Genomic DNA, 60,948 nt, shown 5'->3' with positions numbered 1-60,948 from the left:
CTCTACCAACTCTTACTAATCGTTGCTTTCAAACGATCGTTAGTAGGCATTTGCCATAGAAGTTTCACCATCCAAGAATCATTCAAACCCGCTCAGAGTACAACAAAGTTGCCAGAGTAACAACAATGAGTAGACTGCGAAATATCCACCATCTTGTTTACTGAACAAACAAGTGCTGCAGCGAAGGCGATTGCCGAGCAAGCTCAAGCGGTTGCTCGTGGAGCAACCGGTTAGGTTTCCGTGGCGGCACCGTAGTTCTGCATCAGCTGATCATGGCATGAAATCAGAAAAATATCATAATTCAACTCTAAACACAGCAAGTGATGATGAGAACGCGATAATGATAGGAGTGATCGTTGAACATATTTCTTTCTCCGATCAAGGTCCCGTCGTGTATTTACAGCGGCATCAGCTGCTGCCGATTGTGATTCACCAGAAGATACACAGCCTTGTCACTCAAGGAAAAGGTTTCAATTATTAGGCGATTTTGTTCATGCGTCGAACTCTCGAATAGTGCATGCATTTTCAAATGCCGTGTGATCGAAGCTGTTTTGATGACCTTCTTAAAAATGTGCACATTAAATATCGATTCCTCTTCATAATTGCAGAGTAAAATCGCAGGCATCTAATTATTATGGCCTTATGGCCACGCATTATGACCCATGCTGACCTCGCCCAATGATTATGACACTGCCTTTCTATAAATAAAGCGTAACACTCTCTCGTAATCACCATATGACACGCTGACGTGCAAGCCTGGACGAAAAAGACCGCAAGTATACAAAAACCTGCGAACAGGTATTCTGAATCTCAACTTTTTACCATTCTTTTCTGATCTACCACTTTTTGGGGCTCATTTTAACGCTCTTGAAGTTGGAAAAAATTTTCAGTGTCTTAGTTTTTTGAAAGTTGAAAATTTTATTTTTGCCCATAGAGTTAACATAGGGATGCGGCCATTTTGGATTTAAAATATTGGTAAATGTAACTTATAGGTACTATGTTCCTGTAGTACCGAACTTAGCACGGTGATCTCTGATTTTTATTCTTGATTTGGTAAGAGTATGGTTAAAAGTCTCCGTTCTGGTAAGTTTGAACAAAAATTGAAAGTTCACTTTCGAGGCACGCATGGCTGCAAAACCTTTCATCACATCATGGCATCGTAAACGTATGAAGAAGAGGAAGGTCACCTTGGATGCATTGAACTTCAACGTGACCCCAAGATATTTATAACCATACGATGTAAAGATAAACGGACAGTCATCACGATTGTGATAGCTGTTGGAAAAGATGAATGATTTGGAAAATTCAGTGCAAAACATTGGAGTGAACAAATCAATTGTAATGTAAAGAGTAAACGCCAAAACTTGTAAATCGTAGCACGTGACGTATGATTAATGTGGATCGAAAGTACTAAAACTTAAGTTGCACATGTCGGGCGTGAAAAGCACTACGGGATTTTAAAAATGATAAACCCAAAACACAACACAATATTTGGTGCACCAATAAAGCATTTAGAGCTTTTTTCCGTGCAGACATCGGTAATTTTGTCGTGAAGGGTGGGAATAAAGTTTTACAGATTGAAATCTGACAGCACTTGCTGTTAAAAATTCTAACTCACTGTTTGAAAAGATTCGTGTGATATTAACCGATGAGACATGCTTAACATTCGTAAAGATTGCTGTACAAAGGTAATGAAGTAAACTTACACATCAACAACTGCAATGCAACCAATTTATATTTGTGATCTCGATGTTTTTGGAATTTCGTTGTAGGGCGTGTGCAGACACGGCACCGACCATCAATTGTCAATAAACATGTTCACCGTGTACTTGGTAAAGCCCCGCCCAGCAAATGAACTGTGTTTTCAAAAATGGGGAGATTTCACATTAGTCACCAAAGGCTTAGGTACAACCCTGCATGTCAATGAATCTGAGTAGCAGTGTATCGCAGTGGATCTTTAAAACCCTTATCCAGCCAAGTTCATATGTCACACTCAGGATAAATTGGTCAAAACTAGAGAAGCAGTGAAGCATAACATGTCCAATCCCACATGTTGCACTTGAACAAACTATTAAACCTTTGGAGGTCCCTGAAACATATATACAGTAACCATGATTGTTACCGACAAAAACTACAGTAACAGACCAAGCATAGTGGGTGAAAATAAGGAGGATTACAGCTCAATCTCAATACTGACTTGGCTGATAGGCAGTGATACTGTCTGACTTTAAAAGGGCAAAGCTCGTCCTACTTGTTATTATCACAAGATCCCTCGGAGTGGCACTGATAGTGAAGGCTGCTGGGATGATACCAGCATTAATCTACCATAAAGCTTACTGCATGAGTTTCGCAACAACATACACGAGTAATTTGCATCGCCACGGCATAAGTGAACCGCTGAACAACATATTGACCGTTCACGTTGTTAATAGCTGAATATTCATGAACATATCGCACTAATTTATTTCCATCGTGTGGTAAACGACTTAAACCTGCCCCGCTCAGTATCCACTGAAATAATCATCCATATTTTTATCGTTTAATATGCATTTTCAGAGTTGCTTTTGTCGCGATACCAGGAAAGTCTCCTCTGCTTGAGCTGTACTTATGCAACTGAAAGCAGTGAACTGACCATGCTCAAGAGAAAATGATAAATATGTAGCACCATATTATAATCACCAAAGTGTTCATGTGTTGGCAAAACTGAAGAAAAATGTGGCTTTATTTTATGCCTTATTACAAGCACACGTGTGGCCTAACGGGCATGTTTTAGTTTATGACCACGAATAAAAACACCTAACACCAGTAGATTACAGCGATAAAAAAACTGGGCTTCACATGCTGTAGGTGGGGCTATTCTTGCCATCACTGTCTTTCTCTAACCCTGTGTTGTCAACCGGCAAATGTCTACACGCATGCGTTAGAACAATGAAACATAGTAATGAAGCGGAGAAATCAACCAAACAATGGTTTTGAACTGTCGAGGTTAAACATTCCTTTGTTTTGTCTTTGCAGGAATTGTAAGATGTGGGCGGTATTCGTGGGTGCGATATCATTAATTCTGTTACGTGGTTCTGTGCATGCGCAGGTAGGTGTACGTTTTGCTGGCCACGTCCTCTTTACAGGCTGATTTCAGACTTTTCAGGCGATGCCATTGTTGTGTGACTCATCAATTTACATCGACCCTACCCAGTCAAACAACGAAGTTGATCTACCAGCATGAAACGGGGAAAAAAGTAAAAGAGGGCATTTGCACGATATTCTCGAGGTCTTATAAAGGTATAATGTGTCATTTTCGAGTGGAATTAATCTGAGAATTTGATTTGTGTCAATAGGTTTTGCAATCGAACCCCTCACAGGGGTTGTTATTTAAGCGCCAGGTATTGATCTGATCAATATGCGGATTTTATTTATAGTGTGAACTGTCATAACATGCTGGCTCAAATTATTCATTTTGAGAACTTACGCATGTTAAACAACGCACTTACCATTTCCGAATGTTGCTCTGCATGATGAGCGCAGTAATCATAAAAACGTATCATTATTGTGTGGATCTATTGGCCACAGGCCTTTATGTGCATAATAACAGTTTCAAAACCTTGACTAGGAGGCTGTAAATATGAATTGCCCTCGTGGCTGACATTTACTCTCGTTAACGTACACAAGTCTTCCCAACTTCCCAACCTAAAACAAAAGGAGCTGCGAAATTTACTAATGATTTATTTCCTAATATAGCTACTTGACAGCATATCACGTATAAACAAAAACAACAACAGCAACAGCAACAACTGAATACAAACAATTGGCAATGGTCCTTTATGAATTAAGAATGCAATTCATGTATTTTTAAAGTAATTTTATAGGGTCTATAGTAATGTTTCTCCAGCCCTCCCTCTTTGGTGCGAGCGACGACACAGCGCCCCCTAACGATGTCGTCCTATTAACAGCCAGATGGCATAACTACAGTCGCAGCCGTCAACAGATTTGATTATTTTTTCCTCAGCAAAAATTGGTCACGGCGACAGGATGCAGTTCAACCAAAGGTTGCTTCATGTCGCCAGCAGGCTGCACCGATGTAGAAGACTGTGACGTCATGGTGACGTGGGCACCCAAGGCTGGTTCAGACCTACTGATGACCATCGAAATACTGGGCAAACTACGACCTGGAGAGATGTACGTCGGCGTTGGATTCTCAAAAGATGAATACATGGTAGGTGAAGAATAAGTAAATAATATATTCGATATATATATATATATATATATATATATATATATATATATATATATATATATATATATATATATATATATACACAGTATAAACTAAATTGAAAAACACAACTACATCTGAGTGTCTCTGCACAGCAAATTTTTGGGGCTTTGGGGCATATATATATATATATATATATATATATATATATATATATATATATATATATATATATATATATATATATATACATATATAATATATATATATATATATCTCAGCAAAATTCGTGTGGCACAGAATGATAAAGTGTTACACCAACTGGCCAGTGCAAAAGGACGGTTTAATTAAATTTGCTTACACGCCTATGTGGTGTGTTGGATAACTAACATGCAAGCTTTATACTGATAGGCCTATTTTATGTATTTTATAATGATAAGCGGAGAAAATTGTTATTACACTTTACTCATGTGAAGTACTAGGATATCATTGATACCGCACAAATACAGATTTAATTCCTTTGAATACAAACTGGGGAGCCTCAAGCTGTTCAGGTACTGTATCGCTGAACGTAACAACTCCCCAGACTACTGGTGACAAATGCGAAACGCCGTTTGCGTCCAGTGACGTACATCCTCGTGGTTGGTTCTTAGTGCTGATAAATCCAAATGAAACGCTATGAAGGCGCCATCATTATTTACTTTTATCAAATTATTTCTGTCACGGGAGAGATACTTCACTCACTGATCTAATTTTTATCTTTCTGCAAACAGGGAAGCGACGATGTTTGGTCGTGTGTATCTTCAGGCGGTCAAGTCACTGTGGACCATTCGGTAAACCACGATAAACACAATGTTCCCCTGATGTTAGCAGACGTGAGTATATGGCTACTACATTGGAATAATTTTCAGAGCAAATGATGAACTTATACTTTGTATAGTATAAGTACGTATACACGCTTGCATTATACGGTGATAATTTTCACAGCAAATTTTGAATTTGGACTGGAAGAACAATATTCAAGGACTAGGTGGGGAGACTCTTCGAATTAAAACCCGCATACATGTTTTTCAATGTAAAATGTATACCGGTTTTCTATGAATTTCATATAAATTTTGACACCCATCCCACAATAGCTTTATATACAGAGATAGCGAAGTTTAGTTCACTCCTTCTGCACTCTACTTACCCTTCCAATACATGCGTGTACAGGGAACGGTGACCGATTTCACCGGTATCGTGGAGAATTCGGCCATCCAGTGCACCTTCACACGTCCCAAGGCTATCATTATCCAGACCGAGGGCCATGATCCAGAAAATTTCGACCTAGCCGAGGACTACCATCTCTTCATCGTCCGAGCTGGCGTCTGGAGCATGGGCGGTGAGTTGAAAACTTTGAAAACCGTCTCTTTGACATTTTGAAATCCACTTTGAAAAAAGTGATTGTATTGGGATATTATTCACTTAAGGTAGTGTACGCCTCGAAAGTGAAAGACTTTAACTTTTGCCCAAACTTTCTTCAGTGAAACTTTCAATCATGCTCTTGCCAAATCAACAATAAAAATCGGGGGTCACCGCGCAAAGTTCAGAATTAGAGAAACGAATTACCCAATATTTTGCTGTATTTGAAATTCAAAATGGCTGCCGTGCCTATGGGGAAAATTAAAGTTTGGAATTTCCAAAAACTAAGACGGTGAAAATTTTTCTTTCTCCAAGAGCTTTAAAATGAGCCCTCAAAAGTGGTAGATCAGAAAGAATTGTACAAACTTGAGAGTCCAAATATCTGTCCCCGCGGCGCGTTAGATTTCTGGGAAGTACAAGCCTATGTATATGACGGTAGAAAGTGAAGATGTGTACATCACATTTGATAAAATGTGACATTGGATGTGTAAGCACTCTCGCACCTGTTTTATCTTTCCAGGGCGGACACTCAAGGGCAAACACCGTGAAGTACCAATCATCACCAAGAACAGAATTGACTTCAGTGCCATGACTGTCGACTCGGGAATCGCGCAAAGACCCATTCTTCTCAAGTGCCACGGTAAGATTTCTTTCAACACGTAGACCAATCAGAGGCAGCCTCATTCCTAACGTCCGTTCCCCACGGCCTGGGTTGTCCCCTCTTGTTTTGAAGGGAGGACCCTGGTTGAATAAGTACCCATGGTTAGCGAATTTGTCTCATTCCTTGTACATGCTAGCATGTGCTGTCGCATATACTCATTCAACTATACACGCATTGGCTTGTATGATGCATTGCAGACAGCAATAAAGTCCAACGTATCACTTGAAAAAACAAATATGCTCCCCAGACTGAATTTCAGAGCGGATGATAGTCTTTAGTTAGAATTGCAAATATTAGTTTCGTGTAATTTTGTTGTCCATGTTACCCGAAGCAAATCGCTTTTCTCTCGCTCATTGGTTCATTACAAGTGTTCGGGTTCTCAATGCTGTCCAAAACCCAGACAAGATTGTCGTATAATGTAACTCTGGTTACCAGGCTTTCTTGCAATCTTCCTGTCGCACACTTTCACATAATGTTTCCATGTATTTTATTTCTTCTTTTTTTAGGAGCTCTTATGGTGTTCGGTTGGATTGGATGTGCGAGTATCGCAATCATGCTTGCCAAACACTTCAAAATCATTTGGCCCAACTCCTCCCTCTGTGGCGAGAAAGTCTGGTTTGGTGTAAGTGTCAATATTTCATGTGGTTTTTCATGTCAGGAGCACTAGAAGGGTGTGCCGTCGTGTTCAGAAAGAAAGGATAAAAGAAGAAAGACACGATTTTAGAAAGCCAAATTATTTTCATCCTACTCTGTGTATGTGTGTTATATCAGCGTGCCGATCATGCCAAAGCGTCGTTTCTTGTGTGGTGAAGGCATACACCGGCTGTGGTGACGTAGTACCAGTACTTCAACGCACCTCTCAACAAACATAGAAAGCTTGTTGAAATAGAATAATCAAATTACAGTGCTCGTTGCCTAAAGCAGAGCGTTATAAATAATAACACAAATAACTTCAAGTACAAAGTAATTATATCTGCTACTTAAGTTTCATGCATCCTGCAATCATCAGACAGAACTAAATTATCCTTAGATCTTCACTCTCATTTATATGGATATTGCGTGCCATTATACTGTGGTTTTCGGTGGTGTTGAAATTTGATATATAATTTTATTTTATTTGCGACCGACATTTTGAAATAATTCGGAGCGTTTATTTAACAGCGTAGGTTTATCAGCATTGATTGTGCGTAGCTTTTCTGATAGACAAAAGAATGCATAAAACTTAAGGAACTGATATTATTGAACAGACACTAAAGAAAGTTTCTGTCTTGCACTTTCAGTTGCATCGTTCACTCATGATGTTCAACTTCCTTTGTTTCGTCGTGGATTCGTTGTCATATTCGTCCACGTGAAAGGTTTGTCCCGTATCGGTACATGGACCAGGTAAAGTACTTCATTCAGTACTATCAATGTGTAAAGTTCGCCGCAAGATGGCGCTCGGTACATCGTGCAGTGGTACTGGTGTGGCGCCATTTCCGAGCAGGTGCACGAATTAATTGCTAGATTTGACGTCACAGCCACACATTATACAGTATAGAAAGAAATAAATGAATTATACCTTTCTTACGTCTTACTTTTGATAGTTTTGAACGACTTTACTAGGTGCACATAATCAACCGACGATTGCATTTAGTACTTTAGGCAAAGTTTTGGTTCAGGGCTGATCCTCTCCTGTTGCCTTCTTTCACCAAAATATTAAGCTAGAATGCCCCTCAGGGACAGATATTCGGACTTTCAAATTCTTACAATTCTTTTCTGATCTACCACTGGTGGGGTTCATTTTAAAGTTCCTGGAGTAAGAAAAATTTTCACAGTAAGTTTTTCTGTTAGGTAATTTTTTTCTGTTGTATCAAAGTTTGCATGGTGACCTCTGATTTCAGACTTGATAGGAGAGTGGTTGAAAGTTTCACATGAGAAAAGTTTGAGCAAAAATTGAAGTCTTTCATTGTCGAGGAGCACACTACCTTAAAATATTGGTAATAAAACCTCTTTCGTAATATCCATTACTTTCCTTTCCGTAACAGCCAATCTTTATACACGCTGCTTGCGGTATCTCGGCAACTGCACTCGGAGTAATAAACCCCTTCATGGCGCTTCTGAGACCACATCCGGGAACCAAAAGGTGAGAGTTTTAAAGGTCCCTCAAATTGCTTAGACCACAGCAGAATCACATCACAAATCGCAAAGGCTCCTGGACAGTTTTATTTTGGAATTTCTCTAAGGAATGAAACTACAGATTTCTCTCAAAACCTTACGCTGTTCCTGGCGTACAATGTTTGCTTTTGTCAAAACGTTTACCCATGCAGTTTATGTTTTTCTCGCTCACAGGCGTCCATATTTCAATTGGGCTCACTGGGGAGTTGGCACTTCAGCACACATATTGGCAAGTAAGTACTTATTTTTAAATATGTATCATGAATACCTACCAAGCTTTGGAAGAACTTGAAGCCAATAAATAACGTACAAATAGACTTGACACCGACCGACAAGTCAAGATTCCACACAAGTTTAGCCAAAATTTAATTTTAAATACAATACCTTGTGCGAGTCAGTCAAACTATCCATTGTATGGTCTACAAAACCTTACATCATTCTGAACCGATCTAGTGTAAGTCTTGTGTTTAAAGGACCATAGTTACATGTTATGTTCTGTGTGTGAACAGACATTCAATGTCAGACTCTCTGTCCTCGATTTTAAACTTTGTGATTGGAACTGGTCCCCCTGCAAAGGAAGTCCCGTTAGCCTGATCAGATATTCGAGGTAGTGCTCACATAGACTGAAAGATCCCTCGCTCGAGCGCGCTCTCTACGCTCCCCTCTTACATTCTCGAGCGACGGATCTTTCAGTATAGTGCTCACACTGCGCGCTTTGGTTTTTCTTCGTGTTTGACAATGTTGGCACACTTCATCTTTTTTTCCAGTTGCCTGGGTATTCATCGGAATCGACCTGGAGATGTTGGATCTTCCAGACTACGTATTCTGGGTCATGGTTGGATATGTCCTGTTTCACGTTGTCGTAGACATACTCTTGAAACTTGTCATAGGAATCGCCAAAAACGGAGGTGAGCGAGACAAAGAGGAGGGGTGCGGAGCAAGTACGGTATGGTTTGGAGACCAAGGTTAACGCAGGAAGGGACGGGACACGTTGATGAGAGAACGAGAGAGAGAGAGAGAGAGAGAGAGAGAGAGAGAGAGAGAGAGAGAGAGAGAGAGAGAGAGAGAGAGGAAGGGACGGGACACGTTGATGAGAGAGAGAGAGAGAGAGAGAGAGAGAGAGAGAGAGAGAGATTATTATAGCTCTTACAGTTTTTTGATAGTCAGCACAGTACTAGAATAAATCACGTCATCATTTAATACATATCCAATCTTTGACTCTATGTAACAAATAATTATAAGCATTTTGTTAAATGGAAGATTTTTTGGCGTTTCTTTCCAGTTGAACGTAGGAAGACGGAGCAGTACGAAATGGGAAAGAATGGCGATTTACGTATGTCATCGAGTGACGGAAAGACAACTCCTCCTGTAAGTACACCATGCTTCTTGAGAATGTCAATGAACTTGGGTGCATCGTATGACCTTGATGGAAACAGGTGATCAGTAGATCGAGTATGGCGGTGCAATAGCGAGCCAGGAATTTGCATGCAATGCACTTTGACTACTAAGTACCCCTTGTGCTGATATCACTTCTTTCGCTAACGCAGCACGTCTCCTTCCCTCTCTCACAAAATAGTCATTTGTTAAACATCTGAGTGTATGCTCCAATTCAAAGTAACTGTGTGAAGAACAGCCAGATATCTCCACTATGTGCACTAACAGTGAATGTAATTGACTTTGTAACTTCACCTATCAAGGATGCTTGATGTTCCTCCATAGAATTTGTTGACAAACCAAATAATGTGTAATTTAACGACGTACGTGCTCTACCGAGTATACGAAAAAATCTCATTGATACCTGCTTTGATCTTCCAATAAAGCCATAACATCAAACAGTGGTAGTTTGGATAGAAATCTTTTGTAATTCGCCAAGACAATTTTAAAAGGACATTTTAAAAATACAACAGTACGGGAAGGTTTGTGTGATCGCATGGTATATTGTCTAAGTTTGAAGTACAAAAATTACAGGAATGCAATGGCATGAGGACTAAACTATTATGTGATTTAACCCCAATCCTGCCAAAACAGTATCACTTTCCCATCTTCCAAGTCAGTTAAAAGCGGCAATGAGCCAAAATCTATCTGTATTTTTACAGGCTTGAAATGATTATATTATAGCAGGTATAAAAAACATGTTCAAAGTATACAGATATTCAGGGTCCTGCAAATATTCAAGTTTTTGTTAAAAATGCAACATATTGGACCTATATCCTACTTTAACCAACTTGACGTCATGGAATCACACGAACTTGGGAAGATCGAGGTTGGAAATATATGTCAAAGTCACTTTTCGAAACATGTGTATAATCTGTTTTTTTCTCGATTCTTCCGACAGGGATCGGCCGTCGCTACTGCAATAATTGCAATCCACACCATTGGTGTGCTCGGCGTCGTTGCAACAATCATCGTCAACATTGCTTTGTTGTAAAAGCGGTTTCCCTGTCGACCGACAGGAGGGCGCCATCACCTGGGATCCGCTGCCATGAATTAACACTATTGAACTGCAACAGGGACACTAATTGAAATGCGAGCAAATCAAAACCCAATGACCTCCGCGAAACTTTTGTTTTAACAAACCAAACAAAAGCTTGAGCCTTTTTTTACTTTTTTATGTCAAGAGCACTCAATTTTTTGATATTTGATTGGATGTCTGTAAAGAAGTCTTAGACTAAACTGTATTGCTGTCACTTATGTTGTGACATGATGATTCGATACCTTTACCAATGAGAAAAAAATGTGTTTACAATATTTGTTATCTCAGCACCATGGACACCAGTTACCAAGGAAACACCTTCAATAAATCGTCCAATCCCTTTCATTCTATGAAATGTAGATTGAATTTCTGACTGTTATAGCTTTCAAGGTGAAGGCGCGCCAGGGAAAACTGGCTAGTGTATATTTCATGTTACGAATATGTTATCCGTTGTCAAGGGTGTATGAATTAAAGGGAGGTGGTCATCGGAACCCTGATTAAAGGTTGCCAGGGACCCTACGACCGATGTAAATACTGTATCTAGGGTACGTTGGCGATTGATTAAAAGTTGAAACATGTTTGTTAACAATGAATGTTGTAAAATTTATATGTTGCAGCTATGTTGAAGTGATGCATCTAGATATCATGCATAAATACATTGTAATCAAGAAAGTCGCACACGCGCAGTTCCGACGACTGCCTTTCTTTAATGTGTTATTTTTCTTTGATTTCGTCGGACATTTTTTTCTAGTGAAACGCATTTTAGTTGTTATGTATATTTTGTACGGATACTAGTCATTACACAACGCAAAGCGGAAGAAATATATGTTAGGATTTCAGAAACTTGCTAAAAATGCAAGAGTTTCGCAATTTTTTATATTTCATTGATTCTTATTACAATGTAGTCTCGGTCACCAATTTTAGGAACTCCGATTTCTGTCACTCGTTCAGTTGGCAAAAATAATTCAGCTACCACTTATCCTCGTAGAACGAGACACAGTTACAACCATTTACAGTAATAGAGCGCGAAGCCACTGCAGCGAACTGCAATAAACTGCTTGTACTAATTAGTTTCAGCTGTAGCCGTGGCCACTTTGGTGTTGAACAAGGCTACTTGATAAAGACCAAAAAGTCTGCTTGTACAAAGGCAAAACTGGCTCTGTCTGAGGCTCGAGTTGTAAATGAGAGTTTACGATTGGCACCCTGTGTTCAAGATTAAGATACGGTGTCATAATACCATGCACTGGTCCATGTACAAATCTTTTTTTATTTCAACTTCCCCAGACAAACTGTCTGCATGGGACATACAATGTTGTCGACTTTGCTAGCTGGCTACAGCTGAAACTAATTAGTGTGAGCAGTTTTATTGCAGTTCACTGCAGTGGCTTCGCGCTCTATTACTGAAAAGGGTAGTATTTAGTTTGCCTGAAATGTTTTCGAAAAAAAATAAAAAAAAAACACAATACAGGGAAAGAAGGCTCAGATTGTCTGTTATTTGTGACTGTAAGTTGTAGCGTGACAACTGCAACACGGAGTGACTTCAATGTAGTCTGTGTAAGTCAGTCTACTAAGTGAAGGCAGATGGCGCTCTATTAGAGTTGTCATGATTTTCTGGAATTATGGACGAATGTGCTGTAGCCGAGACGCCGGCATTACTCACATGTAAATGGCAGTAGAATTTACTACCCGCTTGTTATAAGACGACACCGGGACGATAGTAGCTGTGTCCCCTTCATATACCATTTTATGAATACATGAACTGCTTCGTAACTGATACAAATGCATGCACAAAATTTCATGAGTTCCAGGCAGTGCGCGCCTCGAAATTGAAAGACTTGACTTTTGCTCAAACTTTCCGTAATTCGAAATCAAGAATAAATATTAGGGGTTATGGTGCAAAATTTGTTTCTGGAGAAACGAACTACTCACTTTCTGGTGACACTTGAAATTCAAAATGGCCGCCCTCCCTGTCTCATCTCTATTGGAAAAAATTAAATTTTCGATTTTAGAAAAATAAACTGGTGAAACCTGCATTTGCTTCGTAAGCTTAAAATTAGCCCCTATAAAGCTTAAGTAGTAGGTTTGAAGGGTAGCATAAAAATTGAGTCTCAATGTCTGTCCCCTAACACTTTATGTTTTGCGAGAGTCAGATGGTGGCCTCTATGATGATTCTTTGATGTTCACATCTGTACTTACAATCACCTTATTCTATTCAAGTACATTTATATCATTTGCCAAACATATATTAATATACAGATACAGCTAGCTTGTTATTGGAAAAAAAATCGTTCATTGTTTCCTCATAGGCTGCCATCTATAGTGAATCAACGTTTTCGGTAAAGTTCCTACAATTTTTTTGCACACATCAGTTACATCTATTTCTATTAAAGAATGTTCAGAATAGTTTTAGTACGCTCTGAAATGTATAGTGAATCAATATTTTCGGTGAGATGATAAATTAAAATTTCTTGGACACACACATACAAATTAACAGATATAGCTAGTTTTTGGAAATTGTAAATAGTTTGCCCAGTCGACTCCTAGAGATATTGTGACTTGATGTTTTAGGTGAAATTCTAAAATCACCTGAATACGTCATTTGGGCCATATCGGCCACAACTTGCGAAAATGCATGTGCAAAATTTCATGACCCTTCAAAAATCCTTGCTCGAAAAATGGCGCCCCCTAAAATCATCGGCCCTCCCCTGTAATGTCAATCCGGTCCCTAAACAGGATTTAAAGCGAGGCTTTCCGATTGAGATTGATTTTGTCATGTCATGTGAAGAAAAACATCTTAACAAAGAGAAGAGGGAATATTTATCTCTGTATTGACTTTCCAGCGAATGTACGAGTGCGAAAAAAGATTCCTCTGAAAGCGGGAGTGAATAAAGTCGCCAGAATTCGCACAGTTGAAAAAAATAATTTTGAGTGAAGTAGGGAGAAAAATATAATGCTCCCCAATCAATCTTCCAAGCCCCAGGATATCTAATGGTTCACCCTTAAGTTCGTAGAAGTCCGATCATAGTGGATGCTCCAGACCAACCTTCCACACATCAGGATTCATTAACTATTTTTTCAATCAAGTCGTGAAAAACAACCACCATGCATCAAAGATATCACAGACTTTATACGGAAAATTGAAACAGTCAAAGTTCTGACCAATGTGACATTGGTAACACCAGACGCAGTTTCAAGAAGACAATTGAATCAGTCGGCAGAGCATTGAATCAGCAAACATCATTAAACGATTACATGACAAAAAAACACAAAATAAACAAAAACACCAGCAAAATACATACTAGCCGTGTTAGAAGTAATCATCAAAAACTACACACCTGAATTTAAGAATTAATTTTACCGACAATATGTGCGTGAATTATTGGATCTCCAGCATAACCGGAAATAGGTTTCATTACATTTCACGGGACGGGAAGACAGAACAAATATTGCCCTGGCCGAGATTCAGAGACGAGTAGTTCTGCTTGATCATTGGAATGCAACACGAGCTCAATTAATTTACATCAAACATCAACAAAATGCATTCAACTTTGAAATTTTCGTTCGAAAGTTCTTCTTAAGAAATTACATATTTAGACCTAATTATCTATGCAGGTCATCGATGCAACAAAGAGAACACTCTCGACATCAGAACACACACAAGATGCATTTCAGTTCTTACTTGACAGCAAAGCAGCTTATTACCCAGCAAGATCACAGAACAGAAACAACATTATCTGTTGCTCCTTGAAATCCAAATTACATCGACTATTCAGCTCTTAGTTTATGCAAATACAAATACATGGTTTCTTATGATTTCTATATAATTAGCGTTTTTAGGGAGCCGTTATTATTTAGGTCGGGGGTCGGAGGACTTGCATCAGAAACTCTGAAATTTCGAGTAACCCCCTGCCAACCATGACGAATTTGAGTACCTCCTCTCTGACAAAGAAATTTTGACTCACCCCCCTCCACTTAGAAAAGTTAAATATCAATAAATGTATTTTTAGAATTTAAAAAAAAAATCCCCAGTATTAGTAAAGACCCTTGAAATCCTGCTGTACCCTGCTAGATTATCATCGGTTATCTTATGACGGTTGAAAAAGATTAAACCAACAAAATGAATACAAAGTCGCAACAAATTAATTTTGTAGATATAAATGCTCATGCTATAACCAGTAGCCAACCATATAGTATTGTTTACTTTGGATGAGTATCATGACAGGGTTTTCACTATGACATCCTAAAGGCAGAATTTGAAAGTATTGGGGGAAGAGAACGCGCGGGAGGCTGACGGGGAGGTGTCAGAGGGGGTTGGCCCCTCTCTTGCGTAAAATCTCGATAAATAGTGCAATGTTGCAGTTTGATGCAATCTGAGAGGTGTTTTTAATTTGCTGTTTTACTAAGTAAAACTGTTAGAACACCCGAAGGGGGAGAGCACGAGAGGGGGTGTCCCCCCTTTCGCATCGAAAATTTTGAGAAATTGATGTGACAATGGTGCAATCTGAGAGGTGTTTCAATTCATTTTACACCAAAAATTGAATAACCCCCTTTCTTTTTCTCCACATTTTGAGCAACCCTTCTGGTTTTCAATTTTTTGTGACCCCCCCTCACATTCCTCCGACCCCCAGGTCGTAAATAATGACGGCTCTCTTACATCCTCTTGCGTAGTGGCGATTTTTACACACTTTGGGCTTTCTTAACGCACGAGATATCAAGGCACAAACAAACATGACCACGGAACATGGAGCAGAAATTACAAGCACAACAGAAAAATGTGTCTTTTTGAGTTATTCTGATTACTTGCGTACCAATGTTACTATGCAAGAATGTACGTTATTTTTAAAAGTTTTAGGCGAATTTATTCCGCATCTCGAATAACACCGAAGCTGACGCTGAGTAGCGTCTGTTAAGACCTCAAAGTGGTCCCTGACCTCAAAGTGGTACCCATACTAAATGTCGGGTAAGATAGGGGGTTAAACTCAAGTCTGACAACACCTACCACATAATGGACGCTTTTGTAGCCACAGGGACAATTTTGATACAATATTAGCTGCTGTTTAATACGTAAATTTGGAAAAAGTCATACAAATCAGGGCTGAGCGTCATTATCAGAGTCAGAAGGTAGGTCAAATCTGAAGAAGGAAACTACGATCTGAAGATCGAGGGATATTGTCGTTTTTTGTCGATACATTGCATCGGTACCGATAGACTTTGACCCAACTTCAGCGAGCAATGCAAATAAATGCTCTTTTTTTGTTTACTTCCTCCATCGTAGACTTACCTGGTCTCTCTCGTCATTTGTTTTCTACAAAAATTATATGTACATGCATCAATAAACAACCCGGATGTAGAACCTTTTGCACTATACGACCTTTGCAGAGAGAATATCTAACTTAGATTTAAAGCGTGCAAGTGCCTCTTGTCGTTCAGTTCATTTATGAATACAACGTGTGGTCAGGTAAGTGCATTGAAAGAACTGCTTTGATTTCGAAGTTGATCTTTAGTCGCAGTACAGTGTGTAATATGATATCACTCTTTATACACGTTTTAAAGATTGAATTCCTTGAACCATTAGGACATCATGCACCGATGTTCAGAGTCAGGAATGCACGGCAAGGTAGCTCTTGTGACCGGGTCTAGCGACGAGAACGGAATCGGCATTGCCATAGCGACCAGTCTTGCCAGAAGAGGATGTTCCGTGGTACTGACGGGCAGTAGAAATCCGGAAAAGGCAGAGACGCTGAGATCTAAACTGGAGAGGTATAATGTGATATTGATTATACGGTTAGAGAGAGAGAGAGAGAGAGAGAGAGAGAGAGAGAGAGAGAGAGAGAGAGAGAGAGAGAGAGAGAGAGAGAGAGAGAGAGAGAGAGAGAAGAACATTGGTCCATTTTTATCATCTCAAAATGGAGACCCATGTCAATAATTTAGCCGATTGGAGTTCAAAGTTTATCGAGTAAACTTATGAACAACGTGATAGTGGAGATGTTGAAGGTCACAGCAAGCTTGGTGCGATCATATATTATAAACATGAGTCTGTGAACACTCTTTGCCTGTACTTATTCGGTCCGTAGTTTTTAATTTAGAAGGCCGTTATTCTCAAATTCTCTTCACTTCTCTTCCTTACTAGTAAAAATGTTCATGTTCATGATTTTATCGCAGACAGTTCAACGTACAAGTTCTCTACTTTGCTGCAAATTTTGAAAAGTTGGAAGAAATCGAGCGACTGTATGATGACGTCATCAAATGCCACCCGGAAGGTGTAGATATTCTGGTGAATAATGCAGGCATGTCCTTCATTTCATGCTATCCTTGTTTTGTATCAAAGGAGAATGGAAAACTAATGTCTGCCGAGAAGAAAATAGTGTATCTTTTTACAGAGCCTTCGTCGACTTCTGTCTCTGATCTCATGTTTTGTGTAATTTCTATCATGCAACAACTTAGAAACAAATGTGATTGTGATAGTACTTATACATACAGTTTTCATGAACGCGATAACATAATCATTTAGGATGATGTCATCATGGACATGGCAATTGTTATGGTGACACCACCACTTTAATCACCGTGCTCATCATCATCATCATCATCATCATCATCATCATCATCATCATCATCATCGTCGTCGTCGTCGTCATCACATTTTCATGTTCATCAACCTTATGATTTGATTCGAAAAACATCTCAGTTTTTTAAAGTTTAAGAGCCGTGCACGCACGTACAATTTTCCGTAAGGTGGCCGTAATAAAGCATATAGCCTAGGTGTTCACCAATGCTGCATTTAACAACCTTTTTACAACGGCCTTTTTACTGTGAATATCTTAACGTACTTATCATCTATTTTGCATTCACAAGTCAAGGCGAACACTATGAATTTTTCATTAGGTTACATGTATTGCAAGTCTGTCGAATCAATGGACATGGATCAATGGGAGAAGTCACTACGTATCAACGTGACCGCTCCGTGTAACCTTACAAAGCTGACCTTACCAAAGATGAGAAGCAAAGGTAAGAAAAATTTTGTTGTAAACCCCAGCGTTTTTCTTTATGGGAGTATCAAGTCTAAACCTGGGCATAAATTCAAGTGTCAACGTTAATAACGATGCATCTCGCAATGTTCAAACTGTGTTTGCAAGCATAACACTGAATGTTTCAACAAAATTTAGGTAGTACATCAAGAAAATAAATTTGAAGGAAGAAAAATGTAAATTTGAAAATAACGTACACTGGAAATAATAATTGACATACTCAGCTTGTCAGGGGACAACCCTTAGCTTGTAGTGACACTGCATTTAAAGATGCTTTTTATTCAGAGCTGTTGAAAACCTTGGTTCATGTGTGAGTCAAACCGAGACGGTACAGGTCACTGAATCTCGCGCTTCGTGAAACACGAGGATAGGAGACAAACATTTCTCGGCTGTCTAGACGCTTCTGAATCAGTTAATATCAAAGAGACTCGAATGATCAAACAGTAGGAGTATGACATGGTTTACTTTGGATCACGTCTCACTGTGTTGAATAAGTCATTTTCTCAGCTTGGATGAATTGACCAAATATATAGAAAGGTCCGAGGAAAAATATTTACCAAGATTAAAGATTAAGTCGGGCACGTTTGTGTGGATAGTATTCCGGGGGGCACTGCAATAGAAAGGTTATACACATATGTACCACTGTTTTAAAGCACCTTTTTACCTCATGTACAGTTTTGACCAAGAAATTGATATCGACTTCGCACTCTGACCTGTTTTTACGAAAAACCGTACAATTCGTGCTTGTGTGGTAGTTCCAGCTCAGGGTACATATCACTGGTACCAAATTGGGGAGGGGGTGTAGGGGATTACCCCTCAGCATTTCATTTCACTCTTTTGCCTATATGACTAAGCTTTATCAACACCTCTGTCTGTCTGTCTGTCTTACTGTCTGTCTGTCTGTCTGTCTGTCTGTCTTTCTCTCTCTCTAACTCTCTCTCTCTAAGTAAGTGAGTAATATCTCAAGTTTAAACGGTAATAGTTTCTATTAGTGGCATCCAACATCTGTTTTGTTTTTTTCCGATAAATCAATGAATAAGAACTTTTTTAATATGAAGGATGTTGTACTCTTAAAATCACATGGACAGTTTAAACGTTTTGCGTTGTTTGTGTTTATTTCAGATCATTGCTAATTTGTCGCTTCCTTTTCAGGTTGGGGGCGCATTATCAACATTAGTTCAATCTCGGGGCTCTCCGGGTTTGCAGACTTAGGCGCCTATGTCTCGTCTAAGCATGCTCTGTGTGGCCTGACAAAGGTAATAATATCATTCCAAATTTAGGTCTCCACAAGGAGGCTAGGTGATGTAAAGATTTTACCTGTCCTAATTACCTGTTTTTCCTTGCTTTTGACATTGGTGCAGCCCTCGGCGATTCCGTATCACATATTTATTGGTCACACAAGTCTCTTTCATGCTCAGTTATTTTTCAGTGCATAGAGTAACGCATGAACTTTTTTTAAAAATAATTTTGGAAAACTATATTAACATTGCATCAAGCAAAGACTACCAATGGATCAAGCACTGACGTCTAATGCTATTGATTTGCATAATGCAATAAATAATTTTGTTTTATTTGGATTTTATTGAAACTTTTAAACAAGTTGAAAAACAAACAAAAAAACACAATAGGAAATCCGAAAACATATTCAAAAATATGTTCAACGGTGTAAGATTTCAAGATAAATGGCAACTTATTCCTTAAAATTCTTCATAAAAAGCCTTCAGCAAAAAGTGCTGGCTTTGTAGTTTTCTTGATGGAAACAGTCCGTATTTGATCCTAAAATTTTAGACGGAGCCTTCGAAATTGACGACAGAAAAGGATGGTGTCCCATGACAGTTTCCGATAGTGAGCAGGTGCACTCTGGTGGCAGCTGGCCGTACTTATTGATACTATCCCAGACGTCACACAAGAGGCAAGACGCAAGCCGTTATAGATATGACCACGCTATTCGGTCACTGAGATTTAGAACTGAATCCGCACTCCCTAGCTCAGATTAAAAGAGTGTCAGAGACGAATGTTAGATCCCAGGAAATTAAACTCTGAGGGAGTAGAAATGTAAATATCTAACATATACTGATGAAGTGATGGGTCGATGCTTAGTATAGCAAAATTTTTCTATGACACTTGGATTTTTGCTTTACCTATTAAAATTTTGATTTTTAGAAATTTGAATAAAGGAACACCAAAGATGAATAAAATAATTATACTGTTTTATAATGCCTATCATTGTACTTAATTCAAACAATGCTAAATTCCTATTTTCGTAGACTGTTGCCATGGAAACAATTGGTACTGGAATCACCTGCAATGCTATATGCCCCGCTGAGGTTTTGACAGAATGTAAGTGAAACAAAATCCTGTTATACGTGCCTTGAATTTTCCATGACAACATCGTCACGCTCCACTTTAAGTGAAGTCTCATAGGAAAATTCTACCGCTGTATACACAAATCCAAGATTATCTTTTCAAACCTTTGGGATTTTCATGTACACTTTTCCCAGTGTAAGTCACCATCAGAAAGGAATATTTGATATCAATGTAAGAAGCTAATATGTGTGAAAATTAGCATCGCTTTTCTAAAACGACTTATTAAATTATTTGAAGATATTGGAACTTCACCAGATCTGTTCATGTTGGCTGTGCTTATCATCAAGAGTTAAGTGTACACCAAGGAAGAACCATAGGCAAGATTTTGACATTCAAGACCATCAATATGTGTCGAGGATCGGTTAATATTTGACCTTTGTCCCCCGATATTACATACCACCGAATCGTCAGAGTTTGTCGGTGTTGTCAAGTGCGTTGAGAGGACTCTTCGACAAGCATGATTTCTGTGGACTGTGTTGATCGTGTGAAAGGGAGATTTGCACTAGCGAGATGAAAAATCTGAAATTCGTCACGAGAGGTTGTGATCAGACAATAACGCCAGATATGAAAGAGTGTGAGCAAGCAGTGTAATAACGACAAGACTGCAATATATGGGTCCAGACGAACTTTTCTTACAATCCTAGATAACCATAGGGGCTCCTTTGATGTTTTATGTGGAAGTTCCATTATGTTGGTCCTGATTCTCCGTCAGTTCGAATTTAATAATTGTTCCAATCGAGATATCCGATGTTACAGTGTAACCAGACGAAATTTAGACAAAGAAAAAAAGCATGCCGAGCTTGAAAGAGTTCGCAATAGACAGAAAATTAATGTACAGAAATAATATATGATTTCATAATTTATATTTCTTTGTCAGTGAACATGAAATTGGCTCAAGGAACCTACGGAAAAGAGGGCATGACGCTAAACGAGTACAAGGTACGTTGTCGTAGAGGGCGACGTCATGACGTACATATGGGATGAAAAGCTTAATTCCATAACTTTCCCCACTCCCGAGAAACTTGTAATGGGAAAGGGCAAGCGGTGACTTTGCCAGTTTGGCTGTGTGCACCCTTTTTTCAAATCATAGTGGGGGCTCAGGTGCGAACAGTTTCTTTCTCTCCCTTCAAACTTTTACATTTTGAATTTGTTCAAAAGTTATTCTAGGATATCATTTTACGTGTAAGCAAGACTGGCCCCCTGTCACCTGGCTTTTCTTGGCAACTGAGTTACTAGCTGGCCAAGCATGTGGCCAAGGCGTTCATCCCGATCTATGCAACAGCCTACCATTAGCGTGTTGGTCTGCTGATGTTTAGAACTTCAATGTATTATATGTTTTGATACTTGCATGCCCACAGACTTGGAGCAAGTCTACGTCTAAGCATCATATTGATTAAATTGCTTAAAGTCATCAAGTTTCCCTTCACACACACGTGCCGACCTCATCAAACTGCCTGGGACATCAGACAGACATGAAATCGCATCAAAATCCTTTTGTCGGGTATAACAGTTATCAATGTTTTGATGCGAAAATTGAGTTTAGGCAGTCGCGGTGGCAAACCTTTTCAGCAAACCGACGTCGGCAGCGTATTCGTCGAAAATACGCATTTTTATTTTCGAATAAAATCTGCTCTTCGGAAATTATGAAATCGATTATAATAATCGGACAGAAACCTTCTGTGGTCAAACCTCCTCTTCTCCACTCCAGACTAAAGGAATGAACTTTTGACTTTTGACGTCGCCTCTGAAAGATTTTGACATGCTATAATCCTGCCCTACATGTGACAGAGTGTGTCACCAATTGACATTTCGTAAAGGAGACCTTCTCTTCTTGTCATTTCACGTGTCCTGTACACAGTCGTGCCAAAGGAACGTCCGAGTTTTCATTTCTGTATCGCAGCCAACACTCACATAAGGATATCCATAAGTTTGACTTGGCAAATGACAACGTGTCATCGATTTTTTGGTGATATTTCACTTTTATTTATTTTACTATGGACAATATCAAACCCTCTAAGAGCTTTTAGGTATAGTTATCAGTTGTATTATTTTGAACTCAAGTGTGAGTTAGACAAGTTTATTGATTGCTTTTTTGTGTGTCTTGCAGAAAACTGCAGTACCGCAAGCAAACCCTTCGGGCAGATTTGTCGAAACTGGACAGGTACGGGCAAACTCTATAGCTTTAATTAAGGTGGAATGCTGCTCGGGGATAGTTATCAGGACTCTCAAATTTGTACAACTCTTCACTAGTCTACTACTTGTGGGGGATCATTTAAGGTAGAACGCACCTCGGGGACAGACATTCGGACTCTCAAACTTTTACAATTCTCTTCTGATATACCACATGTGGGGGTTCATTTTAAAGCTCTTGGTAAAAGAAACTTTTAACCAGCATAGTTTTTTCGAAATTCGAAAATTTTATATTTTTCTCCATAGAGTTAGCACAGGCATGGCGGCCATTTTGAATTTCTAATATCGGTAAATCTTGGGTAATTTGTTTCTCTAGTACCAAAATTTGCACGGTGACCCTCTATTTTTATTCTTGATTTTGAAAGAGAATGATTGAAAGATCCCTTGAGGAAAGTTAGAGCAAAAGTTTAAGTCTTTCACTTTCGAGGTGCATACTACCTTAAAACTCTTGGAATAAATACAACTTTCGCTGTCCAAGTTTTTCGAAAATCAAGAATTTTGTTTCTCCTCAAAAGAGTTAACACAGGGATTACGACCATTTTGTAATTCAAATATCTGTTAATGTGGTGTTATTTGTTCCTGTAGCTTAAAACTTTACACAGTGACCCCTGAATTTTACTTTTGATTTGGTGAGAGAATGGTTGAAAATTTCATTCAGGAAAATTTGAGCAAAAGTTTAAGTCTTACACTTTCGAGGGGCATACTACCTTAACACGCATTTACCATGACCATGGTATTGTGCATTATGTTCATCATATATGCATGTATAAGGCTCAAGTCACAACGTTAGCATTTCGGTAAATTTAAATGAAAAGAAAGGAGACGCCTTTTAAGGTTGATGTTAGGCATTTGACCCTCTTCATCTTGTGATCAGGGTCTGTGGGAGGAGAGACTCGATGCTGTGAAGCTCATTGTGGGCTATCCCGCCTGGATGATCATGACAACTAAGTTTCAACATCTTAACGACTTTGTTATTCTTGCGATCAATCGTTCATTCACTCGAACTCAGCAAACTTATGCTTCATCGTTCGTTGAACCTATTTTCCTCAACTTAACTCGACCAAATATATCCTACAGGTGGCTGAGCTGGTGATCTTCTTGTGTTCCTCTGCTGCGGATCAAATGACAGGTACCAATATACCGATGGACGCCGGCCACCAAGCTCAATAGAGCAAGGTTTGTCCCCGACTGGACACCCCATGCAGTGACTGATTTCGTCGTCCAACCTTAAAGGCATCTGATTATTGTAACTATAGACTAGGGGGCAAATTGTCTCCTGCTGCGAGGGCACATAAACCCATGTATTCAGGCAATAATATTTTTATTACATGCCTCTTCACAGTTTACGCTATATGATAATTTAGTTACATGCAGGGCATTCCCAAACAATGTTACCATTATCTTCCAGCATCAACCAGATTTTAACGAAGGTCAAAATAGCTGTGCGCGGACGGATATTTTACATCTACGTCTACTTTGACCTTGAAAACGTCGAAAGGCTTCGACGGACCGGGTAACTGTGGAAACCGGTCAGTTCATCGTTCACACAGCCCGCTAACTGCCCGGATGTTCCTATTCAAATCAATGCACTGATTTACACTCACACCGATGCATGTAATAAAGTCGATTTGTTTCTTCCAATACACCACTCATTCACTCATTCTAACTTTTACAATTCTTTGCTGATCTGCCTCTTGTGTGGCTCATTTTGAAGTTCTTGGAGTAGAAAGTTTACCACCGTCTTTGAGTTTCTAAAATCACACATGGTGTAAACACGGCGATGGCGGTCACTGATTTTGAATTTCAAATATAGGTAAATGTTAGGTAATTTGTGTCTCTAGTAGCAAACTTTGCACAGTGACCCCTAAATTTTGTTTCGATTTAGTAAGAGAATTGTTGAAAGTTTGATTGAGAAAACCTGGAGCAAAAGTTTAAGTTTTTCACTTTCGAGCAGCGTACTGCTTAAGAAACAAATTACCAAACATTTGGACGCCATCTTTGTGTTAACTCCATGAGGAAAAAACTAAGTGATTTTTTTTACTCCAGTAGCTTTACAAAGAATGTCCACAAGTGATAAAGAATAATTATTGTAAAAATGAGAGAGTTCACATATCTATCACCATGCATTGTCCACCAATATAATAATATCACGACACTGTGATGTTGTTAATTTTATTGTAAGCTTTGAAAAAACGGAAAACAACCAAACTCTTAAGGCTGTCCCTGATACTTGCCTTTAACAAAATCAGTTCGGTAACGTGATCAGTCTTCACAGAGGTGGTGACGTAGATGTGTCAACTAGGGCAGAACGTGTCCGGGATTGACATATACGGCCCCAAAACGTGCAAATCTTTATACAGTTCTGGGTTTGATTCGCAGGCAAACTACGATATAGTTTTTGGCAGTTCTGAATACAAAGTTTCTTCGATATACAGTGTCAGTGCATGCCTAGCCAAGTTTGTCCTCTGAAAAGTTGAGTAAGTAAGGTTGACACTAAACTGTTCGTAATTAAAAGCTCTGATAACTGTCGAATTCGTATTTTATTCTGATATTTACGGCCAAAAAAATTAACTCCCTTAGTGTCTTGACACACCCAGGACTGTCTTTCCCGTACAGCAATGATATCCCTTGCCCTTGATTTAACTCTTCATCTGTAAGCTCAACGCAGAGTGGTTTCGCAGTAATTTACAAAATTTAACGGGCAAGGCTTGCGTTTATTTGTGAGCAAGGGCGAGAGGAAAGCGTAAAATTAACGGTCAAGGCTTGCCGAGCTCGTTAATTTCGACTTCCTCTCGCCCGAGCCCATAAATAAACGTTCATGGTCAGGGCAGAGTCTTTCATTAGACCCCATTGACGTAGTCGGCGGGGACTAGTGGTTTTGGTCATGTCCGTCCGTGCGTCTGTGCGTCTGTGTGTCCGTCACCAAGGATTTCTCAGATATGTATGAACTGATTCATTCTTTCAAAGTTGGTATCAGAACATTGACCTTAGTCATACATATGCCCGTCGATTTTGTTTCACGAAACGATGTAATATGGCCGAGCTTAAAGGTGAAAATAGTTTCTTTGTAAATTAACAGCAAGTTATCGAACGCTGCTTTTACTGTGGTCATAATTTTAAAAACGACTTTCATACACGATTGCATGTGGCACGTTGAATAACCAAAGTCCGCCGAGGTATTTCATTTTGTACGGCTGTCACTGCCATTACTTTTGCTATTTGCCATCAATACTGTCTTCAGATATCACTTGTTCAATTCAACAGTTGAACCATAACTGTACTATAAACTCATTTTCGGCCATTAAACCCCATCTGTATCCTAATTAATGAACAGGACTCTGTCCTCTTTGAGGACTTGTGGTCAAAGTACCCATTGACAAGTGGGGACTGTGTCATCGACGATGACTTGTTTCTATTCTATTATCAAGGAATCCAAGAAAACCGTCAAATTTTACAAAAACTTCGCAAGCGAAAGACAACGGGCACCATCACGTTGTTCAGCTCGATCAGTTAAAATTCTTGCTATTTTCAAACTGTATGAGTATCAAATTAAATCTTTGTTTGGGATGCATTTCATGACAGGCTTCCCACTAATTTCAAAAACTACTTAAAAGTAATGTGACCTTTATGTCCCTAGGTACAGCGGTAGATTTGTCAATCCTCCATTAAATTTGTTGGGTCAAAAATTTGGAATAATATCCCAAAGCAGATAAGAGATATACATGTTAGACACAGGTTCAAAATAACATACGGAAATCTTCTTCTGTCACGATACGAATATTGAATTTCTTTTTTTGTTTTGCCTTCAGTGTATTGTGTTCAATTTTTCTGCTTTGTAAGAATTCCATTCATTGACACCCAAAGTTCGTCAGCAGCTGTATATTTCTATTTCATGAAAATTATTACTGGCGAGGTTGGACTCGATTAGTTGGATCACAACTATTTTCCAAACTCTTACCCAAATACTTTGCTGTTTATTGTAGTTTTCACTGTATGTATAGTGTTTTGTTGTTGTTGTTGTTGTTGTTGTTGTTATTGTTGCTATATTTCACTATTTATTGTGGAAATAAAGTAAATTAAACTAAATCTACAAATCTGGATTTCATTCTTTTAATAACACTCATAGATAAGTTAGACAATCCTAGTGAGTACAATGACCTCCACAACACACATCCAGACGACTTAAAAATAAACCCTTCCATCACCATGGTTTGTCCCAAATCCATTGTTTTCTATGGTAAAGTTGGACCTGTATACGAGGAACTGGGGTGAAAGCGTTAAAGAACAGCTGAAAGTATGATGCAGTATCATACTGTGGTATACTTCTCAAATACACAAAATACAGTTTATGCTAAGCTGGGTGACAAAAGGGACGATTTCATTCTTGTCAAAGTGATGTACCACCAACTGTATCTTATGACGTATACATTTCACAGGTAGAACGCACCTCGGGGACAGACATTCGGACTCTCAAACTTTTACAATTCTCTTCTGATATACCACATGTGGGGTTCATTTTAAAGCATTTGGTGAAAGAAAACGTTTCACCGGCTTAGTTTTTCGAAATTCAAAAATTGTTATTTTTCTCCATAGAGTGAACACAGGGATGGCGGCCATTTTGAATTTCTAATATCGGTAAATCTTGGTATACATGTCTCTTATATCTCTTGTTATATCTCTTGTACCAAAGTTTGTACGGTGACCCTATTTTTATTCTTGATTTTGAAAGAAAATGATTAAAAGATTCCTTTGGGAAAGTTAGAGCAAAAGATTAAGTCTTTCACTTTCGAGGTGCATATTACCTTAAAGCTAATATCAGGACGTCGACTTTCGAGTGAAACACAGCTTAAGAGCACAAAAGGTAATTAGATAGGGATCATTCTATACGGTAGACATTCTATACGGTAGACACTGAGATGTGGAGTCGAAATATGGCACATCTGTTTCTCATATGATCTGTGGGTGACTGTAGGGCAATTTTGTTCATGTGCACGTGGCTATATCTGAAAGCCAGTGTAGAAGTGCACCTATTGCTTTGGTCTAGTTTGTGTGCGATACGCTCTGGCCTGTGTGTATATGAGTCTCAGGAGTTTGTGTGTGTGTGTTGTGTGAGAGAGAGAGAGAGAGAGAGAGAGAGAGAGAGAGAGAGAGAGAGAGAGAGAGAGAGAGAGAGAGAGAGAGAGAGAGAGAGAGAGAGAGAGATATTAAACTCAAGAAGGGTTGCAGTCAAAATTCCAAAAGGATCCATCATTGAACCACTCTGAGAGGTTGCGATCCGAGTATCCGAGAAGTTTTGATCCTGACTTCTTTACTATATAGGTTATTATAGGTTGTGAATTTGAATCTGATACACAAATTACTGAATTTATTCAAGACCTCAAGCAGACTATTTGTTAGCCAGGGTCAGTAGCTGTCATCAATTTTTGAAGCTAAGGAAGGTAATACGCATCGGTAAACTGTAAGCTGTAATCAATGTTTATAGTTTCCCGGAGGAAACCGTAAAATATTTCCTTTTCACAAAAACAAGACGATCGAAACTGGTTTCGATGTGAGTCCACTCCAATTTTAAGAGGTGTTTATAGCTATGTTTTTTCAAGTAAACCTGATAAATTGAATTCGATGCCATAATTGATTTGGCACTGTCCTTGACGATATCTAAAGTAGACATAACGTAATCCATGCTAAGTAATGATAACTCGGACATCTTTGCTAGGATTCCAGCATGGTTACAGTACAGGTTAGCATAGTTACTGCATTCGTTATTTACGGGGAGGGGGGGGGGTGGAATTTGAGCGACAAATGAAACGTAAAAAGCGACCCCCCTCCAAATCAAATTTCTAAAATTTGACCCCCCTCAATTCATCAATTGTAAAATGTGACCCCCCATGAAAAAAAAATTTCATCAGATTTGATTCATTAACCCTTCGCACCCTGTGGCCCCGTGCTGAAAAAGTTTCCTCACATACTAGAGAATCAACATTTTTGGTGAAATGCCAAAATCAAATTTTTTGCACACACATGAACTTGTAATCGCTCTAGTCTAATCAAGTACACTAATATCAATAATCAAGAGTACATAAATACACAGATTTACCTAGTTTTATATTGGAAAAAAATTATTCATAGTTTCCTCATAGACAAGATAGTGAATCAACATTTCGGTGACATTCCAAAATCAAATTTCTTGCACAAACATCCACTTGTAACCACCCTAGTCTAATCAAGTACATTAATATCAATAATCAAGCGTACATAAATACACAGATTTAACTAGTTTTGTATTGGAAAAAAATTATTCATAGTTTCCTCTGACAAGATAGTGAATTAACAATTCGGTGAAATTCCAAAATCAAATTTCTTGCTCACACATGCACTGGTAACTACCCTAGTTTGATCAAGTACATTAATATCAATAATCAAGAGTCTATAAATACACAGATTTAGCTAGTTTTGTATTTAAAAGAAATAATTCATAGCTTCTCATAGATTATGTATGGAGGATCTGTGTATTTTCTATTTTGCCTGGAGTTCTTGTGTGTTATCACTGTATACCTAGGGAGTCCAAGACGGGAACTTTCCAGAGAGTCTTTTATGTTGCATGCTGCACTGGCACTGGAAGGTTTGAGTGTCAGCGTGTGCTTTTTAAGTCAGATATTTTCTCTATTTTGAGATTTACTCAAGTCAGCAGATATTTAAAGAAACCGATGAGTGGCAGAGATCGAACTTTATGCGGATCGGACTGTTTATTTACAGCGGAGGCGACTGGAAACTGGACACCCAATTTGCAAATTACCCAGCTGTATTGCTGGCCATATAATGAATTCACTTGGTAATTAGCAAGCGACTTTGGTAACTTGTCAGCGATATCGTTTTTCATTTCAGTCAGGTGCAGACACTTTGTGCAAGCAGGGGGTATGTGCCATAAAGCTTATCTGGGTTTGTATAATTCAGTGTAGGGGTGGCTGCTTGTTGCTTCATGGATTCAAAATGAATAAAGATAATCACAATATCTGGAATAATATCATACAGTGAAGCCAAAGTAAACCCACTTAATAAAGATATTTCATCAAGCTACATTTGGTCTCATTTACTGCTGTCTGAATTTCAACAAAATCTCCATCATGATCATGAACTGTAAGTGTTGTGTTATGAATGAGTGGTTTCTTCCAAATAGAACAGCCAATGATTGGATATGACTTTTTGGCGGCAAAACTTCAGAGGCCGATGATCAGTCAAAACAATGTGTCCCGGCAGACAGTGTGTCTGGGGAAATTGAAAACAACTGCACTGCAGACAGTCTGTCTGGGGAAATTAAAAACAGCTGCACTGATCTTCATATGTAACTAACAAGACACTGTGATAAGGTCAAAATATGTACAAGTAATTTTGTTTAGTCTGCAGAGGATAAATTACAGTGACACCAGTTTTTTCCTTTGATTATGGTATAGGTAGGACAAATAAGTTGTCTGAATAAGACTAGTGCATGGACCAGTGCGTGGTAATGTTATCTCAATCTTCACCACAGAGTGCCAATCATCAACTCTCATTTATGACCCTTGGAAGAGCTGGTTTTTAATTTGTACAAACAGAATTTCTGACTGCATCAAGTTGGCTTAATCAACAGTAAAGTGGCCTCCAAAGTTGCAATGTCTCTATAGTTCAAAGTTACATGTATTGGCCGAAATGATAACTTATCCTGAACCTAACTTTAAACTCGTTTGGGTTGTTTGGGTGTAAACTGAAACCACGAATGAGGCCAGACAAAGAGTCTCCACATGACTACACCCCACTCAGAAGGGAACCAGCTGCACTATTTGGAAGAAACCACTCATTTACAACACGTGAAATCGACACAAACAAAAATAATTTTATTGAAATTCAGAGAGCAGTAAATGAGACCACAAGTGTAGATTGAAAAATTATCTTTATTTCAGTAGTGTAGTATATTATATCCCCATTATATCAACACAAATATCATAATTATTTTTATTCATTTTGAATCCCATGAAGCAACAAGCAGCCACCCCTATACTGAATTATACAAACCCAGATAAACTTTGTGGCAACTACGCCCTGCTTGCACAAAGTGTCTGCACCTGACTGAAATGAAAAACGGTATCGCTGGCAAGTTAACAAAGTCCCTCGCTAATTACCAAGTGAATTCGCTATATGGTCAGCAATACAGCTGGGTAATTTGCAAATTGGGTGTCCCATTTCCAGTCGCCTCCGCTGTAAAACCTACGCCATCCTCTACTTTAGTCAATGGAACGAACATTGCTCACACATGACAAGTGAAAGCCGTTCCGTATATTTGCAATATACGCACTGGACGCTGAGATGATAATATCACCACAAGATGAAAGCTGATCTTTCTGCAGCAAATTGTGTGTTAACTGTGAATTTTATTCCGTTTATGAGTTCAGTCAGATGTCTGAGATTGTCATGAGAACATAATTTATGATTGTTCCACTGAACTTTTGTCGATGCGCGAAGTTAGCAGAGGAAGACTTCAGATTAGTTCGGCATGTCCCGACCGGAAGTAACAATTAAAGATCTAAGATGGCTGCTCCCGTGGTAGCTGAACTGGACGCTCATGCTTAGCAGTGAATTGCGTGTGTTGTCGCCGACTTTCATGTGCAGAACATTACACGGGACTTACAATTGTGCTCATCATCGAACATTAGTTAAAGTCGCGTGTGAACTATTTGTGTTTCCCAGCCGCGTGGTCAAGTCTGAGGTACCTCTGCGGTAACGTTAAGTTTTCCATAGAAATTTAAGCATTTAGAAAGGGTTTGAACAGAGTTTTTGTTCTGAAAGTGTGTTCGACTCCTGCCGTCGGGAGGTCGATCAGTACGGTTATTGTTACCATGGAGTAATATTTACAGTTTTGAAGTACGGTTTTACTATTTTATAATAATAACTAATACTTTATTGCATAACAACACACACTGCGGGAAGTGCGGTAGAGCAAAACATCAAACATTATGTAGACCCCGATATTTGACACAATATAGTAATATACAGATGTTTGTTACATTATATGACTGTGTGTTGGTTCCTCATTTCATGCCCCATGCTGTGTAGCCCTGCGTACAGGTGTGTGCACGTGTGTTCCCAGCATTATATGGCCTCTACCACAGCCCTGCAATGGTCTTTGAAGAGACTTAAGGTCTCTGCGGTCTGAATCTGGACCGCAATGAAGACTAAACGTTCTTTTTGGCCGAAATTCTGCTCTATTGGGGCAAAATCCTTTCCCTGCCTACCTTTACCTCCTAACCAATCCCAGAAAAGATGCGATTGACTTCTCCTAACGTCAAAAACCGCTCATTTTCTGAAACATAACATACTCAACAAGTTGTTTACCCATGGAGATCCCCATTTTGAATCTCGCTGCAGAGACCCCAGTTATCTCCACAGACCGTTGCAGGGCTGTGGTGGAGGCCGTATAACGCCAGGAACACACAGACCTGTACTCAGGCTACATGCTCTGTTGCTGCTCTAGAGAGGTTAACGCCAGTCTCAGACTTGTTGGCCCTGCTAGAGAATAATTTGGCTGAGCTTCGGTCGGTTATTATTCTGCCGTCTCGAAACATCGATTACACAAGCAACATTTCGGTGAAATTCCAAAGTCAATTTTGTTTTCCATAACTCAATACAAACCTTTGTAAAATTTGACCCCCCCTTCAATCATTGATTGTAAAATTGACCCCCCCTAAAAAGCGGTTTTGTAAAAGTCAACCCCCCTGATTTCCACCGCCCCCCCAGTCCACGTAAAAAATATAAACGAATGCTCCCTTACTGCATTCCTTTCTGAAGGAATAGTCAAGTAAAGGCCACACACTCTTTCGTTGTCGTCAACTTTTACTTCTACCGACGAAAGGAACTGTCTCGGCTGATAAAATATTCAAAATCTTGACTTGCTCTAGCTATGTTTCACTTTTTTGTCCACGTGGTTCGAACGCGATATCTTATGTATTCGATTTACGTCGTTTATCATTTTGACAAACTATTAATCATAGAATCATAAAAAATTACACCTTTATGATTTATGTGAATATCAGAAGAGTAAAAATTACTATTATATTATATCATGCAACCGTGCGCCATTCTGATTGGAGGAGAGCTCATTCCACTCGATTTTGGTACAATTCGCTCCATATGTGTAATGCCCTTTCGGCTGGTGCAATCTGTCGCGAATTGTACCAAAATCTCATGTATACCCGCCTGAGTCGGGGGTTGTTGCTTAAGTTAATGACGACAGAATACTAAATTACAAGGCGTTACTGCAAATACCGGTCAGTACTGGCTCTGAGTCTTCTTCCCTTTGATAAAAAGCCTGAAGTTTACGTTAGCTGCTTACTTTTACAATTTTGTTCAACATTGAATAACTGTTCTCTCCAATTTGAGCGTTTCCAACGCCATGAAGACTACGCGGGATTTATGTTTTTGTCTGTGCATCGGTAGGTACAGGTGTTCTTATTTTTTCTTCTTATAAATGAAAATAGTGAAAAAACTTTGACCCCCATGTAGTTTTTGATAGTTCAAATACACTGTACCATACGAGATCATGCAAAATTTCATGAGGATTACCCACTAATCGTAATTTTATTTTTGTCGAGTTCGCTAGAAAATACAACTGCAAATGTAAAGAACAGAAATGCAAAAAGGGGGAAGTAAAAAAACACTATTGGAACTAATTTGGAATAATCGGATCTTGATATTTTCCAAATTTCTCAAAAGTGTTAGGTGCCTTATAGCTGAATGTTGCAATATTACAAATTACTCATAAAAACAAGTTTGTAACTTAAAAAGAAAAGCAGATTAGCTTACATTTACAGATTATATCGACATTACTTCACCGTCTAATTATCCCAAATTAGTTCCAATCGTGTTAAAAGTTGTTTGCAAATCAATCTAACGAATTAACTTACGGCATAATCGAGTACAAAAAAGACGACTTGGATTTCTCAGAAATTTTGGTGACACACTGTAGTTTTTTCACAATGTTGCTGAATGATAGTTGGCATAGGCTGCCCGAGCCACAGATTTCTTTCTGAAGACTGAAGTATGAAGTTCTGAAAGGGAACACCTAACAACGGAAGTTACAATCCAATACTCAAGAAAAGTTCACGTGCGCCGGAATATTTTTTCTCGGCCCGTAGCGTCAAGGGTTACTCACTTTACACAATTACTTGATTCCAGGAAACTTAGTTTATATTCGCTGCTCTTTGTTCTCTGTGATTCAAATGGGACGAAGTAAAGGGTTTGAAACTGGTGGGCTTTTACCATTTGGTCTGGAGTCACATTGAACAGGTATTGACTTGTTCCGAATTTGAAGGTTCAGATTACCCGCCACGAAACTAAAGCAGCTGTATGTGTGAAATACCCCACGATTCAGTCGGATTTGTATACATGTACTTTGGGATCGAATCCTGTCTTGTGTGGCAAATCTATACAGTATACCGTATTCCATGATGAGATTTTAAAATCTTTCATATCTTTGAAAGTTCATCATTTCCGCTCGAACGAGATGGGAGTTTTGCAAAATTTAACATAAAACTTGAGCGCGTCATTTCCAATATTTCGCTGTGGAATTGGAATATGTATTAGAGCTAATCAAGGAAAAGATACTAATCTTTTGAACGGATATGCGACACGAAAGAATCTATTTAAATGGACTGTATATTGTGACTCCCTCGAATTATGATAACTGAATATTGACTTTTAAAATAGAAAGAAAAATTAAACACTTTTTTGTAATTTGTACTTCGCTCTGTCTCCTACAAGCAATATTTTCGTTTAAAGTTCACTTCAACATAAAATGCGACATAGGGACAGGTTTTCATCCATTCAAACGTTTACAGTACCTTTCCAATCTTCCGCTCATTTAATTTTGAATCACTTTGAAGCCTGTAGAGTTTTCACAGTGTAATCTTTAATCTTTTTTTCTCGTGAAATTCGAACATTCAGAACTTCCAAATGAAGAAAATAAGAGATAACGCGGCCGTTTTTCAATTTAAATATGTTAACATCGGGTAATTTGTTACTCTAATTCCAAACTTTGCACCTGTTTTTTATTCTTGATTGTGAAAGAGAACAGTTTAACGGTTTCGTTAGGGTATTAAAACCTACAGTTTCAAAGCGCGTACAACCTGAAATAGTTCAATCTGACTCATACAAGTTTGGCATTTGAAGCGATGTTTTTGTGCCAGTCTTAAAAAAAACTATTGTCTAAAAGTGCGCATGTTCACATCTATGAGATGATGCTGTCAATGCATGTCATTTTATCCTGATTTTCCAATCATTAATGAATTGAAACACGCATCTCCACATTTAATTTGTTCTTCTAACAGTTATCGCCATGACTAAAATCTGGTCTATTGATGCCAATACTGAAGGACTTCAGAAGATCAGCACTAATCTACGCCAACACCTCAACGACGCTTTCTGTGAAAATAGACACCGAGACAACGAAAGAAACAAGGTCAAAGTTAGGCGGTACATCACCGACGCGTTTGAAAATTACAAACTGCAGGTCAAAATAGATTCTTTTTCTGGATACAATGGGAACGTAAGGAGCTCTTTTTTGGGAAACTTATATAACACATGCGACGTCTTTTAGTTTCATAATTTAGGAACTATTTGCTTTCACAGTCTTTTATCGCTAATGATCGGCCGAGATATATGACACAGGGACTTTACGATTCAAAAATTGCGGTGGATGCACAGCAAAGATTCCGTCAATAGCCGTGTTAAAGAAACACGGCTTTGTTCTCACTACGATGGCAGTTTCTGTTTCCCAAGTACGTTTTATCATTACGTTTATCAGAATTACAGGACAAGAAATCCTAAAAATAGTCCACTTAGTGAATTTTGCTGATTTTAAAATGCAGTTAGGAAACTCTCTCGTGTCCGGCGTTGATGCCATGTGTCATAGATTTAATGGCGTGGCGTTGATAAAGAATACCTATAACCACTGTCTGACATCACGTTATGCTCGTATTTTACTTTCGATATGTACATGTTCTGTAGATAAGGCACATGTTCAGTTGATGAAAAATAAAAACATTGCAATTGAGGCTACCAATGAGAAAAACTCGTTTCACAAATAACAGAACACGGCAGGTATAATGTACATAGTCTATACGACCTTTACTTGTTTACTTTATTTCAAGTCTCTTTTTTATTGACAGTCTTATCTACAAAACACGCATTTCTTCTGTAAAACGCCGGTGTATAGAACATAAAACAGTCTGAAAACTGGTTCCAGTAGATACCAGACGCCCCAGCCGCCTATGTCACTCATAACTCATTCACGTACAGCGATTTTATCGAGTGCTGTTCCCTAGAAAGGAACTTCAACCCGGATGAAATAGTAACTGTGTTTTAGTGATATCAATATTTCATATTTATGATTTATTATTTTTATAAGTACGAAGATAATATCATAATGTTAGACTATTCATGTCCATTTCGCCTGTGTTCTGCCTAACTCAGTTCTGAAAATGTAATTGTCGCCCGTTTAGAAACGTTAATCGAAGAATACGTGCATGAGAACAACTGCAGCACGAAAAGTACGTTTTGTAAACCATATCAGCCTTGAACCTTATATAATTTCAAATCACATTGAAGAGGAAAATTTCGGATTCTCGATAAAAATCGAGTTTCAAAGATTATCCTCGATAACACAATTTCCATATTTTGCCAGTGTTTTAAAGGAGAAAACATTATTGGTATATTAGCCGGGGAAAGGAACGGGACCGCTATTGACAAGATTACTCTCATGGGGGCGCACTATGACACAACAAAAAACACTCCTGGCGTCGACGACAACGGATCAGGGGTCTCCGCCCTCCTAGAAGCTGCTGAAGCTGCTCGTATGGTGAAAAGTGGGGCTTGTAAACCGAAGAACACCATATTGTTTGTTGCATTTGACGTTGAGGAGATGGAAGATGAAAGAGGCAAGTGCGCTAGTCTCTAAAGATCGTAATGAGAGAAACGTTTTTTTTCTCATCATCACAGTGTTCTTTTAGAGCAGCCTAAATAGTCATTTCCATTTGATATGTAAACGACGTTTACGCGGTGTCTTTTACAGATTACCTCTGATATTATGAATGATGGCAATTGCTACAATAATTATCATAAATCTTAAAGAAAATACTGGTACATTAGACATGTTAAATAAACAAAAAGATATCAAGGTGGTTATTATGGACTTCATAGTCTACATCCTATGGAAAAAAGTAACGTGTGTGTATATTGACGAACGATTTTGCATATAAATACAATCTATAAACAGATGTGGAAAGTGGTTTTATGGGAAGCAAACACTTTGTGGACGAATGGCTCCAGGATTTTTTGAACGCAGAGGGTAATGCACGAAGTCACTTTCAGGGAGCTTTGATAATGGACACAATTATGAATTACAACAACGCAATCGACACCCAAAGTTATCCCGACGATCTTCTCACAGTAAGTCATACTCAACCTGTGTAGCTTTTAGATGCAAGTCAAAATCCAACCTGGGCAAGCTTTAATTGAATCATATATTGTATTCATATTGCACTGGTAGCGAGTCTGGGTATGGTGTTGTTTGTGTATGTTGTTTTTGAAAATTAAAACAGTTTAGTTTTTGAATTCCACTGAGGTCCACTGCCTGTGACTACAGTAATGATAAGTTTTATGAATTTTCGACCACTTGTGGCTTAATTAGATTTCATATTGTCGTTACTTCCTACCACTGATATTTAACGATTAACTGCACTACAAACGCCGAGTCACTAAAAAGAAAGACGTGTACAAATATTATTTCAATAATCGCAGGCATAATTCAAAATCATTTACGCAGTTTTCACCGCATTAAACTATAGCACTTCTCTAAATTTGTACATTTCCTTTACCCTAATGTCATTCTCCGTGCAATTCGAGATGTATCAATATTTCTTGTTCTCAAATGCATGAAATTTAATATTGTGTCTAGTTTTGCTTATTTTTATCGCATGATTTTTTTTTAAATTTTGCTATAAGCTCTGATAAAAATTATATCGTGTTCTACAATTTAGATTTATATGAAACAATGACAATAGCAATAATTACTTGGTGAAGATGAAGATGATAATATCAATAATACTAGCAGTCTTACTAATAACAATAACAACAACAACAACGTCAAAAACAACAAAAACAACAACAATAAGAATAATAAGCAGCAGCAGCAGTAGCTGCAGCATCGTCAGAATTATCATTACAAGCATCATCGCTACAACTATCGTCATCATCGTCATCAACATCATTCCCACCACTATGGTTATGATGATGATTATTATTATTATTGTTATTATTATTTGTTAGTATTTCCCAGAAGTTAAGAGACACCTAATCAATCGAAACCATCGCGGTGATTTTGTCACTGTCATCGGGAGACGTACTGATGCCGAATTTTCTGACAACTTTACTTCCCATCTCTCGGAAGTTAAGGTAGCGGACACCCACACCGAAGTCTTTCGTCTGCCCCTTGACGGTAATGTTTATCTCTTCGTTTCCGTGGTTCATCAGAAAGAATACCGACTACTTACTATCAGAAATCGCAAAAGTGCTGATTAGTTGACTGACCGATTGATTGATCGATGGCTGACTGAACGGAGTAACCGTGTTTCTCGCTAAGCGACTTTGTCCGATCTCAAGAGATTTTACTGGTCACGTATTGAGTCACTGATGACAGCCTGTTTCCTTTTTTTAATCTGAAGCTGGCAAACTCGTGACAAACTCATTTTACACGCAAATACGCATCTTACGTTTTCAATTCGTTTGCTTTAATTTTCCGAATGACTTGTTTCCACAGAATTGATTTCAATATGCGGTAAAGATGACTATCTTTGCTTGGACGTCATACTCAACTAAAGGATAACAAACATATAAAATTTTCAACGCATTCAATGAACCACTATCGATTACTGAGATAAATTTATTCATTGTAGGTGTTCCGACGGAGCAACAAATGAGTCAATATTATTTTTTTGCTGCAAGTGCTCACATTCGCTTTTGGCAGAAAGAATCACCATACCTGAGGGCTCTTTTCATTACGGACACAGGTAAGTCTCGATATTCAAGAAGTCTTTAAAATGAGAGTTGGAGATCCTTGTCATCATGTATTCGTAATCTACAGCTCTTAAAGACAGATATTTACACTCTTCGTCATTGTGATAGCTGAGTATGAATGGCATTATTCTAATTTAGATTTACATAATCTATGTCACAGGAGTACTTCGATATTCCTTCAAATTTCTCCTGTCATCGACTTGTCGAAGAAACGTTTATTTGATTGTGATATCTTCGCTAGAGACTAGAAGCCATACCTTTATGAGTTCGAATCTTATCAAGAATTTACTAAATTAATTATGAAATTAATTTACAATTACTTCGTTACCTTTTGCCAGCAAAATTTCGCATTCCCATGGTAAAGTGTTATCACAAACCATGTGACGACAACAGCATGATCACCGACGAGAATCTGATGTTTCTCGCTAGAACAACCAAAGCAGCGACAAACATGTTGATCGAACTTGGCGATAACAGTGCGACAGATTGCCTTGTAGGTAAGTATCGAGAGACACTTGGCATCTTGCATCCACGCGTGAGCTGCCAAAAGCATATTTCTGCGCTTTCCATAAGCTTAAGTAGATGATTCCTTGATGAAAATCTGTAACAAGATACGTACAATATAATAGTGTAATTCTGAAAAATGTCTGATTTCTTATCAAATAATTATGCAAAGTAGTAAACATTATGTAAACCATAACATCCAAAAAAGTACGCGGTCCTTGCCATTCCCAAACAAAATGTATGTACTAGATTTGATCGAAATTCGATGAGGTGGTCTTGAGATATCCCGCCAAAAGACACACACACAGACAGACGCACATACCTGCATACGTATAGCCATAGGGGCTTTCGTTTTCATCGTCAGCGAGTGCTGTATTGGTACTGCTGAAATGACATGGATAAAACAAATTCAATTATATATCACTTAAAAAATAAACATCAAGTACTAAAAAGACGAGTACTTGATGTTTATTTTTTAAGTGATATGTAAAATTCTCGAATTTGTTTTATCCATGTCATTTCAGCAGTACCAATACAGCACTCACCGACGATGAAAACGAAAGCCCCTGTAAAAGGTACGATCTTTTTTTCCATGTAAGATCTGTACTATCGCCCCTCTCGGTTGATTGACATCAAGAAAACCTGAGGGAGTATGTGAGAGATTATATGATCATTAAGCTAAATATGTAACATTCGTTCATAAATTGTTATACTTTCACATTAGTTGGTGTTTTGATTTAGCCAATTTGATGCAGTCAGAAATTCTGTTTGAACAGGGGGAAAACTGACCATGCGAAGAGTATTAACTAACAGTTTATGTTTGCCATCCTACGTCCAAACTTGAGGTACATGATACCACAGCCGTTACAGCTTAATGTTGCAGGGGAACTACCTCAACTCCACTAGAGATATGAGCAGAGCTATGTTAATGTGGCTGAGCATGAATAAGACATAGCATTGCCCCATCCCGTGTTCAGTATTTGCGTACTTGTGTCTTAAAATTCCACAAGCAAGGAACATCCTGACTTTTTCTCACAAATTGCAAGGCTGATTGTGATTAAGATTAATCAATTAAGATTAATGACTGTAAGGCCACAATACATTAGCCATTTCTAAGAATATAGTTATCTTCTTTATAGGTACCGCTGGCTCTTCCTGTCCTCGGCATTTCGCCCCTAAATTGTTGGTCGATACCCAGTGAAAATTTCAAAGGTCACAATGAAGGCCAGCATGTACAATTTATTTCTCTCTTTACTCAATGTATAGTGTCAATCTCATTTACTTTTATAGACTTATTTAACCATACTGGTAATGTGGGGCTGATATATGCTGTTTTGAGGCTGTCTGTTTTGAGCTCTGAGAGAATCTGTCTCAAAGCCCCTAATATCTGACTCAGATGGTTCTGAAATCATAGGCTCTCAAAAGTCCACTCTACCAAGTTTAATGCCCGGTCATTAGCAGGGTCCCTTCAACTATTATAGAGCCAGTTTTGACATTGTACAAACAGAATATTTACTGCATCAAATGGGCTTAATTAAACATAGGTGACCAGAGGTGTAAAAATCTCGAAATTATTTCATTTATGTTTCATCTGTTACACATTGCATAACATTCAGAACCCTTATGGTATCATGAAATTCTGATTTTAGCGTCGGGTAATTTTTTTAGCTTTATTTTCAGTCAATCCAAACAACATCATAATGTATAAGCTTCAACAGAACAAATATCTGAAATAAAATTCACCGTAACCACCAAAGGAGGTCAAATTAAAATACAGGGATCGCAATAATGGAAATATCTTAATGGTTTAACTTTAATGTTTTAATTTTTTAATTGAAACTAATTATTGTTATCGATATTCGATTCTTTCAGGAGTAGCCTCCACCATCCAACCACATAGTGGATTGCCGTATTTAGTAATGGCCGCCATCATGTTTTTCATCATTGATCGGATTTCTCAGTAATTACGGCACATCGAATGGTGACATCCATTGCTACGTGATTGTCTATCCGTTTCGATCATCTTTTTTCCTGCTGCTTCGATTCCTAATAGCTTTATTATGCCTGTTTAATAAGTATCAATACTAGATATGATAGATTTTTGTCAGCAAATCAGAATTTGTATGGATTCTATATAGGATATGTCAATCGATTTTTTTTTGCTCTTATATTTCTCCGTCTTGCACATTATACTCGGTGGATGGACTTTATGGAATACAAGACCATTTGAGACACAGGCTTGGTATTACCACTTTCTCAGGTGGTATAGCCTGCCCAGCTTTATCGATATTAACTCTTCAAAATAACCAGGAAAGCATTTGTATTATTTGACTTCTTTTTCAATAGCAATATTTTTGAATTAGGTAATTCATAATACCTCCTTTCTCTTCGCCTTTCACATTATATTCGGCAGATTCTACACAATACTAGACCATTTGAAATGTCGTTACGTTATTTCTACTTTGTCAGGTAATAACCTGCTCAGCTTTATCGATATTAACACTTCAAAAGTACTCAGTAAAGATTGCTTTGGTTTCTTTTTCGATAGCAACGCTTTTGAGTCAGGTAAATCATTGTACGTTCTTTCACCTTATGATTTGACGTAGAATGTGTATGTCCAGTTATTAGAGTTTTCTCACTTTGACCCAAAAGAGTCACATGAAAAGAAACGGTGACAACATAGTCAGAAAAGAGCACACATGGTAAAATTGCCAAAAAAAAGTTAACTTGTTGATCGGAATTTGACACCGAGAGGTTCGCATATGTACCAATATAATTCACACAAAATGATACACTTGACACCCAAGTACTAACGAGCATATTGTACCGTAATTTTGTATATTATAGGCGGAATAAAAGAAGTTAAGCTAAAGTCATAAATGACATTCATTTGTAAATAGTACATTCTTTGATGTACTCTGAATTAACCTAAACAATTGTTTTTATTTTGGCACACCGTTACTACATAGATGTTTGACTACTACTCAGTCGAGTGTGGCCCAACTTTTTGTGTGTATTTAAATGTAATGTCAAACTCCTGACAAATACGTACATAACAGGTTGTTAACACATGTCTCTAATTCATAATTTATGACAAATTATTCACGTGATAACTTCATCATTATGTCAACCTAAACCAACAACCAGCGAGGTTTAGCCATTACAAAAACTACATCTCAGTCTGTCGAAAAACATTTAGATATCGATGGCACAGACATAATTAAGCAATACTTGGGGTATCTGCTTACTTTGGATTTATTTTGAGGGTTCGGGATATGAATTGGTATAAGCAAAGGACGAAATGACAATCAGTGTCTGATATGGACCAAATGACATGAATGCTGATTTGAAACAAGGAACGGGTGGTAGAAGAGGGTAATGACCGATTGATAATGTACCCTGACCCATAATTTTACAAACGATCTAAGAGACCTCACATTTAAATGTTCATCATGCATTCAGACAGACACTTAGATACGGCAATATCAACTGTAAACACAAACGTAAAAAATATATAAAGGTGGGGAACGATTTTGGACTTGTGCAATGGAATTCCAGAAGTGAAAATTAATCAAGGCACAAAGATTAGCGAGAACAATAGCAACGGTTACATACTATGATATAATCAGACTGAAAATAGTTCGTCTTAAACCGAGCTGAAGTATAGCAGCATGAATATCTGCTGGCAACCCTGAATGTGCTGGAAAATGTACACTCAGCCAGCATGAAGGCAACCGAGGCAAGCAATAGTGCCACTCCTTTTGAATTCAGTTGAAACTAGATGCAGGAAAATTCCTACCCTATATCTTCTCGCAACGTAGAAGAGTTGCTATATGGAGTGGCTAGCTATAGTGCAGCAAACAGCTCTTGCAGTTCCCGACATTCCCTGCATAATATACTACGACAGCACTGACAGAACATATATAATTCTTATAGCTGAAGTTACTTCGGTTTGATCTGCATCTAAACGCACCGTTCAGAGTATCAGTAGATACAAATAACTAGGCGCAAAAAGGTAGTTCAACAGTGGAAACAGTTTTGCAGTTACATTGTCTGTATTAGTCAGTTCTAACCATTATTTGCAATCTAACAAAAGATAGGTCTAATACCTGACAATGAACCAAAAAACTCACTCTTTCAGCATTCAACACTCCAATGAGTGTTTTCATCAGGGTAATAAAACACGGCTCATTTGTTTTCAAATGTAGTAAGTAAGAACCAAGGGGAAGTATGACTTATTTGTTTATGATACCAGTATTGAAGCGATAGGGCTGTGACAGGTGCGATCATCATAAATTTTGATGAGGATAATAACCTAGATGTAAATTTTCTGTGAAGCGTACTGCTGTGTAATGAACGTGTTGTAAACCATGTGAGCACATTCAGTCGCATCTGGTTGGTAAAGATATTCCTCCTACCAAACAGCTAGAAAGCTTTGATATTTGATGTACATGTTCCTAGGGTCACCTGGTTGAGATTTATCCAAATTGTGATGAAATCTACAATTTTTCATTTTTGAGGATTTTTTCCATTTCTTGTCTCAATTTTTCGAATATCTTCTCTGAAATCATTTGTCAAATAGCATCACATTTGGTCTTATGTTTCCAGGGATAACGTCATTCAGTTTTGTTCGAATCGAGATGATATTTGCTTATGCAAACTTCTTGAGTTCTTTTTCTCATTTTTGGTAAAACATCGCTTAAAGTTTCTCTATACCAATTTCCAGCAGCTTTGGAATTAACTTTGCAGCTTCTATGACATACCCTTATTATTAACCAGATATGAACTGAAAATGCTCACGTGTTTCAGTATATATTGCTTTTGTCTGTGAATTTAAACTTTTGCCACATATTTGCTACTTCATTGAAAGTGTAACAGTTATGACCAAGATCATGAACAATATTCACCACATATTAATTCCAAAAGTCATTAAAGTATATAAATTGTAAGTAGCTAAAATAAAAATGCTGAATGTCTTGACTGCCGTCATTGTATCACCAGTTTATATAGCAAGTGTAACTGCCTTTGGTAAAGTCCTTCAAGCTATATATTCCAAACTGTAAAGCTCATTAGATATACAAATTATAAGTTAGCTGACATGAAATGCAAAATATCTTTCACTTATACAATATAATTGTCTCATCAATATACATAGCAAGTTTCATATACTTTTTTAAAGTCCTTCCAGTCTTATATCCCCACTTGGGAAAGTTAGTTAAATGACTTTCAATAATGTCGTATCACGCTATCATTCATGTACATAGCAGGTTTCGTCAATTTGGTCAAGACAATTAAGATATATAATCCTAATTAGGAAAGTTTATTAAATAGCCAAATTAGGAATTGGCTGAAAGAAAAATGCGTAGTTACGTTCAATATTGTTAAATCATAGTATCCTCAATATACCTCCCGAGTTTCGTCAATTTAGATTGAGTCAATTCAGATATATAACCCTAACTAGGAAAATTCATCAAATATGCAAACTAGCATTTAACTGCCATGTCACATCTTATGTCTTTTATGAGGGATAAGTCCTTGTGTGATCAACATTTGAAGCAAATCTCATCCAATTCTGTGAAGTCGTTCTCATTTTATGTCTGTTTTCTTTCCAAAAATAATTAATTACGCAAATGAGCACGAAATATGCAAGCTACACCAACCACAATCTAATCACTACTTGTCATTAGCATATGGTACCTGTCTACCGAACTTGATTTGAATCCGTTCAGGCGTTTTGAGTTATCACGTAAACAGACAGACAGACAGAAAGGTAGACAGGCAGAAAGACAGACATCGCTGCGACATTAGCTCACGTGTGTGAACACGTGAGCTAAAAGGTGGCAGATTTTTTATTTTGGGAATTTTTCTCTTACTATGCTGAAATTTTCTTCAAGAAAATTAGCTAAATTGATTCAATTAATAATTCATGTGTTCCAAACGATGACTTCATTCAATTTTATTCAATGAGGGTGAAATTTGCATATTAAAATTTTGTGTCAAGCGTTCTCGTATTTGGTAAAGACATGTTTTTTGCGCCTATCACATAGCTTTTAAAGTATCTCCTAAGATATTTCTGACTTGAATATTTGTTCAAACAAATGCTTCTCTCAACTTGGTTAATTACTCTTCAGGGATGACCTCATTTGCTTCCCTTTCGTATGATAAGAACTTTGCATATAGAAATTCTTTTAGGTATGTTTTCTCATATTTAGTCCATTTTTGTTATCACTGGGCTTAGAGATTTGGAATTCAAAATTAGCTTCTCAGGATACGGTATTTCTGTTATGGTCATATAACTTCTTTACTATTTAGAAATTGCAAATTTGTGCATTTGTTCAGTACAAAGCTTATGCTATAAGGGAAACTACAATCAGTGATCTTCACAACATTAAATCACAACGCATACCTGGAGGTAGCTGACTCTTTTTACAATACAATGGGAAGCCACACACTTTGACTAATCTGTGTTAAACAAAACGGCAATATCAAAGTCGTTTATTTTAGGTTGCTATGCAGTGATTCAATTATTGTTGATTTCATAAAAACTAACAGTGGATCTATATCGACTGCTTGTTGACAGGGTACACTTTTTTAAAAATCTGTTTTTCACCACTCTGCGGTGTTTGACAGAAACATGATCCGCCCTTTGTTGTTTTCCAATTTTAAATGACCTCTCATTTGGATTTTGCCGGCTACCTGCCATCCTCAATACCTAAAGGCTCCCTAAGTGTGAGACGAGTCAATGGCATTCCATCGTTCCATAGTGATTCATGTATGTTTGTCTCAAATGAAGTTATGTTGGTTGTGCACGAGGACATTTGACAAGCATTTAAATTTTCTGTCAAATGAGAACTACCGGGGACGTTAGGCATTTTCGTTATGAGACACTCCGGCTTGACATGAATGTAATTGTGTAATTATCCCAATAAACGAATAAAATGTGCATTTTGACCTACTTTGCCACCTCTGAACAGTGGTTCAAGAAGGTCCTTTTGTCGTTTTCTATTTGTTCATTTAGCTTTAAAATTATTTATTTACCTTGAATGATACTTTTTACAGAACCTATTTTGATGTCCGTACATAAAATGCTCTGTTACAACGCGAATTTCAACTCTTCGAAACTGTAAAGGTCTCTTTATTGATTGGTTAATTGTTAAAATAGCTAGGTAGATTATTCTGTTCTCTTCGGCATAGAGGGGATTCTCCAAAGGATATTTCATGTTTTCAATGTATATCCCTAGTATTTGCGGGCACTGTTGCATGTCAATTAGAGATAAGTTCTCCCAGAAACGAGACAACATGGACACTGATATCGTCAGAAGGAAGAAAGATAACAAACTTTTGTAGTTTCATCCCTTGGGGAAATTTAAAGGAAGCCAATATATTCATTTGCTTTCGAATACAGAACTGACACATGTTTCTTCAGAGATGGCAGTACATCGTATACGTATACAGTCGACAAATATGACACATCGGTCACATTTCTTTGCTTGGTTGTTTTAACTGGAGACTCATCGCTAGGCGACTCAACCATCCATGCAAACGCAATACCTACACCGATTAATACCCGTATTATGCGCCCCAAAATGATGAGACACTTACAAAAGCTTCCACTGTTTTTCCCTCAGTAGACATGCCGACACGATCAATTAAGTTAGATTGTAATCACTTGTTTTCGAGTCCTTGCATAGAAGAGATTAGACTTTGACATGATAAATAGTATTGGAATGTACACATGTTCCACTCCATTAATAAGGCCGCCTTTGATTACTTTAAAGTCGGTTGCCCCTACTTGACCGGAACTTTATCAAACGAGCAGCCAGTTAGTTTCAGTTGTCTTTTCATGTATTCTAATATTTTGCAGTGCTGGTTAAAATGTAAGCTACGTCCAACTCGTCCATTGGTATAAATAGCGACGAACATTTGGTATCATTTTACTATTCAAACCAACTTCACTGGTGTATATTACAGCCATCTATACTACCCTTAGTTATTGTGACTGTCTTCGTCATGAAAATTGGAGAAGCTTTTTTAGGATATTCTTGCATCGGTGAGTTGTGATAACTTTGTAGTTTTCTATATGTCTTCATTATCCCTCTACTTCGCTACACTGTTGTATAATTCGTGTCTCGTCTCAGAACCTCACAACACATGTTTATACTAAATAGTGTTCTTCTTATCTCCGAACCCCTGGATATTATAATATACTTATCCATCGACCATTTCATGTTTCTAGGAAAAACAAATTATCGACAGCAAAATACAAGAGCAAGAAAAATTAACAACGTTTGAAGGTGCATGCAATTTTGGAAAAGGCCCATCCTTTCAGTCCATAAAAGAGCAATTTTAGTCTACAATCCTAGTCCATCTACTGACAGACATCACACCAATTCCATACACAATATATGCCAATCACTTTGTTCATAATAAGATGTGGCTCATGTGCTTTATTCTGGACTAGGGCGACGTTTCATGAAAAAGAAATTAGTAAAGTTCTAAATTTAAGACTGTCACGGCAATTTACACAGAAAATGTTACCCAACTATAAAAACCAGAGGTAAAAACCCTTTGTCCTAAATTGATTTTGAAGGGGATAATGTTCTCCGAAGGAGCGTAGGTAACGTACTTTCAATTAAAACAATTATAATTCTTTAAATTCGGGTCTAACAAAAGTGGGCGAGTCTCTTTTAGGGGCAATGCGATAAATACAAAAAGTGCAAAAATTGAAAACAGTATAGAAGATTATAAAGGGTGGTTGGGTGGGCGCTTTGTCAATTACAGTGCCCCGGCCTGCGGTGGCAGTCCCCGGGTTGGTGGGTTCCCATACTTGTTACCCAAGTTTGAAAAGTACCTCCTTTCCTAGAATATTTCTGAGAAAAACACCCCCTATTTGTGGCGAATCTGGGAGAAATTAGCTCTAAAAACATACTCTTATTTTCGAAATCTAGGAGGTTAGTATGTTGACTTCCAGGGTTGACCCTGGAGGTTGACTTGGTATACATGTACATACATCACAAATGTTTGTCCTCACCTGATTTTAGTCACATTCATACAAAATCATCTTCCTTATCCGTGAGTGAGACTAGACCAGATTTAGTATCCTAAGGAGATTATGAAAAAAGTACCCCTAATCTCGGAGGTTACTCTGAAAAAGTACCCCTTTTTCTCGATTTCACGGACCTAGAATCTCCGAGATGACTGAAGAAAAACACCCCTTTTCCGTGAATTTGGTAACGCGCATGGGTACCCACCACTTGGGGACTGCCATCACCGGGGCCCCCGGCCAGTTGAAGCCTGATGCTCCCCGCGTGGCACATTCACGTTCACAGCCAATAACACGGTCTCTGGATGTTTCCTTCGAAACTTCCCACCAATCACCGACCAAAGCAATCCTGCCATAAGTACTCAGTCTGTCGCATAGCAACTGCATGTTGGCACTTCGTTTGCCATAGTTTACATACTTTGTACTTATTCTCGTCAGATCTATCCCAGATGAAAATAGCTGCATATACGTTTGCTGCCAAACAATATTTTAACGCTTTACTACGAACCGCTAGCGCAATAAAATATTATATGTATAGTTGTGTAGGGTTCAGGAGAATCCATTTTTAGCTTCTGGAAAATCCGATATGGCCGCCAGGTCATGTGACCAATCGAAATTTGTGGGGTCAGATGCAAGGGTACTAATATGTACCTATTAGCCCTGCAATTTTGAGAAGTTTGCATCAAGCGGTGTTTGAATTCTAGGTGAGGAAAGAGTTACGGAAGAAGAAGTTGAAGTTGAAGAGGAAGAAAAAGAATATTGAACATTAGTAAAAGCAATAGGGGCCTAGGCCGGTTGGCTTGGAACCCTAATTATACAATGCACGGAACGGTTAGCATTGAAGATGCCCAGCATAACAGGGCTGCATACCGCTGTAGCACAGTTAGCACAGACACAACTGGTGCGTCTGCAAATAACCTTCGACCAGAGCGCCATGTTTAGTTCGAAGGATATTTGTTGAAGGAAAGCGAGTATGGAAATCATATGCGAGTAAGTAGAACAAAGAAAATTTGATTGAAGAACAGAAGAATGACGCGATCAAAGACGAATGGCCTTTTTGGAATACAAGCATAGGTCATACTACTTGAATGAAAATTATACAAAAAGAGGACACAAAATTTTACAAAAAGAATAAATGTTTTACAAAAAGAAAATGCTTTTTTACAAAAGAAAATAGGCTTTTACAAAGAAGTGTTTTCTACAAAAAGAGGATAGGTTTTCACCAAAAGAGAATAAACAGGTTTTACAACAAGAAAATGGTAAAGGAAATAGGTTTTTCAAGAATATTGCAACATTTGGCTTGCCATACGTTATCGTTATCAACCAACCTTATTTGTAATCAATAAATGCAAATAGTAATTATGAATTTAGCAAAATGTTAAATTGGTGTTGGTTTTCCTGAGAACGAATAGTGGCGTCAATAACGGTACCTCTAGTTGTGCAATACTAACAGCAAAATTGATCTTAGAAATCGGAAATTGGTTTCACGCGATTTAAACTTTGTTAGCCCTCATTTTTACGGGTTGGAAATGGAGGGTGGGGGTGTTTGGGTTGAGTTCTACTACACGATTCTGGAGTGAGTTAAATTTTGCACAAGACGGCTCGAGTCAAATTTTACATATAATTTGAATGGCAATGAACAAAATTTATAATTGCAGAAATAGAACATAGCTTTATTCAAACAACATAAAAGGAGACGTACGATACTATATATCATTGCCTGAATACCTAGCTTTATGTGCTCGGAGAAGCAGGTGACAATTTGCCCGACGCCAGGAAGGCAAATTATTTCCTGCTGCAAGGGCACATAAACCAATGTATTCAGGCAATGATATTTTTTATTACATGCCTCTTCACAGGAAACCCTGTATGACATTGAGTTACATGCAGGGCATTCTCAAACAATTTTACCTTTATCAACCAGCATCAAACAAATTTTAACGAAAATCAAAATAGAAATTCGTGCATGGTATTTTACATCTAGCCTTAAGCGAATACTTTGACGTCGAGGGGTTTCACTGGACCGGGTAACCATGGAAACCGGTCAGCACATCGTCCTCCGGCCCGCTAACTCCCCGGATGTTCCTATTCAAATCAATACACTGATTTGCACTCACATCGAGGCATCTAATAAAAACAGAATTCTACTAACAACACTTTTAGTTTCAAGTTAACTACTCCCCGTAGAGGGAGTTGACAACCACGAACTTGGCATTCAAAAGTAACCTGTAAGAATCAAACGATCAATCGTAGGCAAAAGTGTCAAAACAAGAAATGTAGATACTTTTTTCCTACTCCTGTTCATTTCAAAACTATAGTTTATAAAGCTCCTAAACTACCGTAAACAATCGCTGCAGTTATGAAATCCATGACAGTTGTATCAGTACGGAGATCGTAATTTGCTAAGGTTGAACTCATATCAAAAATCATTTCAAACTACATTAATTCACGGTTGTGTATAATTTCAATTTTGTTCAATTATGTTGTTTTTTCAATAGTCATACAAAAACTTATGTTAAATACGTCTTCTCAGAACAGTCTTTTGTAATGTCTGAACTCCCTCGAGCTGTGTTGTCACACCTAAAATCCCGATTCCACCGGATCCAACCCCGGTCGAAAATGAAGGCTTTCTAAGTTGGAATCACGTGGTGCCGATTTCTCAGTATTTTCAATTTTTTCTGTTAACATAATGCGACTAGAGTTGACTTGTCTCCATTGAAGTCTGAAGAATACTAAAAGCTTACTTATATATTTTGCTCAATTCGCAATACCTACATGTATTTTTATTTATCAGTTAAAAATAAGGGAGGCCCATCAAGATACCGCACTGAGCGTGTTGTTCTAAATTGTATGTTCATAAATACAGTGCAAAGAAAGAACAATGAAGATAGGAATTTGGCCCAATTTTAATGAAATGGTCATTCTTGGATTCTTGATTTCCATTCTTGGATTTCAGGGTGAAAAATGGTTGACCGAATAATGTCACGGATTATTCCTCCACTGTAAATTTGCGTTTGGATTGCTAACACTAAATTGAATATCAAAAGACTTTCTGTGTTTATAATTTTATTCGAGACCTATTTGATAAGAATGATGCTTGCAACACAAGAAGCTTTTCTATGGGTATGTCATGCGGAAAGGAATTCAACAGGCTGCTGCAGTTAGTACACAAAACATAATACTGGCCAAAGTATGGCCAAACATTAGAGATAGTGATGGAGCTTATCATATGTTTACACTTTATATTGATCTATTTCTATTTTAGTTATTTATTTAATATATTCATTTAATTTTTATCGTAAATCAATCACCCGAAAATAGTTAACGCTTGCCCCCTCCCCAAACAAAGAATTGCTTCCTAGGCCCCTAGTATGTAAGTTAAGTCACCATGCATCCCAGATCTTAACGAAGTCTAGCCAATCAATAATGCGTCTTTAACATAATCGACAGTATGATTAACGGCAGTAGCAATTGCAGCATGCTGTTGCTCATCAAGCGCCGATATCTTGGAAGGCTACCTTGACGGTGATCGATTTGTAAAGTCACCTAATTTGAGGGCCCTCTCTTTATGCAGTTTTTGTCTTGACGCAGATCTGGTCAGTTGACACCAAGGACGATGACCTGAAGGAAATAAGCAATCAGTTACGTCAACATCTCGAAGGTTATTTCAGTGGAATAGACACCATGATGTAGATGACATAAACAAGGACAATGCAAGGAATTATATTGTTGATACACTGAACGACTACAACTTGGAAGTTAGGTTCAATCATTTCTCTGATATCTATGAAACAGTAAGTAGAGCATATAAAGATATAAAACTAATTTCTTGCCATCTTCACAATCACATATACTGCGCGATCCATTTTTAGAATACTGATATTGATGAATAGGTTTAATAGCATAAATGGTTTATTCTATGGGAAAAAAACACTGTAAATGAAACATAATACAATTACTAAGTCAAAAGGTACATCTCTAGGGATATGTATGATGTATGATGAGTTTCGTCATTGTTCTATTTTGAGGAAATGGCAGTACAGACTGGATTCGGAAATTATACAATTAATAATAAATCATTAATAAAAAGTACTTATGATCACACACGCTCTGTTTCAAATAAACGACCCTCAAAGAAATGTTTAGCTATGTTAGCATCGAATCAATGCTAATAATTCCTTCATAACATTTTGTAGTAGTAAAAAACCAAATGTCATTATATTAAGAGTTGTTCAATGTCATGGGGATTGGCTATGTAAGAATTTTACTGTACACTTCGTAAAAGTGTAACCTATCAACATTCAAATAATTATCGATACTACTGTTTGCACAGTACCAAGGAGTCAACATTATTGGTATCCTGGCGGGACAACGAATTGGAACTAAAGATGACAATGTAGTGCTCCTGGGGGCACACTACGACACAACGTCAACGACTCCGGGCGTTGATGACGATGGATCAGGATTAGCACTTCTCTTGGAAGTAGTTGCTATTGTTGCCGGTGGAGCCTGCAAGCCAAAGAACACAATTTTGTTTGTTGCATTTGACTTGGAGGAAAGTCACGCTGTGGATAGTAAGCATACCATATATCATTTTATTGAAAAAAGTAACATATTTAGTTTTGGGAAATTGAATCATACATATTGATGAATACTGCAAGCACACAACGTCTGCATTTGTGTACCTCAAAAGCAACTTCAAATTCGGTACAAATCAGAGAGAGAGAGAGAGAGAGAGAGAGAGAGAGAGAGAGAGAGAGGAGAGAGAGAGAGAGAGCAGTAAAGCCACTTTATTCAAGTACAGGGATGCTTATCTGTGACACAGAGTATCATAGACAGAGTGGCAACACTGCATGCTTTGTCCTTTGCCTTTTGTTCCATGGTCGTCTCGGTAGACTATTGGCTTTTCATATTAAAATGAGCTTCAAAGGTGTTAAACTTTTGGAGGCTTTGTTTGTGGTTGATAATTACACGAGATTATGCGAAACATACGACGAGATGGCATCGTACTGCCAGTCGCGTAGCAACCATAGTTACTTTGTGAGCTCTCAGGCCAGAAACACTGCTTCACGCCAATCAAAATAACACGCCAGCAGTTTCATAAACATGTCCTTTCTGGACGCACGTGTAAAAGACGGTATGACTGACCGTAAACCATTCTGTTAAACCAGACAGTATCGATAAAAGACTTTCAAATTTGGTTCAAACACACTCATTATATATTCATAAAAATATGAGAGGAATTTTTAAAACGGTAAAACCCACTTTCCTGAAGCTCAAAACACTCCCGTTTTTGCCAGCACATCAATTCCGATCAGCACCACACGACAGAACAGAAACACAAACTTTGTCGAACATACTTTCGCTTAACAATTGGTGAAAATCCGAAAATTACCGAAGGGTGCATGGTCGGCACTCTTCGGAAAAGAGAGCCAAGAGCTCGTGAGGCGAGGCAAACACGGATTGCTTACGTAACCGCTTCACGCCTTAAACAATAGGTGTTGCCACTCTGTCTATGATACTCTGTGTCTGTGAGTAGTACATTCATAACATTCTCGGGATAATGCTCACATATGTACTATTCATCTCGATGTCACGATCACCCATCTCGGTTCCGCCTCTAATTAGATAAATCGCGTCCACACTAAAATGGAAATTGGAAAATGCCAAATTGTAAAGTGTGTTGTAGTCGCCAATCCCATTTGCAGTTTTAAAAGTAAACACCCCACTGCACACAGCCTTAATTTATTAGAAAAAAAATGCTATGGAAAATAAATGAAAGGGCTTGTTTTCAAGACAATCAGCCTTTACGATAATATTTGCAAATGAAATATTGATTAGCCGCAAAGTTCCATCCTCATAACGGTCTTTACCTATTTTTATATTTTGCTTGTGTTGCAATCTCGTTCTAATCATTTCGATAAGGATTAGAAAGCCCTTCATCAACGCAAAAAAGCGTAAAATTTTAAATTCTACTGTACATATAGACAGCATATGTATATAGATAGATAGATAGATTGATACATACATACATACATACATACATACATACATACATACATACATACATACATACATACATACATACATACATACATACATACATACATACATACATACATACATACATACATACATATATATATTATATATATATAGAGGCGATAAAGGCGATAACAAAGATTGACCGCCTTGTTATATCGGCATTTGATAGCGTTAATAATTCATATGCTTTCCCTTATAGGTAGTGGCAACACTAGTGATATCTGTATTGGAAGTTACCATTTCGTAACAGACTGGCTTGAACCGTTTTTACACGCTGACCAAAGAGACAGAAGCGGATTTCAGGGAGCTTTGATTATGGACACAATTATGAATTACAACCAAATCCAGAACACACAATTGTTTCCAGAAGAACTAGTTGAAGTGAGTTAACTCAGTTGCAGATTTGAAATTAAATTATCTCAACAGATTGAACAAAGAAAATAATTCCACATATAGGAATGATATTCACATATTAACTACAAAAAAACTAAAAAAAATAGTATAGGTCCATGTACACACGTGAAATTACCATGTAGCATTGTCGAGATACCGTATCTTTGATCAAAATGTATCGAAAGAAATGTAAGTTTTTGCTCCGTGCAAAACGTACATCTAGCGTCTTTCGATAAGCTAATTAAGACCTTAATACATACGATTATGATTAAATAGTAAAAAACACAGTATATTCAATTCAGAATATTCAATTTCGTTGAAAAAGAAACAAAAAGAATAGATAGAATATTTAGAAAAGTTGTTTTGAATAATTTGAAATTAATTCTAGACTAGAATGGTGTCAAGCAAATCTCAAGCAATGTTTTCATATTTTTGAAACTTTGTCGGTATTATGTTTGTTTATATTTTCATCTCTGTGTTTAGGGGTTGTGGTATATTATTTTTGTTTTTAATAAAAGGACAACAGTTTCAGTGGACTTTGATCATATTCCTTTCACTAAGAAAGAGTGAAAAGGCATGGTACTGCTGCTAATACTTTTGGTATTGATTTTTTTCTATTCCAAACGACCAGCCCTTTCCTGAATTTTTGATAGACTGGAAGAACGAGGTTATCGTGGCGACTTTCTCACATTGATCGGAAGACAAACTGACTCTGAGCTGTTGTCCACTTTGATTCTCATCTCTCAGAAGTCGAGGTGGAAAACACCTACACAGAAATTCTGGAGCTTCCCATCGATGGTAGTGTTTAAGGAGAAATGCATGTCCTACACGACACATAAGCAGACCAACTTTCAGGCTGGCCAGCTAAGAACATGAATCGTTGACCATTTGAGGAGTAAATAGGAGCTTCTGCATAGACACCGATAGACTGACTAACCTATAAGCTATGCCCATTGCAGACTTAGAGGTAGATTCACAGTTAAACTTAAAGGTCTGACCACAGACACAACGAATAGATGACCGACTCTGAGATAGATTGTTCGGACGCTGGCCATTAAATTAATGTCTAGACTGAATATCTGATTAATATATTCTCTTTCTTGCTATTGTGCCTGTCACGAAGTTGTACATTGGCCCTTACTTCTACATACTCAGACACCTAAGTAACCTTACAGCAGATCTTCTTAATTACAGTCTGCAGGCTCAAGTCCAGTCTAGCTCATTCTAACTTACGAAAACCTACGTTGGGGCATCAATACCCTTCGCTAATGTTTCCCCATACTAATGTTCATCTGATAGGTTAATTACTGTCACATGATTTTTGTCACATGATTTTTAACGTACTGTCATTGGCTAGTGTATGAAGACTTACATCATCTTCACAACCTAGTCTGGATAATAACAGCTTGGGTATGGAATGTAGCAGCTTGGTTCTCGGGAAAACACGTTTTGTAGCATGGTAAACATCAATTAAACTATAAGAAAGATTACATTGAAACTTAAAAGCATTAAAGAAAGATATCATTCAAATAAGGAAGTATAAAATGACGAAAGAGTGTTCTTGATAATTTCTAGTTGTCATCTTCATTACAGTGTCCATGGATGTAGAACCTTGATCAGTCAAACTTGTAGAGCTGAAAGATTGATCAACCGATTAACTAATTTATACTAGCAGATGTAACAGATCTGCCATTGATATGCTGAAAAGTGACCTGTTGACTGACAGACGAGAAGCTGGCTGACATACGACGGTCAAACCTGAACAATAGATGATGTGACCATATGGACCAGGGGTTTCTCTTGACTGTGCAATTGCACAAATTGCTCATTTCGAGCAATTTTCTTTCCTGAAAAAGTTTTCTGACTGAGCGGAAATCGCGCACAGAACGCATCAAGCAAAGACGTCAACATATATTAAACTCTTCTTACCTGGTCATGAGGGCTATAGCGCCTGTTTATCACCCAGAGGGGCCCGATGTGTTTCTGACAACACACGGCCAGGAGAGGTAATAAACGGGCACCTATAGCACAAATAAAGACCAAGTTATAGGTGTTTTATAACAAATCACACGCTAATGTTGTATTATGTTATAGTTTTTAATGTGTTTTGATATTTTGCACTGCAACAATCCATTGTGACAAGTTTACTTGGCGATATTTCCACAGCGGTTACAGTAGATCGGATACCATTTTCTTTCAAAAAATATTCTTAGCATACCTAGCAACATTCTTGGTTGCACTTGAATCTTTTTTATCAATAAGCTGTTAAGTTCCTACGCTGTTGGAATGGAAAATCTATCTGTTTTAGAGAAAGGCTCGTCACTCATCCTGGGCGCACATCACCTTCTAGTCACCCATCATTGTTTCAAAGCTGCAGACGACACTGCGGTCACTTGACCGGGTACTTTTCCCAAATTTTGTCAAAACTATTATCACGACATGGAATGAGCGTATGGCGCCATATAAATTTATATATGTTGGTGACCAAAGCGCATAGTTTAGCTAACTGTGAATTTTGCTGTTGTTTCCAGTCAATACTCACTCGGAAAAGACAAAGTATCGCCTGTCATTCAGCTTTGGTGACGTTCATGACGTGGCGTTTAGGCATCGAAAAGAACAACCAACGACGTAGTTGCGGCTCAGTCTCCACGGATACAAGCGGAAATTTATATTGCACTGTATCACCTGATGAAATTATGGAAAATTCCAACTTTAGTTGTGTAAACACGTGTTCTCTGTAGTGACGATCGATCTCGATCACAATGCAACACAATCGTTTGATCGGCGCCCGGGGATCGGACCAAATCGTGTCAAAGGGAACAAATACGTCAAAGTCTGAGTCGGGAAGACTTGTGGGTGACAAATCGACAGAATATTGAGAGCAGCCCAGCACCTCACAAGCTGTGAGGTACTCGGCTTGAATGTCGACGTTGGTACGGGTGCTGCATTTGACATAGACGAAACTGAACTGGGTGACGATAGTAATGATATCGGGGAAGCGCTTCCTAGGAAGGGAAAATCAACATCAAAAGTGACTGCCCCTAAACATGCCACTTTCAATGAACGTGCAGAGAAAAACATGATGGACTACTAAACAGTTTGTATGATTCAATTCATTATAGGTGTTCCGACTCCAGAAGAAAAAGAAAGCTTTGATTATTTCTTTCAGAGCGCACACAGTCGATTTTGGGAGAAAGGACCGCCCTATTTACCCGCTTTGTTTATTACGGATTCGTGTAAGTCGGCTTTAGATTTATTTGTGATGAAAGTGTCACGGTGTTATTTTAACTCGATCGCTTTGCTTATGTGACCATGGAGGCTCAGTCGTGTGACTGATCTAAGCATACTTTGTCTGTCTTAGTCCTATTACGTGTGGTAAATCGCACCACGAAAATGGGTTTCTTAATGTTTGTTCACTATCATTGGAAACTTTATACTATTCTCTCTTCATGATCAAGAAAGCAACTTCGTGACGGCTTTGCATGTATTTAGATTTGAGAATTAAACTACTGCAAGTTTTATAATATTTTGAGATTCAAATCATCTGCCCTTGTCTGGAGAAAAATGAATTTCCTATTTTCCAGACAACAAGACAGGGAACTCCATTGTCTCGACAATTTTCAAAATGAGTGGACATAAAGAAAAGAATTGTAAGATATTTTGAGAATCTGAAAAATGTGAATGTCTGATGTGCATGATAATATTTGTATTAGTTCCTACACGTAGAAGTAGGAAACATTTTGCCCATGGTTCCTGCCAACACTGCTTATCTGTACATTGGTTATTAAGTGTCAATATATTTCGAGGTACTACGTATGTATATATACATACATACTCACGAAACATCCATCGCTAACACAATATTATTCGTCTTTTCTTTCAAGGCAACTACCGTATACCAATGGATGAGTGTTTCCATGAACAATGTGACGACGAAACGTTGATCACGGACGATAATCTACTTTTTCTCGCGAGAACAACCAAAGCAGCGGCTAACATGCTTATTGAACTAGGAGTTGTAGAGAAGACAGATTGCCCTGTCGGTAAGCAGCATTCAGTGATTTTTTTCTTCGCGAATATTACTTTCAGCTCGCGGCAGACATCTTTTTTGCGTTATCTGCGTTTTTTTTAAAGGAGACATCGTCTTCCAACACAATGAAACTGATACATTCGGAGTTGCATCATATTCGCATTAGCGTATACAAATGACAGCTTGTATAACATGAGATAGGAATCTAACTACCATTCCCAACCGTAAGATATCATCAGTGAAATAGCTGCAAATATTGTCAGTCAACATCGTACTCCCTACAGCTGTAATTAAATTCTATAAACGGCGTTTTGGCCACGAGAGCAAGCTAACTTTGCTATTTTGTGGATTATTCAGTTTACTAATTGCCAATATTACCATCGATATCAGCTGGAATTATTTCATTGAATAAACAGTATCGTCAATAGCCGGATGTCTGCGTTGTTCTGAAAGAGTCAATACATCCGAGAAACCATTCATTCCTTATGTTTTGTCACTTTTGTTATACTTGTGCCACGCCATTGGTAAACAGAGTGCTTTACCTTTATTGGTTGATGGACTGAGTATAATTGTCCTCTACAGAGGCAACATGTCTCTCATGACATTAATATCTCCAAATGTCTTCTTGACATTTGAATTGTATTTGTGCCTACTAGACTTCTCTTTCGATGTTGGGTAGATGTCGCGTTAATTTCATTATATCAGTAAATGTAGCAATACAATGATCAACTCAAATCAGTCTTGGTAATTTTGAATGCAAATGTTTTGCACTTTATTAGCAATTACTTTATGTTCTACAATTTAAGTATCTTATTTGGGGCTAGAGGGACAAAGTCGGCCATTTTTCATGAATTTGTTTGATGCAAGATACTACTTATATTGTTTGACATTTTGAAAGATACTGAATAAATGGGTGACTATGCATATATTCGACCGCGGTTTAGACAAATTAAATGAAACAATCGAGAAAATGAATTAATAGTCATGACCATTATTCATTTTCGCGATGGTTTCATGTGTCTCAAAACCGGGGTCAAATATATGCATGGTCACCCATTCATTCAGTATCTTTCAACATGTTAAAAAATATAAGTAGTATCTCGTATCAAACAAAATTCGTGAAAAATGGCCGACTTTGTCCCTTTAACGTAAGGCACATTTATCTATCAATTATTCAACGTTGGTTTTTGTGGCTACATGTTGAGATGTTGATTTTCACAGAAAAGTAACTGCAGATAAAAGATGCACCTCCATCCTCTTTTACTAAAAGTGGTCCAAATAAAAAAAAGTATATGTTTCCTGTTACCCTATCACCCTGTTTAAATCCTCCGACACCAATTATTTTTCTCTCATTTTGAAAATGTTATGCACGATTTTGCCAAGTTTTGCCGTTGTTTAACAGGTCGCATCCATTGAAAATAAATAAAAATAAACAAGTTCCCAACCAAGCTAACCTGACGGAAGCACACAATATTGTTTGTCTTTGCCTTACGGTAAAAGTTTTCATTACTTTTTCTTAACCGGGACACAAATATGGTATATAAGAGTTTCCATTTTTTAAACGGTTTAGTTTACTTGTATCTTCTGCAAGCTCGCTTTGTTTTTAACAATATTGAAATAACTTTTCTTGCTGATGATGGACATATGTTGCCATAGATTCAGTGGTCTATTTCATTAATAATGAATCGCTGTATAAAAGTACTTTGAACATATGGTTTCTGTTGTTCGATTTAAGAATCCTTAAACTCAAGTTTCTTTTTCTACTCCCCAAAGCATATTGAGATACACAGTATTCCGCTGTCAACTTAGCCTGTACATGTAGACGGCATTTTTATTGTTGACAAGTGAATTCTGGTCAGGACAAGAATTCGAATGTAAATAAGAGCTTTATTACATACCTCGTATATTGAAGGTCGCCAGCTCCATAGGATTCAATGGTAACTTATTGATGCTGTCGCGGGCTCGCCGCATAGTCATCATTGGACTGGAATTCAAATAGAACTATTTCAATTTGAAAACTTCGGGATTTAAAAGTGATCGCATTACATGTCACGGGAATATTATTTCGACAAAATCCTGAAAAGTTACAGTTACTGACGCTCTAAGTGCTTTCAAAGTGACTCGACTGAATGGGATCAATTATACTGTAGTGTAAGACCTATCTTGAAAGTTTGTACAGGATGGTATACGTGTATGATATGAGTCAAGACATGTTCAAATCGATCAGGCGTTCTTAGAGATATAGCGCTAACAGACAGACAGACAGACATACGAGGACGTTCAGACTGACATCGGAAGGACAATCAAGCTCACACGTGAGCTAAAACCTGAATAATCGAGTAGAGCACTAA

The 60,948-nt window shown here is 38.0% G+C and overlaps 4 protein-coding genes across 6 annotated transcripts; all 4 read left to right on the top strand.

Annotated features, from left to right (window-relative positions):
* Positions 1-755: 755 nt before the first annotated feature.
* LOC139138514 (putative ferric-chelate reductase 1) lies at positions 756-8,659 on the top strand. Its single transcript, XM_070706919.1, has 10 exons — positions 756-798; positions 3,016-3,088; positions 4,004-4,210; positions 4,984-5,085; positions 5,423-5,591; positions 6,132-6,251; positions 6,779-6,894; positions 7,553-7,655; positions 8,297-8,394; positions 8,601-8,659. Exons 2-8 carry the CDS (start codon positions 3,026-3,028, stop codon positions 7,622-7,624), a joined length of 849 nt encoding a protein of 282 aa, XP_070563020.1. The 5' UTR covers positions 756-798; positions 3,016-3,025; the 3' UTR covers positions 7,625-7,655; positions 8,297-8,394; positions 8,601-8,659.
* LOC139139526 (putative ferric-chelate reductase 1) lies at positions 8,360-10,854 on the top strand. The gene is made up of 5 exons (XM_070708438.1): positions 8,360-8,394; positions 8,601-8,659; positions 9,194-9,334; positions 9,709-9,794; positions 10,762-10,854. Exons 1-5 carry the CDS (start codon positions 8,360-8,362, stop codon positions 10,852-10,854), a joined length of 414 nt encoding a protein of 137 aa, XP_070564539.1.
* A 5,020-nt stretch (positions 10,855-15,874) lies between these two features.
* Positions 15,875-26,567, top strand: LOC139138513 (D-beta-hydroxybutyrate dehydrogenase-like). Of its 3 annotated transcripts, none has more exons than XM_070706917.1 (9): positions 15,875-16,020; positions 16,453-16,659; positions 17,062-17,186; positions 17,785-17,907; positions 19,080-19,183; positions 20,195-20,267; positions 21,172-21,233; positions 22,402-22,455; positions 23,562-26,567. In XM_070706917.1, exons 2-9 carry the CDS (start codon positions 16,481-16,483, stop codon positions 23,652-23,654), a joined length of 813 nt encoding a protein of 270 aa, XP_070563018.1. In that variant the 5' UTR covers positions 15,875-16,020; positions 16,453-16,480; the 3' UTR covers positions 23,655-26,567. The 3 variants fall into 3 exon arrangements, with proteins under 3 accessions (XP_070563018.1, XP_070563017.1, XP_070563016.1); XM_070706916.1 differs by having other exon boundaries at positions 15,888-16,020; positions 16,475-16,659; XM_070706915.1 differs by lacking the exon at positions 15,875-16,020 and adding an exon at positions 16,262-16,357 and having other exon boundaries at positions 16,475-16,659.
* Positions 26,568-32,823: 6,256 nt separating this feature from the next.
* LOC139137892 (uncharacterized protein YfbL-like) lies at positions 32,824-41,955 on the top strand. The gene is made up of 8 exons (XM_070706155.1): positions 32,824-32,944; positions 34,838-35,055; positions 36,193-36,445; positions 36,784-36,956; positions 37,836-38,004; positions 38,462-38,575; positions 38,921-39,079; positions 40,959-41,955. Exons 1-8 carry the CDS (start codon positions 32,905-32,907, stop codon positions 41,048-41,050), a joined length of 1,218 nt encoding a protein of 405 aa, XP_070562256.1. The 5' UTR covers positions 32,824-32,904; the 3' UTR covers positions 41,051-41,955.
* The last annotated feature ends 18,993 nt before the right edge of the window (positions 41,956-60,948 follow it).

Source organism: Ptychodera flava, chromosome 8 (assembly GCF_041260155.1).
Source record: "Ptychodera flava strain L36383 chromosome 8, AS_Pfla_20210202, whole genome shotgun sequence".
Lineage (NCBI taxonomy): Eukaryota > Metazoa > Hemichordata > Enteropneusta > Ptychoderidae > Ptychodera > Ptychodera flava.
Note: the sequence above shows the minus strand (reverse complement) of the source record. Positions and strands in the feature narration are given on the sequence as shown.

Excerpts from the sequence above, each read along its gene's own strand:
- LOC139138514 (XM_070706919.1), top strand. The coding sequence starts at position 3,026 with ATGTGGGCGGTATTCGTGGGTGCGATATCATTAATTCTGTTACGTGGT. Across the intron at positions 3,089-4,003 it reads GTGGTTCTGTGCATGCGCAG|CAAAAATTGGTCACGGCGAC; the intron begins GTAGGTGTACGT and ends TTTTTTCCTCAG. Across the intron at positions 6,895-7,552 it reads GCGAGAAAGTCTGGTTTGGT|TTGCATCGTTCACTCATGAT; the intron begins GTAAGTGTCAAT and ends TTGCACTTTCAG.
- LOC139139526 (XM_070708438.1), top strand. The coding sequence starts at position 8,360 with ATGGCGCTTCTGAGACCACATCCGGGAACCAAAAG. Across the intron at positions 8,395-8,600 it reads CCACATCCGGGAACCAAAAG|GCGTCCATATTTCAATTGGG; the intron begins GTGAGAGTTTTA and ends TCTCGCTCACAG. Across the intron at positions 8,660-9,193 it reads TTCAGCACACATATTGGCAA|TTGCCTGGGTATTCATCGGA; the intron begins GTAAGTACTTAT and ends CTTTTTTTCCAG.
- LOC139137892 (XM_070706155.1), top strand. The coding sequence starts at position 32,905 with ATGAAGACTACGCGGGATTTATGTTTTTGTCTGTGCATCG. Across the intron at positions 38,005-38,461 it reads CTTTCGTCTGCCCCTTGACG|GTGTTCCGACGGAGCAACAA; the intron begins GTAATGTTTATC and ends TATTCATTGTAG. Across the intron at positions 38,576-38,920 it reads TCTTTTCATTACGGACACAG|CAAAATTTCGCATTCCCATG; the intron begins GTAAGTCTCGAT and ends ACCTTTTGCCAG.
- LOC139138513 (XM_070706915.1), top strand. The coding sequence starts at position 16,337 with ATGAATACAACGTGTGGTCAG. Across the intron at positions 17,187-17,784 it reads TATTCTGGTGAATAATGCAG|GTTACATGTATTGCAAGTCT; the intron begins GCATGTCCTTCA and ends ATTTTTCATTAG. Across the intron at positions 22,456-23,561 it reads GATTTGTCGAAACTGGACAG|GTGGCTGAGCTGGTGATCTT; the intron begins GTACGGGCAAAC and ends TATATCCTACAG.